We start from the raw sequence: 71,542 nt of genomic DNA on the forward strand, positions 1-71,542 counted from the left end.
GTAGTTTGGTTTGTATATATTTTCATTAAAACATATTAAACTCTAAATTACGAAAATGTCTTGACTAAGTCTTAAAGGTGTCTGAACCGAATCCCGCAAGGACCCCACTGCGACTCATTCGGGACCCGCCTAGACCCCGCTTAGACTCTATCAGGACCCCGTCGAGATCAGCCGGAGACCCTGGTAGGTCCCGGTCAAGTCCCGGTGGGGTCCTAAGCAGATCCTGGTCAAGTTCCGGGCAGGTTTTGGCGGGGTTCGAGGCAACTCCCAGGTGGGTCCTGGGCGAGTGTTGGGCAGGTCCCAGCGGGGTCTTGGTCAATTCCGGGGCAGGTCCGGTCGGGTCTCAGTCAAGTCTCGGGGTCTTGGGCGGGTCCCGAGCAAGTCCCGACGGGGTCCTGGGCAAGTCCTAGCGAGGTCCGAGCAGGTCCCAGTCAAGTTCCGGAGGGATCTCGGGAAAGTCCTGGGCAGGTCCCGATCGGGTCTTAAGTGGGTCTCGATCAAGTCCCGGGAGGGTCTTGGGCAGGTCTAGGCGAGTTTTGTTCAGGTCCAGTTGGGTCCCAAGTAGGTCCTGGCGAGGTCCCGAGCGGGTCCTGAGCAAGTTCTGGTCAAGTCCCGGGTGGGTCCCGGGCAAGTCTCAGTGTGGTCCTAGACAGGTATTGGCAGAGTCCGTCGATTTGAGAATAAGATGTTCAAAGTCGATTTGAAAATGGTTTAAAATTGAAAAAGAATTTTTGGTTAAAAATAAAATATTTTCCGTTGACCAATATTTAACGTCGCAGTAAATACCGTAAAATGCAGAAATCATTTTCTGAAACCTATTTTATGTCGAAGTAAATGAAGCCATATGTATTTCTTTATTTGGTCTAGTGCAATTCGTTAGTAAATTAAATCATGTAACCAATTTTTTAAAAATCTTATAAAACAATTATAATTTACATTTTTAAGGACCTATTTTTTTTATTTTTTTTTGGATAAATACAAAATTGATCCTTGTGGTTGGCCTAATTTACAAATCACTCCATGTGGTTTAAAAAATAATTTATAAGTCCCTAGGGTAGACCAAAATAACATTTTACTCAATGAATTCATTTTCCGTTAAATGACTTAACGAAAACCGTTACATTACCATGTCATACCCAATAAAAATAAGACACGTGTTCTTTTTCATTTATACTTTTAAAAAATGACAAATAAGTTTTTTCACATCATTTTGAGGCTTTAACACACACTCCACTTCAAATTAAATAAACATAATCCCTCTATATCTCATGTGCCACTTTCGTTTTCATCTTTCTTAATGATTCTTGCCGTCATCGTCATATTCCGATGGGTGTGATCTTCGATCTGTGAGTTACTCTGAGATTTTTAAGCATCTGCGTTTTTGGATTAGTGCATTTTTGGACAGTATTTCTATGGAAATTCAGATTTATTTTTGGGTATTGAAGCATCTTAAAAAATTGTTTCTGGGCATTGGAAACAATCTATTCCTCTCTCTGTGTCATTTTTTTTGGGGAAGATGAAGACGACAGAGGCAAGAATCGGTGGGGAAGATGAAGATGACAACATGAAGACGAAGATGAATACAACGGCAAAAATTGTTAGGGAAGATGAAGACGACGGCAGCACATGGGATATAGATGGATTATGTTTATTTAATTTGACATGGAGTGTGTGTTGGAGCCTCAAAATGACGTGAAAAGGCTTATTCGTCATTTTTTAAAAGCATAAATAAAAAAGAACACGTGTCTTATTTTTATTGGGTGTGATGTGACAATGTAACGGTTTCCATTAAGTCATTTAACGAAAAATAAGTTCAAAAAGTAAAATGTTATTTTGGTCTACCATAGGAACCTATAAATTATTTTTTAAACCATAGGGTGTGATTTATAAATTAGGCCAACCACATGGACTAATTTTACATTTATCTTTTTTTTTTTTTTTTTTGAAACATCCGAATACTCAATAGCCTTTAACCTTTTGACAAAGAGTGCCAAGAGTGGTGGTACACAAGTATGAATTTTGTCACAAATCTCAAGTTTCCAGATTTACAAGCTCATCCATAAGAACATGGGTACAAGACTGAAGTTATATGAGTAGGTAATAATAAATTTTCCCTAGATCACCTTGATCACAGTGGAAGACAATTAGACAACCATTATTTTGATGATACAAGTTTAATATTCCCATATCGAAAGGAAAATGCTATATTCCCTTCGAATTGAACTTCAGCCTTTTTATTATAATTATTTACTAATCAAATGAAAAAAGAGTAACAAAAAAAGCAAAAAAAAAATCAAGAAGTGGACTTTCAAGCAGCAAATCCAAACAGAAATACAATTATACAATGCAATTAATAAGAAATGGGCCAAAAAAAAAAAAAAAACACCTGGTCCTCAATTTAATCTGACCGCAAACCCATTGAAAATGAATTAAGATCCTATTTGAACGGAAGAATATCCAGTTAATTATATTAAAAGAGTATTTTTATCACATCAAAAAGTAAAAATACAAAAATACCTCTTAAATATAACTAACCATGTTCCATTCAAAATCCCTTCAGGTGTTATGCACAAGAAGGAAGAAAGTCTGAATGTGAAACTTCTCCTGTACATTTTTTTGATATAGCCCTACAATTAGCAGACTGCATAGAAAGTTCATTCAACTTCAGTTATTCTGACTATGAGTGGATACTACTACATCTCTGGAAACCAAGTATTCTCAAAGGTTGTGGGTTCTCTCAGCCGTTCTATGGGGGCTTTTGTGGGAAGTTTAATCGATGGGTTTATTCTATATACCTATTCTTGAGACACAAAAACTTATCAAACTATGGAATAGCTATTCCATTTCTGGGTTTATTCTACCAACCAAACGTGCTGCTTTATTTCAGGGGTATATTCTACCAACCAAACATGCCCTAAAGCAGGGCTTTGGAAACTGACTTGTATACTACGGACAAAAAGTCTATTCAACACAAACTGAACAAACTAAAAGTAGAGGTGGAACCGTGAAAGAATTGAAAAAAGAAATCAAACATTACAAGGAATCTAATGCTATCTCTGTTATACTACAACTAGTTTTAAGATACACAATGGTTGAGGTAAAACACTTTATTAGTCAGGCATAGCAAGGTCGAGCAAAAATCCAGAAACAGAACAAGAAAGCATGGGAGGGAAACACTTTCAATCTGAAAAATTGAACTTCTAGGTTTAAACACAACAATGTATATCAACTGCTCATTATTTCCACAATTTCTCAACTTGGGCTCAACTTTCATATATCTGCACTAGCAAAAAGAATCAAAGAACGGTTTTATCTCACAATAAAGTGGTGGGTAGACAGACTAGCTGAGCTGAGAAATTTAAGAGAAAGTATCCCTGATTTAGAAAAGCATCGGGAACAATAGACAGAATTTCAGCTCAGCAACAACAAAATGACCCTACCAGTGAATAACTAAAAAATAAAGTGTAAAACACCTTAATAGGTACTTTATATTGACTTTCTCAAACCAGTTCTCCATCCAACTCTCTCTTCAACATGTATTAGTCTTGCTCAATACATGTTCAAAAGAATACACATAAATCTAAGCTATAGTTTATGAGAGAACAAAAGTAAGATTTATCTGCTGCCTCTATCATGAAACTGCAATGAAACCTGATCCATGCTGCAATAAAAAGGCAGGTATAAATAACTGCCATCAGAGCTGTGAAAACAAGGACCATGAATGCTACATAAAAGGGAAGGATGGGAGAGCATACGACCTGTATAAGAAACATATGCTGGGTGGCACAGTCGTTTCATGAACCCAAACAAGTTGCCTTTTCTGTAGTAAGAAAAATGGCATCAGAAAGCATCAACTCTCCCAGCCATTGCTTGCTTATTGGCTGGTCCAATGGCTGGTCTGAGGAGAACATTGCAGAAAAATGGAACAAATTTGTAGGGCATAAGCCCTGCAAAAAGACATACCATAGGATGCAGCGTTCTCCAGAGAAAACCAATCAGTAATCTATCCATCTAAATGTGCAGGTATATGGGTATGCTCTCTACAAAACAAAATGTAAATACTAGCAAAAAGAACTTCCTTCACTACGTTCACCAACAGCAAAACTTGCAGCAACGAAATTGGAAATGAAAAGCACAATAAGACTGGAGTTCAAAATCTTCAGTGAAGCAACCGCAATGCAAAAGGAGAAGATGATTAGTAGTAATAAGTAGATGACTTGATCAGCCTAAGAAAAAGGAACTTGTTGCCCTTAGATACTATACAGTAAGGTTAGGACAAAAGAACAAGTTCAGAAAGTCATTCTAGTGATACAGCATTTCCAACATAACATCGATGGAGATAGAATAACAAAGTTCAACAATAATATATGGAATACTCTCATGGTAACAAGAAAGTTCCAACAACCACCTTAAATGCCCTGGTCAAGAAAGCTGTTCATCTTTTTCTACCACCACGCTCTCTTAAAGAAAGGTTAAGTGTTTCTCCTGCTCCAATGTTGTAATATGCCAGCGACAAATTGTCCTTGAGAAAGCCAGGTTTGCCACTCAATTTCTGTTTATTGGCAGGAAGCTGGATCTCCCCTGCAATTTTCTCCTTCAGACTGCCAATAGTTTCAGATAAGGACTGCACTGTAATCTCCAGAAGCTGCCCTTTGAGATTTCCTTCATCAACATTGGGAACAGAGACAGTGATACGAACAGGCCCCTGCAAAAATAAAAATAAATCTCAATCAGGAAACCTAGAGCTCATTGATTTAAAAAATAAATAAATAAATAAAAATTGAATACCACTTGAAGTTTACTAGAGTGAAAAAGGGGCAAAGGCAGAGACTCCACATACCAGATGCTGAGCAAGAAATTGGTCTTCTGGAATAAGCAAAGAATCATCGAGCTTCTGCCTCTTTGGCTCTGGTTCATTCGGAAGCGGTGGAGGAGCTTCCTCAGGTGGTGGTGGTGGAGGCATTCCTTGAGGCAAAGGCGGTGGGGGCATCATAGGCATGGTAGGTTGATGCACAGGAAGAGGAACAAAAGATCGGGGAACTGGCACATGCATAAACTGAGAACCAGGTGGAGGCGGTACAGGAATACTAGTAGCATTCATGGTTGGCATTTGGGGTGGTCGATTCACCAAAAGAGATTGTTGTCCAGAAGTTATTGGCATTGGAGGTGGAGGTGGCCGTACTGAAGGAATCATTTGCATAACTGGTGGCCTGGGTTGGGGTACAGGGAGCCCGACACTACTTGGAGCAGAATACTGGACTGTGTTTGGCGGCAAACGAGGAAGATTCAAGGCTAGTCCAGGTGGAGGAGGAAGTGGACGAACTGATGGCATGCCAGGCCTAGGTGGAAGAGCTGCGGGGCCAGGAAGGTTTCTTGCATCATTATTACCAGCATCATTTTGATCCTCTCCATTGATATTTTGAGACATGGCCTGGTTTGCAGTGCGCCCAATGCTTCCAGAGTGACCATCCCATATAACTTGCTTTGGTTGCTCATCTTTCTTCTTCTCAATCTCAGCCTTGACAGCATTAGAGACTTCTTCTTCTGTGGTACCAAAAATATCCGGACGGGTTCGGGCAAGTCCTACAATGTTCCTGGAGATCTCGTCGTCCTGAGCAAGTGTAGTCTCCCGAATTTTAGCAAACATCCTTTCTTTCTGCTCTTTGTACTTGGGATCAATGAGGGAAATCCTCATGTGTTCGGACATCTCATTAATGGGGATTAGCTCACCAGTAATTGGGGAAACAACGAATTTTGTTGGGTCTCTTTCTGCAGGGATCCTCTCCTCTGGTCTCTTCCAGTTCTTCACAATTCGCATTGGTGGCTCTGGTTCCTCTGTTACCATCATCTCATTCTTCTTTCCATCATCATTCTCTTCAATACTTGTTACCCTCATTCCCTCTTCAACAAGCCGCACTTCTTCTTCATCCATTTCCATCTCCACAACCTTTCCTGGCTCAACAATATCTTCGTCCATAACTGACACCTTACTTCTCCTTATAACCTCCTCAAGGGTCATTGGAGGGGGTAAATCCTCATCCTCATCATCAGCAAAATCTATCATTTCAACCACAACAAAATCATGCCAATCAATCATGGCCATCTCTACTCTTTCCTGCTCCTTTTCATCCTCAGCTTTCTGCCTGGCCTGCTCTTGAGAACGCTCCCACTCGAGGCGATTCATACTTCGTTCAAGCACAGTTGTCATGTCAGCAACACTCTTCTTTAGCTTCTCTGTCAAACCCTTTGGAGGCATTAAGACTTTTGAATATGCATCAGCAAGCGAAGTGAAAAACATGAACATACTGTGGGTTGGCTTCAAAAAATGGAACTGGGGGTTATTGATTTCCCTGCTTGTCAATCCTGTCAAGAATGATTTCCCATTCCGAGCCACAAACTGAGAAGTGAGCTTGATTATCTCAAGTTCTTCACCAGTAATCCCTTCAGGAAGCCGAACAGTATACTGTTCAGCTTCTGGGGGCTCAAGAACTTTACGAATAGGTTTAAACAGGGCAGACAGATCAACCTTTGCTGCTGCCGCTTCATTACCATCAGCAGCTGGCGCAGATGGGAGCAACTCAGCCACAGCAGAATCAGTAGGCTGCTGTGCAGAAGACAGATTTTGAGCACGCGATTCGGACAACCGGTGTTGATAATATGCATGGTAGGGATCCGATGCATTCAAAAAATTGAACTTCACATTGCCAGCATTATTTGCAATAATCCTCTTTTCAAACTCTGGGCCATTCTTTGCAACAAACTGAGCAGTTTTGTCAACAATGGTTCTAATATCTGGGGGAGGATGAATAATTCCAATGGTTCTTGTGTGGGTTGCAACTGTTGAAGGCGCTGAGTTCGCTGTGTTCTGCCCCTCATTTGAAGGCCTTTCATCCTGCTGCTCATCAGGAACTTGAGATGCAGGAAGAGGGCCAAGATTTCCGTCAAGAGGAGGAGCAGGGAGGGGCAAGATTGGCAAAGAACCTAGCATTTTTTTTTCTCAAAAGAAACAAAACCTTAAATATGAAGTGACAAAGTGATGGCTTGAACACAGATTCATCTACCAGCCAGTTATCACTACCTATGATAAGAAATCAAAGCAAAACCAGGTTAGTTTCAAGCTCAAATAATTGCAAAATGAAGCACTTTAAAGATCTCTCAGCAGATCAAATTCAAGCATGCACAACCCAAATATTTCTCCTTTTTACAGTAAATATTGCTTATGCCAAGGTTGTCACAACCCAAACCCAAAAAGTGCCAAATATACATGGTACACTACAAAGACTAGCATCCTGGGATCTAATTTTTCTTTCTCTTTTTTTTTTTTTCTTTTTGTCTTCTTCATCAAATAACTGAGGAAGGCATAAAAAACATAAATGAATTTCCGATACGTATTATTAGAGCAGTAAAAGAAATCTCATCAACCGACATAAGGTACCATTCACTCCGCCGTAGGGGTGTAAGGGCTCGGCTCGTTTACTTTGAGGCCAGGCTCGAGCTCGACACGAGCCTAGAAATGTTGCTCAAGCTCCGCTCGATAGGGTTGGAACCCTGTTCGAGCTCGAGCTCGTCTATTTTGGTCGAGCTCGAGCTCAAGCTCGATTAATTTTGGGATGTATATGTACATGCATTTGGCAAAAATGATTCAATCCTAGAATTCAATATTATGTGAAAGACCAGCACCCATCTGTTTAGTAAGACGAAGATACTTTTTCTGCTCTAATTTCATCTAACACAAACCATAATTCAGTAAAAAACAGAAACCCCAATACCTATCTATCCAAAAATATTTACACATTTTTCTGGGCAACCAAACAAACACATCAAACGGCAAAACCCCAAACCACCCACCACCCAAGAAGAAACGGAGAAAAAAAAAACCCAGAAAGAAAAGAAAAACCCACAAATCTTATCACCTCCTCCGCCTCCGATCCGCGGCGTACTGCGAGAGTGAAAGGACCTCCGAGAGCGGCGTGGACAGCGGGGTTGGCAGTGGCAAGTTCCTGGAAACCGGGCACGAGCCGTTCAGCTTCAGCCAGGCGTCGAGGTGTGTGGTTGCTGCGGTGGTGGTGGTGGTGATTGCTGTTGGGGGCACTGGGGGAGTGGTGGGAGCGGCAACAGAGACAGGAGGCGAGGAGGATGGTGGAGACTGAGAGGAGAGTCGAGAGAATGGAGAGATCAGAGATGATAGATTTAGGTTAAATTTGGGTTCTCTAATTTGCAACCGTTGGATTTGGAAATATATATATATATATATATATATATATATGGGGGAAACTTCAGTAAGCCCCCCGAACTTTCAGCCAATTTTACAAGCATCCCTGAATTACCAAAATTCTCATTTAGGCTCCATGAACTTTGGTTTCCTCTCACTTTGGATCATTTTATTAATTTTCAATGTTAAAGTCAAACAATTTGACTTTTTATGCACATTTTACCCCACCTTAAAACTACACCATTTTGTGCCCTAAAACTACAACACCTACCTAACTCAAAATAATGTCGTTTTTTTTTTTTTTTAATAAAAAAAAATTAAAAAAACAAAAAAAAAAAAAAGCAAAATATTTATTAAAAAAACAAAAAAAGAAGGAACAAATCGGGGTGGCTCCGGCCACCCCATTTTGGCCAAGGGGGTGGATGGAGCCACCCCCTGGCCGGTCTGGGGGTGGTTGAATCACCCCCATGGCCAAGGGGGTGGTCCGGCCACCCTCAAAAAGCCAAAAATAATAATAATAATAGGGGATCGGGTGTTTTGGGGGTAGCCCTCGGCCACCCCCAAAACACCCGATCCCCCCCCCCCCCGCTTCTTTTTTTTGGCCTTTTGGGGGTGGTCGGACCACCCACTTGGCCATGGGGGTGGTTCGACCACCCCCAGACCGGCCAGGAGCCACCCCCTTGGCCAAAAATGGGGTGGTCAGATTTGTTCCCCCTCCCCCCCCCCCTCTTTTTTTTTTTTAATAAATATTTTGTTTTTTTAATATATATATATATATATTATACTCAAAACAGCGCCGTTTTAGGCTAGGTGGTGATGTAGTTTTGGTTTGGAGTATAATGGGTACAAAATATTGGTTTAACAGTGAAAAGTAACCGAATGGTCCAAAGTGAGAGCAAACCAAAGTTCAGGAGGCCTAAGTGAGAGTTTTGGTAATTCAGGAGGTGCTTGTCAAATTGGCTGGAAGTTCCCGGGGGGGGGGGGCTTACTGAAGTTTCCCCTAATATATATAAACACATATGCATAAATAAATAAAAACAAAGGTATATAATATATTTGTTATTATTGAGTAATGTTTACTATATATTATTATTTGTTACTTATTAAAAAATATACGAGCCGAGCTTAATAAAGAAGACGACCCTTATACGAGCTTGTTTCATTTAATTATGAGCTTGCTTCGTTTAATATTTGAGCCATGATACGTGTTCACGAAACACTTCATTTAATGTTTGAGTAGAGCACGAGTCGAGCTTATACGAATCGAGCTTGAGTTCGCTCGCGAGAGGCTTGCTCTCTTAACACCCCTAATTCAGAGTATAAGAATAACTATTAAGTACTAAAAAGAACCAAAGTTTATTCTTAAAAAGAAGCAGAAATTTTATTCTAAAAAAGAACAAAAATCTAACAGCTTAAAGCCAAACTAGAACCTTGTTGATTATGATCATCTACTTCTCCAATTAAATTCTTTGGAAGCTACAATTTTTCCACAACCATAATATTTCCCAACAATAAAATACAGATTAACACCTAAATTCGTAGTCATAACCACTTTCAGGACCCTAAATTTAAAAAAATTAAAAATTAAAAAGGGACACTGCAAGAACACCAAAAGCCATTTCCTCTAGCACACTGAGTTTTTCACAAGCTCAAACAAAGTTTCCCAATTAAATAAATATCTAAGCAAATATCACAAAAAGGCACATAAAGAGCCAAAATGAAAAGAAAAGCAAACAAAAAAAACCAAACCCAAATCTTTTCCTAAACGGCTAAATCCATTCAACCTACAAAAAAAAAAATCTAAAAATTTAACCCCTTAATGCTTAATCTGCTTCCAACAAAATCACCACCTACGTTTTCCTGCCCCAATCAACCATCTAAAACTTCAAAATCAAGTTACCTTACTTGGCTTGCAGAGAGAAAACAGCCTAGACGGCGACTAGGTCACCGACTCACGAGAGAAGAGATAGAGGCAGCTACTACGGCCTACGGGTATAATTCACAAATTTGGGCCTTGTTTGGATGGGCCAGATTTCATTTTTGTTTTGGGTTTTTTAAGAAAACCATGTGGATGTATTGTTTGGCATTGCTGGCCCAAAACCCAACCGGAATTTCAAAATGAAATATGATCCAAGGTGAAAATCACGTTGGCCTAGAGAGAAACACTTAAACCCCAATGTGTCGCACGACAGGCTCTGATTTTTAGGCCATTTGTGATTACAGGTACTAGGGCTCAGATCCGCTGGGCAATTAATGCCCACCCACAACTCACTGCAATAGATTTGTTTAATAATACTTATTTGGCGTGAAGACCACATTTTCAGCTGAAGTCAGGCTGTCTTGATAAAAGCAAAGAGAATAAGCTCATCTGCACCCAGAGTCGCACTCAACTCACCTTATGGAAAGATACGCATTCAAAACAAATGCGTAAATCAATCCTAACCTTCAATCTTTTTAATCTGTGGTTCTGTTGCTACCATGTGGCAGCTCTGTGCGATCCATTCCATTCGGTGATGCACCGAATCATATGGCATGCTTCCTTGGGTTAATAAAAGGGAATCAAATATCACGCCATATTTGCAACGGCTACTTCATCAAGTTCTCCATGCGTTGGTTGCCGGGAAAGCTGACATCCTTCAGTTTATGCGAAAGTGAATTGGGCGAATTTCAACATGCTTTAACCACCGTTTGATTTCTATCAAAACTCATCACACCGTCTATTTTCAGCATCAGACAATTTCTAGATGAAATCACACTCATGTTAAAGGCATGAAGTTGTTTACCATTAAAGCATTGAATGGACGCCACCTCACCCATCAATTGAAGGTACTACAATTGACGTATGCGATCTATGGGTGTAGACTGTTGCCGTGCACCTACACCGTACTGAATCGAACTCTTAAGTCGGTGAATTGTGAACCTCATAGCTGATGTCTGGTGGCATCTTGGTATTTTCCTTAAATGTTTTTGAACAAAATTGGACCGTTGAGTGGATATGTGCACACAATGTGGCCGCTTCCATCATCATTGACTTGGGACGATATCAAATGGGCTTATCATGCTCTTATCCCATTTGATCTTAACTCCACTATCTTGTAAACGTGATTAATTGCCTAGCTTATCTCCACAAACACATGTTGCATGATGAATTTTCTCACAGTGCACTGTCTAACCTGTCTTCTCCATCACGAAGCCCATCCTCCTCTGCATTCCGTATACCCTCGGCTCCTTCAACCCCGAGCCACGCACTACTGGACTCTCCATCAATAGCCTAGTACTTGTCCCTTGGAGCTGAATTGATATGTGAATAGGAACTACCCCTCATTATAATCGCCATCCACAAACACATGCATAAGCCCATCTTCATAGACCTTTTTTCAGGGGGGTCTGTGGAATCCTGCGGGAGCTCCTCCACTGCAACTATTCCGCAATCACCTTGTAAAAAACGGCAACCCATCATTTCAGCATCTACGGACACAGGCACCCCTTCAATGACTCGATCTTGGAAGGTGCTGCAGTCACTGCCTTTCAATTTCATGCTCTTTTTTGCTTAATTTGTCTAGTTTATTTATCATTTCAAACATTGATTACCCATAATTGTGCATGCAAATTGGACAAGGAGTAGCAGCGACCTTGGGATCCAGAGTCACCCATCTCCTGCAAAAGGCATAAGGTATGTCTCAAACCTTCTATGGGTTTTTGAACGATGCTTGGCAGTGTAGAAAAACCTTCATAACATGTAGACATGAACATTTTTTTCCGTTGGTCTATTTGTGCATAAATGGAACCCACTAAAGGTGAGGACCAATCACTTTGGTCTCTTGAGTTTAAACGTATGTTTGTGCAAATGTTGGTTGAATTGGTCAATACGGGGAGAATAGTGAATGGGTCAGTTCATTTGAACTTGTGGTCGCCTATTGCTTCCCAACTTTCTACAATGACCGGTCGGACCTACACTGTCATCTAGTGTCGGACTAAATTTTCCAGACTTAGGATGAACCATCGTGACTTATCCGACCTCCTCCAGCACAGAACTGGATTTGGTTGGGACCCAGTATCAAATACAGTCCAGGGGACGGAGACCCAGTGGTAGCAGTATCTTAGGGTAAATTTCATCAAACCCTTGCCTAATTTTAGCAGTTCCCACTCTCTAATTTTAGGTCACACACAAACTTTTTTTTTTTTTTTTTTCGTGTCTATCCTAGATCAAACCGAAGGCTAGTCATTTTCGAAGGAAGGGGTGTCCAAACTACGAAATGTTGGGTCTACTCTTCAATAGCTCAACAGCCACTAGGGTCCTCCGCCATTCATCTGCTTGGACACCACCAGGTAGTGATGAAGAGGAAGAGTTGAACAATGCACTCTTATGGTTTGGAATGCATGTTAATAAAGGAACCAATGCAGCTGTTGATAACAGTATGAGTCTGGAGGTTTTAAAACGATGTGTTTTCGTCAACTACCAACACAACTCTAAACGGCGCGTTTTGAAGAAATCATAAAACCTAAAAGCCCTGAAACTCTTAAACAAACTAATCAAGACGACGAGAAAACAAGAACAACAACCATTTACCTTACCTTGCTTGGCTTGCAGCGAGAAAACAAGAGAGAAAGAGACGATGAAGCTCGCGACTACCTGAAAATGAGACAAAGACATGAAAGAAATGAATATATATATATATATATATATATATATATATATATATATATATATATATATATATATATACCTTGCAAAATGATGATTTTTTTACTAAGAAATGGTTTAAAAAATGGTTTAATTGTAAGAGGTAATAACTAAGAACTTCAAAAAATTGTTCAAAAATGGAATAAAAATATAATTATAATTTATCTATGTACTTAAATAGTGTATAAATATGAATTTGTATATATTATATATGTATGATTTGTTAATATATAATTTTTTTTTTGAAAAAACCATATTGGTAGATATTATAAATGGATCATTGACAAAGCAATTGCTCTGTCAATAAAATGTCTCTAATACAAGAAGACCCCTCTTCCAACCATACAGTATCAGTTGCCTGTTTAATAGCCAGTTTTGCTAGTATGTGAGCCACCCCATTAAATCATATTATTATATATTAACAAAATCATATTATTATATATTTGTTAATATATAATAATATGATTTAATGGTCAATTGATCACGTGATATAATCATATAAATTATAATGATAATACATTAAGACTTCAATTGTGGCTATAAGTAACACATTGTTTAATCCAATTCCAATTACTTAATTTGATATTATACGAATTACATTGTCATTGTAAATAAATAATATGATTAAGTATTTGAATTGTCATTGGATCATAAGATAAAGTATTGATCTTATACATTTATATTATTCAATATGCAGATTACATATAATATAACCAATTAATTATTGTTACTTAATTAGTTAATTATATATTGATTATTGTAATTTGTTACTTAGTTTATGCTGTATATATATATAGTTAACGAGCCTGACGAGCAAGTCGAGTTTGGCTTTATACGAGTGTGGAACGAGCTAGGCTTGTGAGCCCATTAACGAGTCGGGCAAGTGAGTCAATCAAGCTTTAAATGAGCTAGGCTCGCGAGCTCTATTGAGTTTTGTCGAACGAGTCAGGTATGTATCACTTATTAATCGAACGAGTTTCAACAGTAACAAGCAGGTTACTACAGTACCAAGCTTGGGTTCGGGCTGAGCAAGTATCGAGTAGGTTGTCGTGGTTTATTTACAGCCCTATCGGTGAAGTTCAAAGCAAACAAAAAAACCAAATCCAAATCTTTTCCTAAACAACTAAACCCATTCAACCTATAAAAGAGAAAACCTTGAAAATTTGACTCCTTAAGGGCACTAGCAACAATTTCCCTTTGATTTTCCCTAAGTTTAGAGAACAAAACTACTTTTTGCTTCCCTATCAAAATATATTTCACAATATCTTCTCTTACATTTTCCTATACCATTCAAATATTATTTATTTACAAAATACAAGTTCCCTACCTATCTTAACTTTTTTCACAAAATTTCAACACAATCCCCAATAAAAAACAAAGAGATGAAAGAGAAAAGAGAAAAGAGAAATATTTATATTAAAATAATCAAAGCTCTCTTTTGTTTAAAAAATCTCTCATCACCAATGTTTACTAGACAACCAAATATGTACCATGCATATATAGAAAAGAATATCCTGCTTATTAGTCCATCCATACACAAAATTAGCTTATGCATTCCTCACAATACGCAGCATGCCTGACTTCTTTATTACTTCATCAAAGGTTAGCTGCAAATGATAAAACTAACAATAATAACTTAAATAACGATAAGTCACTTCCAATACGCAACCTTACTTTTGAATAAGGTTAAGTGAATAAGATAAAATCGCATATTCTCAATAATGATACTTAATTACTGACTTGAAAACAATTAAGTTTAATTTGATGTATGTGAATAAGATAAAATCACATTTTCTCAATAACTTCACTTAATTATTGACCTATAAATTTAATAAGATATATGTTCTAAAAAACATATATATATATATATATATATATATATATATATATATATATATATAACATGAACCATTTTAGTTTTTTTTTTTTTTTTGGGTATCCAATTGTGGGAACTGTCATTATTAATGTTAGCACAAACTATACCAACATCTCTGTAGAAGGAAACAACTCATAGTCATTGGTGACTACGCTCGAGCGCTATAGAGAATGCGCTCGAGCCCACTCGTGATGCCATGCTTGTAGTGTAGATCATCAGATTATTTTGCTGCACTAGCAGCTGCTGGAACATCTGCTGCATGAGTAGCAGGATCATCAGGAGGTTCTGTAGTGTGCTTAACATGCCCCCTCAAGCTGAAAGGGGATGAAATCACTTTGAGCTTGGACTTGAGAAAAGAAATCTTTGGTGAACACATCTACAATTTGGTCTGCTTTAGAGATGAAGGAGACTGTGATGTCTTTGTTGAGCACTTTTTTCCCTGACATAGTGATAATCAATTTCTATGTGCTTTGTTCTGGCATGGTAAACTAGATTAGTAACCAAGGATAAGGCACTCACGTTGTCACAACACACAACTGGAGCAACTGAGATAGGGATTTGAATTTCATGAAACAACATTCTAAACCAATACAATTCAGTGGTAGCAATTGACAAGGATCAATACTCAGCCTCAATGCTTGATCTGGAGACAACAGGCTGTTTCTTGGCACTCCAAGATACCAAACAATCACCAAGGAACACAAGCAAAGTCAGATGTAGATCTTCTGTCATCAAGGCAACCTCAATCTGAGTCACAAAAGGCATTCAGTTGGAGAGTAGTATTGGAGTAAAACAGGCCATGATCCAATGAGTTTTTGAGGAATCTTACTTATACTTGACAAGTATCTTGCATTGCAAAATAGAGCTGGCCTGCTCAGTCAGGAAAGCTTTCTTGGGACATTCGTCTTCCTTTCGATGGTGACCAAATCCTTCAGAAATTTGGCATAAGAAAGCACTTGCTGGATGGCATCTAGGAATGGAATGTTGATCTGCACTTGCTTGAACACTTCCAAAATGTCATCAAACTTTGATCCTTTCTTTGGCGCCATCAGTCTCCCTGGATACGGAACTTTGGGAACATATTTTCTGGGATGATCCTCAACACTTGGAATGACAGTGTCTAGTCCCGTGTCTCCCGCAGGCTTGTCCTGGCTTCCCACTTCTTTTGTAGCTTCAGTGGCCTCTTTAGGCATGGCCACTTTATTATCTACTTGTTTTCCTGACCTCAAAGTGGTGATGGCTTGCACATGCTCCTGACCATTATTAAAGGGAGAGGAACTCCCAATAACAAATTGCCCTTTTGGGTTAGGTACAGGTTGACTTAAGAACTTTCCTCTTTCTCTTTCCCCCACTTGATTGGCTAGCTGGCCAACTTGTCCTTTTACCTTGATCATGGCTTACTTAAGTTCTTGTATGTCTCTGCTATTGCCTATAGTGGAATTCCTCAGCTCCATCGTGGTATTCTTCAACTCTTGTATTGCTTGGGAATTGCTCAAGTTAGTATTCTTCAAATCTTGCTTCATCTCTTGCATGAAAGCTTTCATCATGTCTTTCAATGATGGCTGTGGTGCAGGTTATGACACTTGATTAGATGGCCGGAACTGATTATGAGCTTGTGAGGTACCTCCCTGGTTTAATGGTTGATTCTGCTTCCAAGAGAAATTGGGGTGATTCCGCCACCCTGGATTGTAAGTCTAAGAAAATGGTCCATTTGTGGGTTTTGTATACTCGTTGAAAGCATTGACTTGCTCAGTCGTGTACTCTGTCACGACTCTGTTGACAGAGTTCGGCAGTTTTGAGTGAAGTGCATTGGACTGGCACATAACCTGCATACGTCAGCTTGGTAAGTATATGCTGCATTCACTGGTTTGTTTAGGACCATCGTATCAAATTGCTGCCTGAGCACCTTTAATTCCTCCCTTATGTCAGCATCATTCTTCACCTCGTAGAGGCCTCTTATCTTGGGACTGGGATGTTGTCTATCCCAACTATTTTGAAAATCCCATTGTTGTGCTTGTTCAGACATTTCATCCAAAGTTTTATAGGCTTTAGCCCCGTAAGACTTAAGAATTCTCTACCATTCATAGTCTCAAGCGATTTTGGTTCATTTGGTGTCAGTCTCCTGTAGAAAATTTGAACAATCATCTCATTCTCAAACCCGTGGGGGTGGGAATTTCATAGTAAGCTCCTTAAACTTCTCCCAGCTATCGGTGAATCTTTCCTTCTATTTTTATCTGAAATTGGTGATCTGTAGACATAGATTATTGATTTTGGAAATTGGGAAGAATTTGTGGTAAAACTTTCTTTGCAGGATTTCCTAAGAGGTGATAGATCCAGGTCTGTTGTTGAGTAGCCAGGATTTTGCCCTATCATGTAAGGAAAGAGGAAATAACCGAAGACGCACCAATTCTGCCAGGGCATTTTGCGTATTAACAAATTTGCACACTTCCAAGAAGGACCTCGCATGAACATATGGATCCTCATTCTCTAATCCTTTAAATGCCGGAAGGTGACTGATCACACTCGGCTTCAACTCGAAGCGAGTGGCATTAGTAGCTGGCAGCACTATACATGACGGTGTGTTGGTAGTAGTTGGTGCAAACAGCTCTCTAAAGGATCTGGGTGGATTTCGTTCTTCCATCTTAACAGACATTTCCGAATCATACTCGAAACTTAAAAATTGGTGGGTGAGTTTGGTGGCTGTCTTAGGTTCTCTCTCGCCATTCTTTCAATCTCGGGATCAAAAGTACTTAACTCTAGATTTAAAGATCTACGACCAAACATGCAAATAGGAACTAACACGCTAACACCCCAACAAACTAACAAACAAAAAGCTTAACTGAATTGAACTAAATTAAATTATACTAAATTAACTAAACACAATTGCAAGTAGAAATTAATGCAAACAGAAACTAAAAACTCACGAAAACGGACCAAATTTTTTTGGCTAAAATCGACTGAACTGTTGCAGTTGCTGCCTTTGCTATGAGTACACTCGATCACGCTGATGTGTGCTCGATTGTACTTGAGTGAAGATGCGGTAGTTAACGAGCGCAAGTGCGCTTGAGCTTACTATCTTGGCCCCAAGTGTGCTCGATCGTAGTAGGGCTACGATCCGGGGTGTGCGGAAGAAGTAACGGCAGAACTGTAAAACAAGCCAAAAAATACAAAAAACAAACAAAACAAAAATCTTTTTTTTTTTTTTTTTGTAATCAGGAATAAAACAAAACAAATTGTAGAAAAATAAAATCCTAATTATAACTAGTAGAAGAATAAAACTATTTTAGAAATAAATTGGTTTAAAAAATTTAACAATTCTCCAGCAACGGCGCTAAAAACTGTTGTGTCAATTTTAATTAACTCGCAACTGCACTAATCAATTGTAGTCTATAGATTGCAAGTACGAGGTCGATCCCACAAGTAATTGTATTCTTGAAAGCAATTTTAAATATAAATTAATTGAACCCTAATCTAGTTCCAAATTTTTAAGAGATTTTTGTTTGAATGAAAAATCAAAAGCCTAAGTAATTTAAAGTGATTGTAATCTAAGGACGAAGCACTAGGGTTTCGAAATCTGCACTCACAAATTCATAGCAATATAATTTCATGATCTATAATTTTCCCCAAAGTTCTCACATATAAATCTTATATTTGTTTTACTATTGCTTCAAATAATTAATCAAAATATCACATGTATCCATTCATAACCCAAATCACAAAAGAAATCCAATATTCAATCAAATCATTAACTGTATCCGTAAATCACAAGAAAATATCGGATTTTTATCAAAACATCAATTGTATCCAGAGATTAAATCATAGGGGAAATCCAATTTTTTTAACAACGAAAACCAAGCAATCAATTGTATTGAATAATCTTAAATCATCAAGTGTATCATTGAATCACAAAAGATATCTAAGAATTATTCAATCCAATTGATTAGAAGTAAAACAATAGGGCAATTAAACCATTAAATTGGGAAACATTACATACATGAAACAACATTGCTAATCAATTAATCATAAGTGAGGCTTCATCTTCAACCTTAGTTGAAGGCTTAGCCTCTCATGTTATTGAAAGACAAAATAAGATTAATTGAATTCATAACGGAAAATTGAGTACTTACAAATATGAAATCACAAAGTTGAGATCCAAAAGTTAGGAAATCCTAAAACTCTCTTCTTTCTCCGTTGAAATCTCGAAATTCACAGCCTCCCTAAACTAGTATGATAATTACCTATTTATAGACCTAAAACTAGGGTTTTAAAAGTTGAAATCGGATAAAATTCGTGTCATATCGGACAGGTGCGCTCGAGCACACTCGAGCATCAATTCTCCTATGCGACGCACACATGCGCGCGCGACGGGCTTTGACTTGTGCGCGTATGCGCTCGATCGTAGGGCGCAGGGCTTGATCGCAGTGCCCTCAATCGTAGCATCCTGTGCTCGATCGCAGGTCCGTTGGCTGCTTCTCCAAAATGCGCAACTTTCACATAAATCCCGCAGTTTTTCTCATTGCAACCTATAAAACTCTAAAGACACAGAACTAACCCATAACATTAGATAATAACACAATTAAATGATTAACACAAGTAAATTAAGGGATCTAAATATGCAATATTTGGCACACACCATGGAGCTCTGTCAAGAAAATAACAGAATCATAACGAAAATACCAAGTGGGTTTATTTGCTTACCATAAGTACAATTTATTAGGGGAGCTCAAACAGTTATAACCGGCGGTTATTGGCTACAACCACAACCGCAACTGCTTTGAGCGATTATCGATTTTTAATAACCGTAACTGTCTAGACAATTAGCGGTTATTCAATCCAATAACCAGCGGTTTTATAACTGTTTTTTTTTTTTTTTTTATATAGGCTTTTGGGCTTTGTAATTAGTTTGGGCCTTAATTCGCCTATTTTTTGGGCTTATTTTATGGGATTGGCTTAACTTTTGGTCTTATTTTAAGGGTTTAAGGCCAAAATGTTTCAAAACAGATGGAAAAAAAAAAATGCTGTTTTTTTGGGCTAGTCAATATTTTTAAATAAGGCTTAACTCAAAACATTACATATCACATTATATATTTCACATGCATAGTCGTAAATAGCTTAAATCCATTAATCCAAATACAAATGAAAAAATTAATATATTTTATTAATATAAAATATTTAATATATATTTATATTATTATATATAAATGAAGGCTGTTTTGAAACTTTCCTTAATCTTAGTTAGTAGACTCAAACGTGGATTTTGCAATCATTTATTATTGACTTTTGTTTATGTGTACACAAAGGGTCAAAGTTTGATATTGTGTTTGAGGGACTTAAAAATGCTTTTAACACTAAAAAAGTCTGTTTGAAAAAAAAAAGTATTCGTAAAATGAAAAGCTCTTTTAAGGGTCCAAAAAGCCTAAAAATGACCAAAACCCACTTTTGACAAAAGGTTAAAAATGAAGCTTTTGTCCAAAAGCTCTTTTTGACTTAAAAATTCTTTTTTCGAACGGACAAAGTTTTCCTCCAAACTGGGTTAGAGAAATTTTCTTTAACCTAATCTATAAAAGTGACATGTGTCCCTTGAACATGTGAGATGCACATATTTTTTTAATAGCAGGGACAAAGTTGAAATAAATTTTATTAAAAACGCATGTGCATCTCACATGTTATTAAAAAAATTGATATATGTTACTTTTATAGATTAGATTGAAGAAAATTCTTCTAACTTAATTTAAATGAAATCTTTATCATTCTCAAACGTAATCCCAAACAGGCTTTAAGCTTTCTTCCGGTGTAATTAAATTTGATTTTACTCGACAGTTTCATCATCTAATTTCATGACATTGGAGGGATTTTGGCACTGCCACGTCAGCACCAGATGGGTCTAACCATCCCTCGTGGCACGTGGTGATTGGAATGGCGCGGACCAGCAGGAAGGAGTGATGCAAATATTTGCATATTTTTTTTTTATTTATTTTTTTTTCCGCATTAGAGGAACTCTTGTAATTATCTCAAAACCCATTTTCTTTTCTTCTTCTACTGCTTTTTCTCACCTGAGACAGAAATCTTCCCTGCCCGCTGCCCACTGCCCGGCCATGGCTTCACCATAACCGCCGAGCTTCCGCCACCTTTTTGAGAGCCGTGGTGAGCGAGAGATGTGGCCTCCATGCCGGAACCGCCAGCTGTCATCCTTCACCGGCTGCCGTTCGCGTCAGCTCTCGTGAAAGCCGCCACAGCCGCCTCCGCCTCCGGTTATGACCGTTTAGGTAACTCTCTAAATCTCTTAAACGCTCCATTTTTTCTGCTTAGATGTGCTGGTTTCTGGTTAAAGTTGATGAAAGCATGAACCTTTTGTTGACGATAGAGATGAAGACTCAAAACTAGCAGAGGAGATTCATCCATGAGAGAGATAATGATGACATCGATAATGCACATTTCAAAATGAAAATGACTTGTATAGTTGATGATAAATGTAGATTCAAAATCAAACTTTTGTGATCTTTAAGTGTTGTATATAACAGATAACTCATCCGGTGGAGGCAGAGAGAGGAGAAATACGATTTTCAAATTATAGTTTCGTTTACTTTTTTCTTATCTTTGCTGCTAAAAGTTGGAGTTTGAAAGGTTTGAGAACTGATTGAGTCAACAGTTAGATGGGCTGGCAATTTTTGTGGATTTATTAAGCATTTCAGCTGAGGCCTAGTTTGATTGTCGTTTTTTTGTTGCTCCCTTTCTCTCTAACCCACGATTTTTAGAAATAAAGCCCATTTTTTTTTGTTTTTTGTTGTTTTTAGTGTTCTAAATGAAATGGTTCTCACTTCTCAGTTAATACAACCAGAAACATCGTCAAAAAGTTCTGAACGATATGACGTTTTTCTTCCACTACTTCATCCTCAATCATCTCTCAAGGAAAATCTCAAGAAGAAGAAGAAGAAGAGGAAGAAGATCATTGCGACCGGTCTCCCAATCTACAAAAGAACCATCATCATCAGCATCAGCAGCATGCACAACCATAATGGACCTCCCAGGCCCTATCCTCATCGACATTCTCTCAAGGCTGCCGTTCAAGTCAATCTTGGTCTCCAGGTGCATATGTACAACTTGGCGCATTTTAGTCTCAGACCCTCTTTTCGCTTCTATGCACTGCGCAAGAGCTCCAACCCTTGAGCTCTTGCTCCACCCCAAAGGCGTCGGTTGTCCCTCTGCAACCCTTCACTGGGTTGATCTTGATTGCATTTTCAAAACTGCTCCTCCTGATGATCGAAACGAGCAGCGCAAAACCAAGCTTAATAGCAAATTTTATCTTCCACTTCCGGGTTGTAACATTGAGAGGAAGTGCCTTAAAGTAAACACTAGTAGCCGTCGTAGTAGTTTCATGGACTACTATGGTATTGTGAATTCATGTAATGGTTTGCTCTGTTTGAGCAAGCCCATATATAACGATCCTCATATTATATGCAATCCTGTTACTGGTGAGTATATAAGTATTCCCAAGTCTGAAGAGGATGTCATGTTTTGTGGTCCTGTTATTCCGGGGTTTGGTTATTGTCGGAGGAGTAACAAGTACAAGGTTTTGAGATTGGTATGTCGGCCTGAAAATATGTTTCAGACTATGGCTGAGGTGTATACAGTTGGAACAGCGTCATGGAGGAGCATTGGATGTGCTCCATTTGACCTTGGTTTGTTTACAACGTATCTGAATGGAGTGGTTCATTGGGTAAGTGATACTGCGAACGGTCCGGCTGTTATAGTGGCTTTTGACTTTGAGGAAGAACAATTCAGTGTGATCTCATTGCCTCCTCACTTTGGGGAGACACACAAAGAAAAAGAAAATTTGCACAATATGAATATGGGAGTATTAGGAGGTTGTCTTTCTGTATGTGATGTCACTTTTTGGGATCATTTTGATATATGGGTGATGAAGGAGTATGGTGACCCAACATCTTGGACTAAAGAGCATGTTATATGTGCGCACTCTGGTTGCCACCATCGGCCAATAAAGTTCCTGGAGAATGGAGATATATTGATGATATATAACAAGGTGGAGTTGGTTGCATATAGTCCTGTCGAAGGATATTTCAGGTATCTTAAAATTGATGGGGTTCTGGCTGTGTTTGAAGCAATTACCCATGTACCAAGTTTCGTCCCACTTGCAGATGCTGTAGCGGGAGATCATCTGAATGTGCAAACGATAAAAGCAAGGTACTACAAATTTGAGTTTTTCCAAGCTAATTAAATGATATCTTACAGTATTGGATGGTTCTCTGTACTTAATTTGGTACAAAGCATATTCTCTCAAATTATTAAACATTAAGGGTTTTGGGAGTGAATTAGCTTTTCTGCAACAAGTCTACTTTGATTCTAATTTTTTGCTTGAGTGTGCTGCGCATGCATTTGAGACGTGATATGAATTTTTGTGTGATAAATTTCATTAAGTGAGTTAATGAAAATATTTGGCAGCAACATGATTTGGATGTATTTTCTAAAGGCTCATTGCTATGCTATTGGAAATTATATTTTTGTGAGATTGTTGATTGTGATGATTAAACACCAAAAATTAAAAAGTTTTCATTTTCTTAAATTTATTCTTGTTTTGATAGAGGTTTTACCAAATCAAACTGCAGGTTATATATTGTATCATCTTTCCTCAGATTGATGTTAATGAGTCCATCCTTTTGTGTGTATAAATTCCTAATTCATGTCTTCTATTCACAAAATGCCTTATAATTGGTGTTGTGGATAATATTGATTTATAGTGGATGTTATCAATGAGACTCAACCTAGTTGTTATTCTAGGAGTAATAAGAAATTATCTTTAATTTTGAATAAGAAAAAAGTTTTTATTGCTTGAAGCTGATTGGAGGGAATACCATTGATTCGCTAGGGCCTTGTTCAGCTCTTCATTTCCCTTCTCCCTCTCCCTCCCCTCTCTGGTTGCTGATAGCTAATTTGTCACTCCTCTCTCTTATCATTCATTGGAAATTCAAAGGTTAAATGCATCCTTCTTGCTTCACCAAAGATTTTTTGTATTTTTTTTTTTTTTATTTCAACTTGTCAATAAAAAGGTGAACTTTCATGATCTTGAACTAAACTGAAGGGATGGAGCAAGAATTTTGCCATAATCAACTATGACATGTTATCTCTTGATTTCATAATGAAGATAAGTGTTGTGGATTTCGGGGAAGTTGGAGGATGCTGGTTGGCTATATGTGTTATGAATATAAGTGTTTAGCTTGTAGTTTTTATATTGGTAGCTATGTGATTAGCTCAATCGGTTGGGAATCACGCTTAATGAAGCAGAGTTCACTAATTCCCCATTCTTTCCTTGGGGTCAGAAACCTTATTAAAAAAAAAAAAAAATTCACTAAGCTAGACAGATTAAGAAGTTCCTGAGCTCCTTTAACCCTGGCCCCCGTCTCTTTTTTGATTGAACCCGGTGTACCTTTGTTACCCTTACGACTTGATTCAATTGCAGAGAACAACTCTGAAACCTCCTGTTCAAAACTTTCATAAGAAATCTGCAAAAAATTTTCTATCCCATACATGTGTATCTTAACCCAGTGATCTAAGAGGTGCATTCACAGAACAACACCAGTGCATCCATATGCACCCTCTAAACGGGAAGAGAAAACTGTAGTAGCTGGACAGGTGGGCTCAGGCTCAGCTAAGATGGTACACTCAGAAAAATTAAGCTTATCCTTACCAGGACTAAAGCTAGACCCATCCTAAACTTCTGACTAAGCCAAACTGTCATTTCTCTCGGCTTCATAGAGAGCCCTCTAGAGGAAGCAGCCAAAGGGAAAAAATTACTGTCGACATCCGCGAGAGGAAACAAAATGGAGGAAAGTGATGTGGGGGTATATGACAAGTGGAACAAAACTCTTGGCCCGTCACTGGTGGAGAAGACCCATCCACCGGTGAGGTAGTGGCCATACTCGCCTTTAGGTGGGTGTCTCTCTTGTATACTTTTCGTGTACGAGGACATTGCCCTTTTCTCTCAATAAAACTATTACTCATCTAAAATGTTTTCATAGAGATGTCGTGATGGGTTGGACTTAGCACTGTAACAGAAAAGTGATAAAATTGTGGAAATGATATAGTGCAGATGCTCTGGTTTCAAAATTTGTTGCAGAGCCATTTTGGTTGCAGTACTGTAGATGGTATCTATTGTTATGGTTTTACGCGGAGGCTTAGGCATGACACAACTTGGTACGGTATTATTCTTTTTTACAAGTAAGGGAAACTTTACATAAAAAAGCGTAAGACGCCCCTAGGTACACACAGTATACACAAGAAGCTCCAAACAAAAACAAGCAAAAGAAAACCCTAGATGAAACAGCAGGAAAAACCCACAAACCCACAACCCGAAAAGCCCTCAAACCCAAAGGGCCAAAACCCTCAAAACACCAAAAGCCCGAATCCCACACAAAGCACTCAACGCTAGAAAGCGTGAGCCTTGCCTTTCCCACGCCTAGAGGACTCTCCCTTAGAATCATAGTTGATGGAGCATTATAAATTCAGAAGCTCCCTTCTACCCTTAACCTTCCGAGGGAGATCCACTTCAGTGTCTTCATACCACTCACACGAATCCCCTTCCAAAGCCCAATCCAAGTGAGTGGCAGGGGGAAAATCACCCTAGGGGGAAAATCTCTGTCCTCCCCATCCCAAAATCACCAAAACCAAATCCAACTTACCACTTCTGGGATTGAACCAAGCTTGTTTCCTTGTCAACTGCACGAGAGGGCTTAGCAATCGACAAGGCTTGGGAGTAATCCAAGCCCACCACTACCGGAGGCATCTGAGGATGAACCACAACAGAAGAAGACGAGGTCTTCACTGGCACCACAACTGGAGACAACCCAACAATACGTTCTACACCAGACCCTTTCGCTGTCGTCTTCAACCCAACCTTACTTTCTTTACAATTTTTCCACTCATTACTATACATCTTAGGAGGAAAGTTTAAATTTACATTCATTTGGTACTAAATGTATTCTCACACCTTGCTCTGAAATTTGAAAAGTTTACTTTGTTCGTGGAACTTTTTTTTATCATTGCCTAGAACTTGAATGGGCCCTTATGAACCAGATCAAGATTATGTTTGTTTCATTTAGTGGGACCGTCTATTATGATGAATCCTAGTCTTGGACAAGCAACAGTTGAGGCAAAAAATTATGATGCTTAGATGATCTTGTACCATTCGATTTGAAACTTTCCTGGCATCATATTTTGTTGTAATTATTTTGGACTTTAAATATTACCATTATATATATATATATATATATTGTCCAATCATTATCTCCTATTGTGTATATGTCTAAAGTGGAGACCTTAAACTTTAGTGTGCTGACTCTTTATTTCCATGCTATGGATTTATTATGATTCCATGTATTGCATATGGCCATCCGGAATGTGTTTCAAACCCTAGTTTATATGTTGCTAGATATCTACCGAACTTTAGACTCTGGCTTCAGATTCTCAAATGCATAACAAATAGTTACGATATTTTATCATTTACCTCTCAGTTTTGGAAAGCACAGTGAAAGCTGTAAAATGTAAAACAATTTCTATATTGCATTTCTTTATGTGCTACTGCTACACCGATGTATACCATTAAGATGATTTTAAATGAAAGAAGTTTGAACACATTGGCATCAGCTTTACAAAGTGAAATGGTTCAATACTTTTGCTAATCTGCTATGTATTCCCACTATGTCTGAGCTTGATGAAGCCAACAGTTTTGGTGGCATCCTGGTGGTATATAAAGTTTAAAACAGAGACAAAGAAAAGGGTGATAAAGAGAGTGGCCATTCAAGCAAGTAACCTTGTGGCTGGAATGCAGAATTAGTATTTGAGAGTTCTTAATTAGAAGTACTTTTGAATCTATTCTTAGCTAGAAGATTAAATTGACATTGTTTGAATGTCTGTTTTTCTAACATTACGTTGTATGTTCTCTCAGTTGTTCTGAAGGTGAAGGTGAATCTTCGGAAGGGACCGAAACTCTTTTTCTCGTTGAACAAGGCAAGCCAAGAAGTGCATCAAAATCAACTTCATTTTGGCCAGTTGGTGATGGAGAATAGGTAATATGTTTTGATGTTGCAGAGGATGAGATTTTGACCTAATACCTGCTTTGATGTGAAGAATCTTTTCATGTTGAGCTCAAAGCTTTGAAAACTTTTGTGCATATACTTCGTAGCACTGAGGTTTCTGTTTTCTCAGCTTAGTTGCATATATTAGCTTCTGTTACATAGCCTTTGGTGTTTGTAAGGAAAGGATAGAGTTGGGCTTCATACAGTTTGTTCAAAAATCCTAGTTTTCTTGCTGTTTGTTTCTCTAGTTTCTAATCTAAACTACTTTCTCTCCCTTTTTTTTTTCCTCTCAATTTACACTTCTGAACTTTCAATTTTAATCAATTTACCTCCGCCGTTAGTTTTAGCCGTTAACTTCTAACAGAAAAGACCAAATTACCCTTTGATTTTTGTTTTTGTTTTTTTTTTTTGTTTTTGTGTAAAGAAGTGAGAGTTAGTGTAACATTATTTAAAATAATAATAATAATAATAATAATAGTAAGGGAAAACTTCACTATAGACTCCTAAATTATCGCGCATTTTGAGAAGACTTCTTCAAAATTTAAAAACTTTCAATTTACACTCCTGAACTTGCAATACCAACTTAATATGTGCAATTCATTTCTTCCCTGATTAGTGAACAAGTATCTTCACCAAGTTATATACTCTTATTAGAAAGAAAAAAAAAAAAATAGAAAAGATTATATACACTCTTTATCGAAGGGTGTTGCACCTTTTTTTTTTTTTTTTTTTTTTTTTTTTTTTTTAATAAAAAATGGTAGGTAGGGGAAACCAATTGTGGCTATCATATGTAGGCGTGACTATAGTAGCACATACTAGCTAGGAGCCACACAGGAGGAGGTCTAGATGGTGGGAACCGCAGGCGCTCCCTCAAGTCGTATTGAGCTATAGCCTCTTGATCTAGCCCTACCATAGCCTGATCCAGCCCCATTAAGGGTGTTACACTTCTTAATTGCATATTTTCACTCTCCTGCCCAACATCTTATAAAGCCCAGTGTACTAATTAAACTTATGGAAATATAAGTAAGGAGGAGTACTACACATTCCAAATTTGTTTCCTAAAAGTTGGTTCCCAAATGATGTGTCATTTTTTCATGAGATTTATTATTTTGGAAAGTGTGTCACCAACTCATGAGATGGTGACACATTATTTGGGAACCAACTTTTGGGAAACAAATTTGGGATATGTAGCATTTCTCATATGTAAGACTTGCAAGGGTTTGATTTGGTATGTTAAATAACGAGTTGCCAAAAGTTTAAGTTAATCGGAAAGAGTTTATTCAGTTAGTTAATAAATATTCTAACACGCTTCCTTACAAGCGGGAGTAGACAACACATGGACTATTTTAATTGAAATGTGGGCTAAATTGTGAGAATTAGCCCCAAGTAATTGTCTTATTGAGAGAGAAAATCAGAAAATTAAAGAATCTGCTAATATTGGCAAAACTACCACTGCTATTAACCAATGAAGTAATTGGTGGTAAAAACAAATTACACTTGGGAAAAAATAGTTATATAAACAAAAAGTTTGTTTCAGCCTATGAAAGGAAAGATGGTCCCCAACCCCTCACTTTAGATTTGCTAAAGCAGGTCTACCGGTGTAAGGACAAGTAGAGCAATTTGGGAATGTCTCTTTGGTGGGCTTGATTTTACCAAAGATGATGAGAAGGTGAATTCCCAATCATTTATGTATTGAGAAGACTGTATCTTGTTGCGCCGATGCAATTTATAAAAGCGCAGGCTAAAACAGGTAAAATCAGAAAGGTTAAGGTTCGACACCTTCGTTTACCAATTATCTTAAAGTTTTAACAAATGGTGATTTGACATAGTTAGAATATTGGAATTTTCTATACTAGGCTTTATTTGTTTTCATTATTAAACCATGTAATCAAATAGTAGGATTTGATTACCAATTTTCTATTATCTCCATCTACCCTAATTTGCCTATAAATAGGAGCCATCTGTATTGTAAATATCATCAAGTAATAAGATCACAATGTAAACCCTTTGGACAATTTTCAGTGTGGACATAAGCATCTAACGCCAAACCACCTTAAAATCCATCGTCTCCATTTCACATTTCTATCACAAAACTTTGCATTGTAGTACTCGCAATCTTTAATAGACGAGCTTTCTTTTATTACAGTAAAGCTCCCAACCCTCCAAGGCTACCCGTAACACCATTAAAAGGGTTAAAAACATGAGCAGAATAAGAATAACTACTTTCTTACAAGCAAAATGCTCACACCCATGATGGCTCACTCAAGAAACCTCACGGGAATTTATACCAAAACCATTTGTCCAACACACCCAGTCCTCCAGCAAAACTCAAACCCCATCATCCAAATACACCCAAGGGTTTGGTCGTGTCTTTTGCGTATGTTTGCACAAGGACACAAAACTGGGATCACGACGTGTCCAAAATGCTAAAATGACGCCATCTGATTGCATCCCATGCTTTGTGCACACGAGACACAAACCGAGCTCCTCTTCGTATCCTTGTGTTACTAGATTTGATAGGTTGTATTCATACAAAATTTCCCTTCAAACTAGGTTAAAAAATTCATTCAACCCAATCTTTAAAGTTAACATTGATATTATTAGAACATGTAATTCTCGGATGCGATAAAATCTGCAGCACTAGTGTTCTATTTCTTCGAAAATCACCACCCTTTATGGGCGCTCATTACACAATCTGTACAAGCTGGTGAACTGGTTATGAAAATCTATACAATTCAAAAGATGGGAGGGAGGGACCTAAAATATGAGATTATAACAAACACCACTGATGATGCATAGCAATACCCAAATATGAGAAAGGATACTGCAGTCAAGACCACATTATAGTCCAGATGATGTGCACAACTATCACAATTCAGCATCAACTTCAACTTTCAATCTGCCCTGTAGGCCCAACCATGTTTATCTAGAAATGCTTCAACTGCTTCCTTTATTGCCAAGTTTGGTATCAACTGCGATTGATCAAGCGGTTCACGAGTGATTGGATCAAACGTACCCACCTACAAATCGTGCAAAAAGTTGGATACGGTGGCAAATAGACGAAAGAAGAATGACCAACTCTAAACTGAAACACACTTTATCCAAAAGCAAACATCACCTTCTGAAGATGGTCAAGAATCACTGATCTCTCATATGTAACCCCACTTGGAGTGATGACAGGATCACGGAAAATATCGAGCGTGATTTTACAACAGAGATAGTCCGGCACCTTAGACACACAACCAGTGTTCCCACCACATAATTAAAGTAAAAACTCATCAAACTATATTAAAAAATAAATTAATTAATTAAAGAGAGGTACCAAGAAACTCACCTCTGTTGGCATGTCAGCTTCTGCAGCTTCTCTAAACAGTCTTTTTAGAGCCTCTAATTGTTCCAAGTGGGAAGTAGCAGATTCGTCCACAAAACCTTCCAATTCAGAATTCTCTAGCACGTGCTTTTCTTCAAGAGCGGTCTCACAAGCTTCTCTGAGACGAACAACAATTTTATCCAAAAGTAAGCAACAAACATGCAAAAACTACTCATAAAAGGGTAACCGTTTACAACATCATAGGTGAAACTCACTGGGAAAACATACTTCAAGCTTTGCAATTCCCATGTACGTGTTAAGTATGCATTCTCCCACTCCATGTATTTTGCTTTTGCGAGTTCCTGCCAGATCTCGTCCACCATGTAGCTCTTAGGGTTGGCACCTCTTCCAAGATCTAAAGCCTATACAAGAAAATTTATTAGATATGATGCTTTTTTGATGAATAATAATTTATTGAAGAAGAAAAGCTCGCTTACACGAAAAGTATACAAGAGAAGCGACCACCCTATTGATGTCGAAAATCTAAAAAGTTTAACAAAATCTACAAGATTAGAGGAGAAATTAGGAACAAAAGTAACAGCCCACTCTAAAAGGGAGCTGGAAAGAAGCTTTTTTTTTTGATAAGTAGGTAGCTGGAAAGAAGCTTTTAATTGCAACACATTAGACTTACAGTCCTCGAAAAGACATCTATTTCTTTCTCCAAATGCTCCACATAAGTAAAACAGGGATGACTTTCCAAATGGCCTATGTGGATTGTCTCAACCCTGCGTCTTCCAACATTAAAGTAACTCAAGAATATTGCCCGCCATGGCCCACGAGGCTCCAAATAAAATGAGAACCAAGTGCCATATCTTGCAAGTAAACTCGTAATGGATGAGAAGTTGTCGCTCTTCTTACAAAGACAAGACTTGACAAGGCTAAGACCCCGCCTCCTAAGGTTGTAAATTGTATGGATTTTACCCAAAGCTGCCGTTCAAGTGAAAAAAGCAATACGAGGTGGAGCCTTAACCTTCAAAACGGTCTTCCAAAGAAAAGAGGAAGACTCCCAATTGTAACGAATTGTAATAGCTCTTCACTTCAAACTTGTGAAAACATGGAACATTACTCCACCAAATACTCCTCCAAGGAAAGGATCACTTCTAAGGGAAATCAAGACATTATAGAATGATCCAACGTCAAACAGCCCTCTGTTGGAAGGGGCCCAACAAAGCTTATCTTCACCCTCCCGTCTCAAACTGCCACTATGTGTTGTACTGGTCTAAATGCTTGATATCTAATTTTGATAAGCACATAGAAATCCAATACAAATAATGAAATAGAAGAAAGATCAAGGAAAGTACAGGGCTATGCCTTGGTAAAACCATTCTAGAAGCAACTCATCAGGAAGGCCACTATATATGAATTTGGAATTAGCCTAGAAGGGGGAATCTATAAAAGATTATAAAAGGTAAAACACAGTTTTGCTTAATTGAGCGGTTGATATGTGTAGGATGCCACATCTATTATAACATTACAAATTGCCTCAAATCTGGTGGAATTTTGGTAAGCAATGTAATTACCGTCTACCTCACCATATGGTGATTTCTCCAAAATTTTTGAGTTTAGATTACATGCATTATTTCTTTATCAACATTCAGTTATCCCACCCTAGAACATAAAGTCACACATACTAAAATAAGATTCAAAAGATGCTATACAAAAATCCAAAAGAAAATAGTAACAACCATAATGAGGTACAAAAACATAAAATACAATGCAAAAGAAATAAAAAAGTAAAATCACATTACTTGCAGTAACAACCTCAAAGGCAAAAGGCTTCAACAGAAACAGTAATAAAAATAGAATTTATGGATGGGATGTTGTATCTGTCCTATGAGTCCATGGTTAAACCACATGTAAAAAGGTTGAACAAAACTTAATCCAAAAGGTTCACTACAATCCCAATGCTTACCAACAGAGACAAATCATAGCGTCAACAGCGGCTGAGAAAAAAATAAAATAAAATAACATTCCAGGATGAAAATACTCCATACCTTCTGCAGTTCTTTGACTCCTTCAACATATTCCAGCCTCTCAAGCAATGCAAGTCCCAACATATAATGAGCCTGTCATATTCAATAACCTCTTTGAGATCATAATGACTCAATACAGAAAAGTAGCTTAATGCTAAATTAAAAAAATAATAATAATTAAACCCAACAGCAAGTACTCTTTATACTAATAAGCTAAATAAACATAAAGCAATGTTCTTATGAAGATGGTTTGTCCAACCAATACTTGTAGTAAGATGTTTACAATCTTCTTATTAGTCATTATACAACCCAGTAACATCCAAGAAGGAGTGGATACAGTAAGAACGCAAATTGCCATCAAGGGCAAACTCACAACAAAGAGAGATATATAAACACAAAGCATCTGAAATGAAGCTGTGCTCTAAAATTGCAATTAAGTAGGAAGTTCTCAATTAAGTGGTTTCCTATATGTTTTGGCATCAAACCACTATTCTTCTCTTTACCCACCTAGAAAAAGAAAAGGCCTTCTCTCTCATGCGATTTGTTTTGCAAGAAAATAAAGCCCACGCCTACCCGAGGATCATGAACTCATAGTTAGGAGTACGGTATTTATTTCTAAGATTGCTTTTCAACTGGAACAACAATTGCTTTCCCTTTGCTTGCCAACATATTTGCTGCTTAATTTCTTAAATTTTTAATTAGAAATTAGGCTGTGTTTTTCTCAGTGTTTCTATTGAATACCATATGCAATTGTGCCAAAAAACACCCAAGTTTGAACAGCCAAAAAATGGCTAATCTCAGATAACATTGCTAAAGTGAGTGTGTGAAAACTCAGGCACAGAAGAAACTGGAGAGGATCATAATGGAATCCCACAACGGACCTAATAAGTAAAACCCATTAAGCTCTCCGCCACCTTATGATCTTATCATCCTTCAGAAAAGGGGCAAACACTCCCTCACACATGCACATAAAACCCATGACAACACTCTTATGCAGCATTATTCTATCCAATTCAGACTGGCTTTGTTTGATAACATTATTTCCTTCTCTCTTTTGTTTTCTCTTTCATAAAAAAAACATTAACAATTCAAAACACAAAACACTCAAAACTACTTTTACCTTTATGTCACATCAAAATACTTTTTCAAACAAAAAGCAAAAAGCACCCTCTAAAAAGCATTACCAACGGAGCCATGCCCGTGTGTGAGTCTCGAATGTAAAGGACATGACAACCATCCTCCATGTCCTATCATCTTCTATAGCATGTGCCTGTCACAATTTCCACAGCATGATCCTACAATCCTTTACAAACGGATAAAAGGATTCTGAAATTAAATACATCCATACATGGAGACACAAACAAACACACATTCAAGTAGCCATATGCCCTCCTCTACAGGATGATCCTATCATCCTTTACAACAGGGAGAGAACTGCAAAATTTAAAAATGCACACACATACAAAAGCCATGTCAACACTGCTGTAGAGCATAATCCTGTCATTCTCCATGGCATGATCATATCATCCTTTATAATCCTGTAGAGCATGATCACACTGTAGAGCATAATCCTGTCATTCTCCAGGCGGGTAAGGCCAATGGGGTGAAGGGGCAATCTCCAAATTTACAAAAACACATGGGTAAAAGCTATGGAAACCCTCCACAGGATCATCCTATCATTGTCAGACATGCAGGCAGACTAGCACATGATCCTATCATCTACAAGAAAGGAACTTCAAACTCACAAAAGACACATGTTTGCATGTGCGAAAAAGCCAATGAGACAACCCTATCATTTCACACATATAGACACACACATGATTCTACCATCCATTTACAAAAACGGAAAAGAAACTCTACAATAACAGACAGAGCATGATGCAATCATCCCCTCTATCACACATACACCCCTATATGCATCGCAAGATGAAAAGGAAGCCTCCATTTGTGTTTATTAACTATCCCTCAAGTCTCAAGACAAGAAGAAGAAAAACAAGAGGAGCCCAAGCTAGCCAACCAATCATGGATACATCACTACGTCTAATTTTTGCAAACAAGGCACAGGGAAACCTACATAGGAACTCAGAACCTAATCCAAGAACAGACATACAAAATTAAGGTAAAGATAGGCCTCCTATACAGCTGCAAATTACACACTTCACACACACATAACTATGATTATAACAATATATGTAAATATAAACAAACATAGAAGATCTACCATTAAGATGCAAACATCTTGAAAACTAAAAACTAGATGTAGGCATAACTATCTGTTGGGAAAAAGAAAATCTTAGTCTTGATCAGTCCAACACTTGTATCTAACTGTTAGAAGAGTTATTAGGGTTAGTAAGTTATTAGGGTTTGAGGGTTGTTTGGTCATTGTGATATTTCCCTAATCCTCTATATTATGATGTTTTCTTCAAAGCCAACGTTTCTTAGAGGAAACAAAGGAAACACTTGTGTTTTAGATACCTAATCAAAGAGACCCTAAGTTCTTAGCAGAGCTTTTAAGCCAAAGATCTAAATTTCTATTGATAATAAAATTCAAGTCATGTTAAAAAGATGTCATAACCTCTACTTATAAGAGGATTGAACCCTAAAACCTAGAATTACAAAAAGTACACACTATGCAAATCTTGATGATTTATAAAGAAGCATAGCTTCTTCAAAATTACAGATTGGAAATCTTCACATAATGAAATAGTTTTTTGGTGAACTAGAATACCATTTGCAAATCTAATTAATCAGATCACTACCTTTGATGCTTGATTGTGGTGTTTCAGATAGGAGTAACTGATATTTTAAGTTTGAAAATATGTGGCTAAAGTCAGAGGGCTTTGTGGATTAGGTGAAAACTTGGTGAATGTCTTACAGTTTTCAGGGATCCCCTAGTTTTGTGCTGGAGCGCAAGTTGAGAGCCTTAAAAATAGATTGGAAAAAATAGAATGAAGAGATTTTTGGAAAAGTGGGAAGCAGAAAAATGATCTTTTCCATGGAATCCATGAGCTTGATATTATTGCATAGGAAATATCTTTAACTGAGGAAAGGCTCAGAAAGTAATTGCTAGGGACTTGGAGAGGCTTATTCTTCTCAAAGAAGTGAGTTGAAGGCAGTAGTCAAGGGATCTATAGTTGAGGGAGGAAAAGAAGAACACTAAATTTTTCCACCAGGTGGCAAAATAGAAGAAACATTATTGTGGATTCTTTAGTTGTCAATGGGTCCATGTCTTCAGATTCTACATAAATAAGGGAGCATATTGAGCAATTCTATAAGCAGATTTATTTTGAACAATTATGTTGGAGGCCAAAATTGGATGGCCTTTTTTTCAATTCCATTGGCGCTGATGAGGGTTCTTGGTTGGAAAGAGCTTTTGAGGAGAGTAAGGTGTTTGAGGTGGGGAGAGTCCTAAATGAAGACAAGGCCCCAGGCCTTGGGCCTGATGGTTATTTCATGGCATTTTTTCAGACTTGTTGGGAGGTCATTAAAGAGGATATCATGGATGTTTTTAAGGAGTTTCATATTTGAGGGAAATTTGAGAAGAGCATCAATGAAACTTTTGTTTTCCTTATCTCCAAGAAAGTCCGTGTTGGGATATTAAGGCCTTATGTCCTATTAGTTTTAATGGGTGGTGTTTATAAATCATCTCTAATGTCCTAGTGAACAGGTTGACAACAGTGTTGGAGAAGATTATTTCCAATTCTCAGAATGAATTCATTAAGGGGAGATAGATTCTTGATTTAGTTATGGTAGCTAATAAATGTCTTGATAATGATAATTGAATTAGATTAAGGAAACCTGGTGTGCTATGTAAATTGGATTTAGAAAAAGCCTATGATTCTGTTAATTGCGAGATTTTGCTATATTTGTTGAAGAGGTGTGGTGGGGAGAAATGGAGAGCTTAGATAGCTCATTGTATTTCTACGGTGCGTTTCTCCATTCTTATTAATGGTTTTCCCTCTGGATTCTTTAGTAGTTCTTACAGATTGAGACAGATGATCCTTTATCCCCTCTATTGTTTGTGGTAGTAGGATGATGTCTGCCACAGTGGAATGTTTTGAAGCGATTTTGGGGTTGAAGATTAACTTAGCCAAATCAAAGTTAGTTCCTATTGGAGATGTGGTAGATGTAGAAGGTTTGACTCGTCTTCTTGGTTGTAGGGTGGCATCATTTGATGTTGGTCACTACTTCATTGTGAGGTTGCAAGAGAATTATAGAGTTTGCTTTTCCAGTCATTTAGTGTTGCACGAGTTATGCCTCGAAGGGCAAGAAAATTGTTTGTGAGTTGAAAAGGACAATTAGGATGCCATACTACTTTGGAAATGTGGAGGTTGGCTCCTTTGTGTTTATTGTGGTGTATTTGGAGAGAGCGGAATGCAAAGAGCTTTGAAAATCGTGAGACTACGATGTTAGATTTGAAGAAGATGTTTCAATCCCTTTATACATGGATAGTAGCGTTTAATAGCTTGTCTATTTCCAATTTCTTTGAGTTTTTGGAATTTTGTCCTTTTTCTATACTTTAGGGGTTCTCTTGTAACTTTTTGTATACTAGGGTTGCGCCCCTCTATGCTTCTAATGGATTTGAATTACTTACAATTTTTTTTTAAATAAAAAAACTCTATTAGCTTGAGACAAGGCGGTGAGGATAAAATGTTGGATCCCTTCCAAAAGGCGAAAGTTTGAAGTAAGGTCCTTTTATTATGTGTTGTCCATTCCTACTAGTTCCTCATTTCTTTGGAAGAGTATTTGGAGAGCTAAGGCTTCTTTGACAATAACATTCTTTGTGTGGACGACGGCACTAGGGAAGATGGGATAACCCGAGGAAGAGTAATGTCATAGTGGTAGATTGTTGTTATATGGGTAAGAAGAGTGGGGAATCCATAAATCATCTTCTTCCTCACTCCGAAGTGACAAGAGATTTACGGGTTTCAATTTTCTGTCTTTTGGATGTAGAATGGGTCATGCCTAGAAGAAGGGAAATAAAGTTGTTGGCAAGTTGCAAAAGTCAGCTGGAAAGCCATAACATTTTAAAAGTTTGGAGGATGACACCTTTGTGCTTAATGTGGTGCATTTAGGAGAGTGGAATGCGAGCTTTGAAGATCGTGAGATTTCGGTGGTAAAGCTAAAGAACATTATGTTCAAATCCCTTTATATACGGATAGCGGCATACAATAGTATGCATTTTTCTAGTTTTTCTGATTTTTTTATTTTTTTATTTTTTTATTTTGTTCTTCTTTTTCTCCCTATTAGTTTTTCTAATTCTTGTATACTTCATGTATACTAGGGTTGTGCCCGATGTGCTTTTTAATGAGATTGAATTAATTATCAAAAAACAAAAAAAGCCACAAAAGCAAAACTGCTAAAGTACAGTACATGTTGTCCAAAAAACCAAGCAGGAGCTAGAGTTAATAGAAACCCCTAAGAAAATGCTCCGTCCCAAAAGTTTGAACACATCAATGCATCCACTCAAAAGTAAAAATTCTAGACTTTATCCGCACCCATTGCAGATAATAGAGTGAGCTTAGAGAAATCCCAGAAAAGAACTGAATAAGCATATGTAGTTTATCTCAAAATTAGGGTCTGGAAATCAGTAAACTAGAAGATAAATAATACATAGGAAGCTATATATCCTATATAATTACTCGAAACATCTCAAAGCATATATAGTTTAACCTAAATCCGGAATAAATATTTAACATTACTCAAACAAGTGCTAATATGTCCACAAAGACGGCACATTTAATTAGAACAGAATAGTAATGAATTTGTATATCAAAATCAACTTCCAACTGTCAGAAAATATAATTAAAGAGCCTATAGAGAAGAGAAAATATGATGAATGAGGGATTGACCCCATTAGCAATACATTTTTCACTAGACATTTGGTCTTTCATGATTGAAATTTACCAAAAAGGAAGAAACAACCGTGATTGACAAGTTAAAAAAGAGAAAAATTGGAAAGTTGTTAAACGAACAAATTTCAGACCTTGACAGAATTGTTGTCAAGCTCAATAGCTCTCCGACAGTCCTCCTCAACTTTTGGCCAATCACTACAAAGATAATACAAACAACCCAGTCAAAGCACGAAATTAAAACACATAAAGAGATAAAAACTAACGAAATAGCAAGAGAAAGAGGGATGAAACTGAAAAGGGTATGTGACCGTACATACTTCCGCTTGCGATGACACAAAGCACGATTCGTCCAATAAACAGGAACATTGGGGCATAGCGTAATTGCCTTCAAATCGAACCAAACCACCCAAAAAAATAAAATCAATAAACAAATTGAAAAGCAAAACGAAACCAAGAACAAAGATTGAAAAAAAAAAAAAAATGCATAGAAACCCACAAATAGATTAATCATCCAAGACCAAGAACAAGGACAGAATCAGCCAAAACAAACCAAACCCATTAATATTAAAAAATATATACCTCCGTATAAGCATCAATGGCGGCTCCGAAACGGTCTTTCTTGAAGTAAAAGTTGCCGTCTTGCCTGAGTTGCTCCGCTTGTTTGTTCGCCGTACTCATTTTCTTCTCTCTAGAACTTTCCCTACCTACGCAGTATAGGACTGTACGTATGAAAAGCTGATGAAGAGAAAGAGATACAGACAGTTGCTTTTGAAGGTTACAGAGAAATGAGAATTCAGTGACGTTTGGAGAGAAGACCATTCATTTTTCCATATTGACCCGGAAAATACCCGAAATATATATATATATATATATATATATATATATATATATATAGAGTTCATTAAAGTTTAAAGTTTAATTTTTTTCTTAAAGTTTAAAAATTTTTAATTTAGTGTACTGAAATTCCAATTTGTTTTCAATGTCATCTATCCTTTTTTTTTTTATTATTAAATTTTGTTAAAATTTTCAAAGAATTCTGTTTAAGGGTTCTTTATTAAAAAAAAAAAAAAAAAAAAAATTGCAAAGATTTAGACTTTGGTTAAGATTTAACAGAATTTGCAAAAAATACAATACATGAATCTTTGCAAATTTCTTTTTTATATAAAAAAAATATGAAAATTTTAATAAAATTTAACAAAAAATCCTAACAGATAATGATATTACAAAATTGACAAAGTTTTCCTCCAAATTGAGTTAGAAGAATTTTTTTCAACCTATTCTATAAAAATGACATGTATTCTTTTTTTTAATAACATGTGAGATGCACATAAGTTTGTAATAAAATTTATTATAACTTTATCCTTACTATTAAAAAAACACGTGTATCTCACATATTTAAGGGACACGTGTTATTTTTATAGGGTAGGTTGAAAAAAATTCCTCCAACCCAGTTTGGAGGAAAACTTTAACGACAAAGTTTTCTTCCAAACTGGATTGGAGGAATTTTTTTCAACCTACTCTATAAAAATAACACGTGTCCCTTAAATATGTGAGATGCACGTGTTTTTTTAATAGTAAAGACAAAGTTAGAATAAATTTTATTAAAAATGCATATGCATCTCACATGTTCAAGGACATGTGTCACTTTTATAGGTTAGCTTGAAAAAAAATTCCTCTAACCAGTTTGGAGGAAAACTGTCCTTAAAATTTTCCTCCAAAGTGGGTTGGAGGAATTTTCTTCAACCTATTCTATAAAAGCGACACGTGTCCCTTAAATATGTGAGATACACGTGTTTTTTTAATAGTAAGAACAAAGTTAGAATAAATTTTATTAAAAATATATATGCATCTTACATGTTCAAGAGACACGTGTTACTTTTATAGACTATATTGAAAAAAAAAATTTCTAACCCAGTTTAAAGAAAAATTTTGTTCTTACAAAATAGTAAAAGTTTAATGCTTTAAATTAAGTGTTTTTAAACTTTTAAAAAGGAAAAAGTTGTGAAATCTTGTGGAGGAAGTAAGTGAATCACAGGTGGTGCATGGTGATTGGATGGGCTCCATAGTCTGTGGGACAATCAGAAATCTTACTGCCGGTTGTTGGCCTATTACTTTTTGCTCGTCCGAAAATCAAATTTTGACCAATGAGTGTTCATGGTCAACTTCTTCTAATAATATTTCAACACCAGGCGAATTGCTTTCTCCAGATATTATTTCCTTCTTTTCTTCCCAGCAAAGTCTTTAATTAAGTTTTAGGAAAAATACACATATTTTCCTCAAATTACTATTTTATAGTCAATAGGACAAAAAATTTCTTCAAATCAGTCTAAAAAAATATCCTCTAACCAATTTAAAATAGTGCCAAGTATATATAAACATTTAAAAGGTATATTAAATTTGTAACGTCATTAATAGCAGTTTACTAACTTAGATTAAATTTAATGTGCCTTTTAAATGTTTATAGGCATTTGACACTATTTTAAATAGGTTGGACAGTTATATCCTTGTGGACCTTGTCGATATCCTTCCAAACTACTAATTGTATCTATGTCTCATTTTAAACTACTAAAAATAGTGTACCCTAATGACAAAAATACCCTTCCTACAATTATTTTTAAAAAAAAAAAAAAAAATTTTTTTTTTTAAAAAAAAAGAAAAACCAAGGCTCGATTTTTTTTGTTGTCATTAATTTATAATGATATTTTTGTTTTATTGAAAAAAAAATTGAGGTTATTTTTGTCTTTTTACTGGCCTTATGAATTTTTTTTTTTTTTTGAAAAATGGCCTTGTGAAATATTGATACAATTGATAGTTTGAGCCTTTGAGGCGGATAGGTGTACTTTTTGCTTAATTTTTTGTTGAATAATTAGGGGAAATAAGGAGCATATGATGCCTTTTATATTAAATGCAAGTTTGAGATCTACTTTGAAAGGTATGTTCTATTCTTTAAACCATTTACGTGTTAAATATATAGATTTTATTCATAAATTTTAAAAACTTTTTGTGAGAAAATTATGGTTAATCTACAATATTAAATTTGCATTTTTGTTAATTCTATTTCAACTGTAAATTTGATGGCGTCATTTTTAACTTATTGGACTCACTTATATAGTCTTATACACTAAGACATATATGTTGCATTGTTTATGAAGTTTCCATTTTACATTCCTTTAGACCATTTTCACAAATTTGTTCATAAAGCCAAAAGAATATTTTAAATCCTATAGTTTTTAGACTCAAATACCCCCTTAAATTCTATCATATTTGCAATTACCCTGATAAATTAAAAAAAATTAAAAAAAAAAAAAAATCTTTTTATTTTTTATTTTTTATTTTTTATTTTATTGATAAGTTATTCTCTTTCTCTATGCTATTGGCTCTATTTTTAGCACATAACTATACCACATCATTGTCTTAACTTGGACCCTAACGCCATTGCCAGTGACATATCTAAACGAAACAATATAAAATCCAAGCAAGATATCAGGCAATTCATATGAAATAGAGATGAATTGGCAAGACTAGGCGATCGCCGCCGTTGTTGCAGGACATGCGAGTGAAGCTCCGCTCGCTGCAGTTGGGCTCGGATGGTGCATGAGTTGGTTCATTTTCATGAACAACATGCAGCTCCTTGGTTCAATAATTTTGTGTGCTTTCTTCCAAATGGGATCCAATGGTCCACAGAATAAAGGTTGTCTTGACAAGCTGTACAAGAATATAAAAGTTCATCTCCATCAGACACCAATCCAGGAAGTCAGTCACATGCCCAACCCAAAGCAAAGCATCCGCTTGAGAGCCAAAGGGCAACTTCAATAAGAATTATTCTTTACTATATTGAGTCCATTCTAGATTCGATTTTTCCTAAAAAGTCCTTGCTTGCCTTAGATTAACACTCAAAATTAGGACACCCAAGTAGGAGGATCAAAAGGAGATGTCCAGACTCTAGGATCAAACACTAATAAGGGCTTCACATTTTTTCAGTAGTCTTAAAAGATTGGGAAAAAGGGAAAATCAGTCTCCGTGATTTACCTGATTAAATCACCTGATTTGCAAGTAACTTCATGTGGTGTCAAAATGAATTTAGAGATCCCATAGGTATGCCAAAAAAACAATTTAATCATTACAATCAAATTTCGTTTACTAACTTAACAGATTTTAATAGCCAATAAAATTGTGACACATGTTCTATTTAAATCAATGTTATACTAATGAAGTATGTTAAATTAGTGGGCAAAATTTAACTGTAGGGATTAAGTTGTTTTTTTGGAATACATTAAAGACATTTGAGTTCATTTTGATACCACATTGAGCTAATTGTAAGTCAGGTAAGCTACATAGACTACTAATTTTGCACTTTTCTCTAAAGGATTAAATACCCTTTTGGTACCCGGATTTTAATGCCTTTATTTTTTTTCACGTAAGTTTCATTTTGTATCATAGATGATACCTAGATTATGGCTAAATACTAAAATGAAACCTCTATTCATCCTCCGTTAATAAAACTAAAGGATTTTCACCCATTGTTGCAATTAGGGGTGATCTTGGGGGTGGTTCGGCCACTCTCTAATTGCATTTTGAGGTAGAAATCCATAGTTTTATTAACGGAATATGGACGGAGGTACCATCTCTATATTTAGTTATAACCTATAAATCATCTATGATACAAAATAAAACCTAGGTGGGAAAAAATAAAGACGTTATAACCCAAGTACTAAAAAAGTAGTTAACCATTCTCTAAAAGATATATTAAAAATTTGAAGGACAATAAGAACCCAAATGTCGTGGTACAAAATCAAGTAATACCAACAATAGCATAATCCATAACAGTAACCAGCTTCAAGTAATGCTATTGAGGCAAAATCCATGCAATTTCTTTCTCCTCTCTCTCTCTCTCTCTCTCCTCCTGTTTGTGTGTGTGTGTGCATGTCTTAAAACCTTTTCATATAAGCTCATTAAATTTATCAACAACGGCCCATTTGTGCAAGTCAAGCCAAAGATCTGTATATGTTCAGAAGGCACATACCATCATAGTATAAATAACAAACACAGATCAATGATTGCACTGATTTTTAGTGAGACTAGATCCTTGATCCTTGCTATCTTCAGCGTTGCTTGATGGTGACAGCACTTCTTGAACAGAATCTACAAGTTTTAAGGTTTCCTGGTCCAACTTTAGGGGATGCCTCCTCAAACTCTGCAAAACCTTCAACTTTCACATATTGCTAACCAGAGTTTTTCTCCCAGAATTAACAAAACATAAGCAAGTGATGCGTACCTCAGAAGGCCACAAGCAATCACGTGCCTTACGAGGAATTATATGAATATGAGTCTGAAATTTCCATATTATATAGCAAAATTAGCGGAACCAATCATTTTCCTAGGTGTGCTTTAAAAAAGAAAAAAGAAAAAAGAAAAAAAACAACAAAACAACAAAAAGCCTTGGTAAAATCATAAAAACATTTGCCCCTCAATGATAGGCAGCAGCTGTCCCGTTGCATTTGGTTGTAATAAGATCCATAAATACTTCAACATTTAACAGAGAGAAATGTTGTGGGTACCAAATTTTTTACCAAGAGATGCTTAATAAGTGTTAAAGTAATAATTAAGTGATTAAATTTACATCTTTCTATGAGCTTAAACTTATGAGACAAGTGGTAATTTAACACCAAGTTAACGTGTAACTCATTCATTGAAAAAAAATAAAACAATTAATTAAGAGAAAAGTAACGGGTACCAATTAATGAGTTATATATCAATTTGGTAAGTTTCTCTTGGTAAAAAATTTGATACCCCTACCATTCCTCTTTAACAGATGATATATGATTAATTGAATATAAAATAGAGAAAAAAACAATAATTACTTACGTGAAATATAACTTGGCCAGCAGCTGCACCATTGTTAACTACCAAGTTGAATGAATCTGTATGAAAAACTTCCGGTTAAGTTTTTACAGTGCTACAGTATCACCACAAATATTAGAAACAGATAATTATAGAAAATATGTAGGTATATTCGCAAAGCAGATGTATTGGACTGATCCAGCATCGTGTACAGCCTAGCAGAAGAAGAGAAAACAAGGGCTTGGGAAGTTCAAGTACAGCTTAAATTTTTGAGGATCCAGGGGAAATGTAAACAGGTTCCCACCAACCTAGAAAAAAAAACAATTTTTGTTCCGAGGAAACAAGTTAGTTGAATGTTAGGAAGTAATTTGGTTTTTTATTATTCTTATTTTTAAGTTTCTAAACTTTTACAGATATCTAAAATTGGCTGTCTACTACACAAAGCCTTGAACTTTAAAGCGTGCCAGAGCTAATATCCAAAAGATAGATGAATGCTCATGGGTAGCCTACTAGCTTTTCAGCATAATATTTACATCATCGAGTACATTGTACCATGATATGGACGCTCACTATGAATAGCTATTTAGTTTCTTCATCAAACTCCTGCATAATTTTGTAGTCTTAAGAGAGCCAAACCCGAATGAGAGGGCCACTTCACAAGGTTTTGTTTCACTCAAAGCAAGTAGTGCTGAAGGTGGAAAATAATACAAAATCTGCTTTTGAGACTAATGTTATAGGTGATGTTTCATATAACTTCATGGATTGAATAAATCAAATCATATAGGACTTCAGAGCCAAATGGTAGCTCTCCCCATTTCTATGGGGGAGGGCAAGGTTCGAGGAGGGGAATCGCCCTTTATGGTATGAACCTAAAAGCATCTTTTGGAATATAAATACATACACACATAAAGACAGATAAATGAATTACACCTGGAGTCAAACTGAATAGTTGAATCTTACATGACTTCATACAAGGCTCATATCTTCATGCTTACCATTGGATCAATTGTTTTAGTTATGAGGCGAGATTGTAATTTTTTCTTGTATAAAGTTATTTTAAAGTGACATCTCAAAACTTACGATCTTCCACCAGATTTAGCATTGCATGATGAATTGATGCTTCTCAATTAGCTCAAACCTTTCCTATGAGTAACTATCTACATTTAGCAGCTTTTAATCTACAACATGAACAATTAATAAAGGATAACATTGTAAAGTGTAGAAATTTCCCAATACACCTATCCAAGTACGAAAATATCATTAGGGAATGCTTTCGATAAAATAGCATCTTAGTAAGCGTGAAGGATGATAGAAAACAAGATTCTCTTTTATTGGTAATGTCCACAAACACCCAGTGGATCTTGAATCCAGGATATCACCCTCCACCATATTCTTATGAGGGAAGAAGTTGCTAGGTGAGCTAGAGATCACTACATTTGCTTCCATGGAGTCAATTCTCAGTATTTGTTTCAGTTAGCTTCCTTTTCATCTACTACATGAGACCTATTATACCCTAGAAATTTTAGTTCTCTTTATGTTGAAATAGTGAGAAGTGATAAATAGAAAAAAAAAAAAAAAAAAAAAAAAAAAAAAAAAAAAAAAATTCACAAGGCTAAAGAGAATAGTTAAGCCCCAACTGCTCATAATGTTTACTGTTGTAATTGGCAATTGAACTGTAGAAGGTATGCAGTCCCTGTTGTTAACCCTTTTTCATTCTCACTTATTTGGCCGAGAAAAAAATTGCAAGTATAGGCTTGCTAAAGTCACCTATGAGGGAGAAAAAAAATAAATAAATAAAAAATAAGGATCATATATGTTTAACCTTCCAACAAGAGTAAAGTGATATTTAGCTTATGTGGTGTACTAGGATGGAAACAAATGCAAGGAACTTTGACGGCAATGAAGTCTTATTGGTTAAGATGAAGATGATGTTCTGAGATCACTATTTGATGATGGATAACAACAAATGCTTTCTCCTCTCTTCCTTTTACAGAGTTCTCGGATTTTTGTAATTTTAGAATTTAGCTTCAACTCTGTTTGCAGTTAACTTGTATACTTTCCTTGCACTGAGGTTGTGCCCTGTTAGAAAAGGTTAGAAAATATATTATTGTAATAAGGGAAAGGGGTTTTGTCATTTAATGTATTTTCCCTAATATAGATAATATGGGAAGGTTACATACATACTGTGCTCTCTTTTTGTGCAAACCATAATCTTGACATAATATCAAAGCAAGGTCCTAGGGTTTAACAACTTTTTTTCTCGTTTTCTGCATCCCTTTTCTCTCTTTAGACATTTTTCTTTCCTCTTTTCTTCTTTTTTTTGCCTCGTGCTGCAACAACACTGGCAGTGCAGAATTAAGCTTTACTCAATGCCTGTGGTTGGAGGTGGAAGGAGTCATCATCACTGTGGTAGTCGGGATGTCACCGCCATTGTTGTTGTTGTGATCCCTATCATCGGTGGTACGATGGTTGACAATAGATCCGCTTCATGGCTGTTGTGGTAGATGTCTTGCCCTCAACAGCTAACTAGTTCATTCAAGGTTGTTGGGTGTTGCTTTTTGGTGGCCAAAGATGTCAATTCAGAGTGGTGATGAAATCTTGGTGGGTTGCGGTGGTGGTTGGTGACTGTGGTAGTCTCTTGACATAGTTGTGATTGTTGGTCGCCTTTGTGGCCATTGTCAGCAAAGTCCAGTTGCCATTGGAGAATCTCCGGCCATATTCGAAGAAGAAGACCCGTGTTTGGGCACACATTGTCCCTTATCCAGAATAAGATATCCCCAGTTTAGTTTAATAAAATCCCAGGTTCTACATTCTCTAGTTTTAATTTTGGGCTAAGTCCATTCAAAAGCAGATCTAGCCTAAGTCCAGCCCAAACTAAAAGCATGACCCACCCATTAACTCGGATCCAATCTGTTAGGTTTTAAAAATTTGCCTCATTTGATGTTCAAAACTTTGGTTGTAAAACTTCAGCATCTCCTAAGTATTTCGGTTTGAAAAGTTGAGTCTTTGTGTGTTTCAGAGAGATCCGGCACCTGGACATCACTTGGGGATCATTTAGAAATCGTGACAATACCTAGAACAGTTCCTAGTGTTACATGAGCATCGTGACATGCTTTGCACGCAGCCAGGCCAAGCGTTCTGCCTCAGGGTGTCACATAGGCATCGTGACATGCTTTGCACGTGGCCAGGCTGAGAGTTTCTGCCTTGGAGCGTCACGATGTGCCTGATTTACATCACGATGCACCAACGCATCTGCAGAATCTTGCAAGCCGCTTTTGACATAACAAACGTCTGAATTGAAAAAAAATTGTGAACACAAAGTTGTAGATATGGGAATAAGCTTTCCAAAGCCACTAAGTTTGCCTCAATCAGAAATCAGGATCAATTACCCTGAGAATTTTGTTCCCCCTAACAACTTTTCAGCTTTACCCTTCCCTTCCTAGAAATAGAATAGGATGCCCCTTTAGGTTTTGAAGCATGCCAAGCACAAAATTTCTAGAGACAGCCTTGAAGTTCTTGCTTCTCCTTTGTTCCAAGAGAGGATTTGTACAAAACCTTGACCTTCCCCTCTCTTGATGTCTTGATTCTTCCCATTTATTTCACCCAAGCTTTGGGTGTTCTTGTGTAGGTGAGAAAGTAAGAGTGGCCCTTGATCTTACAACCCCTCTAGATATTTTCCCTCCCACACCATTGTTGTACCAAGCAGGGTTCTCTAAAAAGCTTAAAGCTTTCTCTCACTTGGGTTGTTCTTGTTGTTACTCAAACTACAACCATTCACATCCTTCAACCACAAAGAGTTTACCGATGGGTCGCTAAGAAAATGCACTACAAGAAGGTTGGCAAGCTTGGAAGCAAGAAAGAAGTTGGTGTCTTATAGAGTCTAGGATTTGCAAAGGGTTGTAAGTATTCTTTGTGTTTGTAATTTGAATTTTTTTGTTATAGTGATTTTCTAGGTTTTGCTGCCTCGAAGTGGTTTTACCTTTGAGATGCTCAAAAGGTTTCCACTTCGTAAACAAAATTTTGTGTTATTGATATGTGTTGATTTATTGCTTACGGTGGTTTGAGTTATTATCAGTGCAGTAATTTTAATTTGATATACATTTGTTTATACTGATGCATTTGTGATTGTGGTTGTTTTGGGGTTGGACCTCGGTCCTTAGATCCTTTCACAATCCATATCGCAGCCCAAGTGCGACCCAAATCAATAGGACCTAGATCGAAACAGTTTTTACAACTTTGTTTTTATACCAAAGACTTGGGCAAACTTCTATATTTCCTCAGTATCAAAGTTGCTAAGCCTTAGACAAGAATTAACTTATCTTAGAGGAAGTATGTACTTGATTTGCTAGATGAAATGGGCCTGCAAGACCCTTGCTGTGTCAATGTGTTCTTATAAACCCAAATCAGAAACTTTTGAAGGGTGAAGGAGTTATTCGAAGATCCTACTAGATATCATCAACTAGTTGGAAAGCTGAATTATCTGACCATCACCATACTAGAGATTTTATATGCAGTTAGTGTAGCGAGTCAGTTTTTTTTAGGCTCCTAGAGTCCCACATTGGAATGCAATCACTCGTATTGTTCATTACTAGAAGGCTCTTTGAAACCCCACTTCCTGTCTACCTCTGAATTTTTAGTTTTTTAGTTTTCGAAGTAGTAGAAACGCATGCTTTAGCCGCACCATCTAAAGGAGGGCTTATAGAAGTCATTGTACCAGAAAGTGACAATAGGAAAATAAACATAATACAAGGAAAGAGGAGATTGTACATCAAGCCCTCTATATTGGGCAATGAAGAAATGGTAACCCTTTGCCCCTTACTTTTAATAAAAGGGAAAATTACTGTATTAATCCCTCTAATTTAGGCCTTTTTCAAATTGCTCATCAAGTTTTCAGTTTCATCTTTTAGCTCCTTGTGTTTTCTCCCTTATCAAATAGATTCTTTCATCCAATTCCTTATAGATTCTATCCATTTTTTTTTTTGACATAGCCTTTGTAAATGACAATTATACCCATTGACAAAAGAAGCAAAAGAAAACAAAAAAGAAAAAAGAAAAACACTAGGGTGCCACGTGTGTCACCTCCATGGGATGGAGCCACCTCCACATTTTTCTTTCTTTTGACAATGGGTACAATTATAATTTTATAAAGGCTCCGTAAGAAACAAATCGACGGAATCTGTATAGAATTGGACAGAATGATCTATGATAAGGACGAAAAATACAAAAGAGCTAAAAGATAATATTAGAAACTCAAGCAGCGTTTTAAAAAATACCTAAACCATAGGCACTAATATAGTAATTTTCCCTTAATAAAATGACAGACATACCAGGTTGCAATCATTTGAAGGAGACAAACTCAATTAGGAGCCATCGTATACATTTACTCTTAAATTGATTTGTGAGATCTGCGATTGCTCTTTCCTCCAACCTCCCTGGTCCTCATTATTCCATAGAGTCTTCAAATAAAAATTGTTTAATCATCAATGGATCAAGCAAAGTGTTGATTTCTCTCTTTTTAAAATCAAGGTCTTCTTTGACAGGTTCTCTTTATCTACTACGCGGTATTGCATGTCCTTAGTCAATAATTTGGTCAAGTGGAAGAATAAGAAACAAACAGTGGTAGCGCATTCTAGTACGGAAGCCGAGTATAGAGCAGGCTCATACTGCTAATGAGCTAACACGATTACAAGATTTTCAGACTGTAGTCATAAGAACAATTAAAAAAAAAACGATATAATTACAGAATCTAAATTTGAGTGCACTTAGTGCTACTCAAGGAGTTCAAGCATATAGTTCCCTTTGTTTTAATATGGTTCAAGTTTCTAAGCATTTTAAATCAATCAATGCCAACGTTATAAGAGTGATCAAAATCATTCTTTATTATTGTGATTGTATTATTAAAGGTTTTTAGATTTGACTCATAAAAAAATGTAAATTTCTTTAGTTTTTTAGCGCACAACTTAGAGAAAATGATATGAGTATACGAGTAGAGAGCAGAAGGATAGCTTTTCTCAACGGCTTCAGTTGATGTTTAATCTTTACAAACCAAAGTAAATGGTTCATGTTTGGGGTTAGGCCATGGGCGTAGTCAATTTATATATAGACAACCCAATTGGACCAAACACACAGCCACCACCAACCATTTATAGAAAACAATCAAACTCCCACAGCCTGTGTGTACTCCAAGCAATAAAAACGTTATAGCAAGGCAATCATATAGGTGACAATTCATCTTTTAATAAATGAAAAACACATAATTATCATGACAGTGAACCATGAAGACATACCACAATTGGTAGCTTTCATTATTGCATCGCTGATAAAAGGCACTTTCGAACACATAGCAGCTACCACCTGCACAATAAGTGAACTTGGAGACATACGAGAAGAATTTACATTTGGATTTCCAAAGAGAGAGGGAGAAGGAGAGAGTAAAAGAGAGCATGCTACAATGTTTTGTAGACCTGTACTCTTTGCATAACACATAAAATATATTTCTCAAACAACTCTAGCTCAATAGACGTACAAGAACTGAGAGAGTTAACTACCAGGAGGTCAAGCTCCAAAATCAACAATTCTTCACCAAAGTATGGTTCTAATTAACTTTATATAGGTAAGAATAAATGCATGCATATGTAAAAATCTCCCACATATTTCAGAATATCTCAAGGAACTGAGTGATTGACCATCAACAAATGCCAAGGGAAGAAAGATGAGTATTATATTGGAAATTTTTTTTTGAGCCAATAGAAAAAATAAATTTGATGAGCGAAGGAGCTTCTTTCATTAGAAGCTATCTCATCATTGAACTGGATGTGAATAATGTGTTTCTTCAGAGTTATTTACAAAGACTGGATGAGGACACCTTCAAATCTCAACTTTTGGTTCAAAAAGCAGACCGAAAACCTTGAAACGGCTGTTGCAGGCTCAGGTCTTTGCCTCAAGTATGGTGCAGCATATTACTATGTCTTTTGTACAGTTGTGAAAAGAATTAATGCAGCAAGTATGATAAGAATGATGTCTTTTATTATTATTGTTATTATTATTATCAAATTTCCTAGAGGAAGCATGAATTGGATAATCTCAACAAATCTGAAAAGGTAAAGGTGAAGCAAATGAAAAGCATGCAGGCAAACAGAAAGATTGGGAAACAAACTTGGAGTCCAGTTTTTGCATGCTTGTTATTTAGTCTTGTTGAAAAAAAAGCCTTTGTTTGTTTCCTTTTATTCTTTTCCTTAACGTAATATATTGATGTTTAGTAACCAAACACCAACAAATTCTTCTCCTATTTCCCACCTTATTATTTGCATTTGTTTAACTATACAATCCTAAACCTGTGTTTGGACCTTATTATTTGCATTTCCCACATGCTAGTGCCTCGCGTCCAAACTGCACACATTGTTAGTCCAAAAATTAGGCTCACCAAACTTGGAATTTTCGCTTCAGTTTTTTGGGGATTTTAACTCTTGATCTCATACAGATGCCATTGCACAACTGTATTTTGGCCTACATGTCCAAAAAATTAATCACCTACATTATCTAATGCAAGAATTTCTATTAGAAAGGCAAAATGACAACATCCACGTGCGATGAATATCTACAATAGACAATTCATGAAGACATTGTATTCATAATGCAAACTGATTGTATCCATTTAGGAAAACTACAAAATGATTGTATCTGACTAGACATAATACAAACTGAGTGTAGCCATCCAAAATTACTTACAGATGGTGGAGTGGCCCCTAATGATGGGAAATGAGATTTTGGAATGATAAGAGAATGCCTGAGGAACAAAAAAATGGAAAACTATAAATAGGAGAGCATGATGTCAAAAGATAATCAAGGATAATGCGAACTATTTATTGGCATTTCAAGCCCATTTTAGTAACTCACATATCTTTTATTGGCACATTACACATGCATCTAGGAAGTGTGGATTCTTCAAAGTAACTATCATATGCCAGTACCATGTCTCATATGTATCCAATACAAACACATATCAGGATATGAAAGAATATGTATTCGATAAATATCAGTAAAAAATAAATAAAAAATAAAAAATTATAGAGATGGCATAGACACAATGGGATATGACTTGGATAGGCATGGGTACATTTGGGGTAAAATTTTGATTTTTCTTAAGAAAATAAAAAGTGATAATCATACAGATTGAATTACAGTTATCTGGGCTTATACCAAACAAGTCTCATCATAGAAAACCTTCTCCAAGCTATCTGCAGTAACAGAAGTTACTTCAAATCAAATGTTGATACCTCAAGGCCTGAAGAGACACAAGGACCAGCACAGAATGCCGACTGAATAAATTTAGAGATTAACTTTAAGTTCTTTCAGTATCACAACAAATAAAAAAGCAAAATTCAACAATCAACATCACTTAAGAGTTACTCCATAGTTAAACAGTATGGCATTTCTTAGAAACATGTCTGTCTATACAAGTATGGGTTTGTTAAGACGTTAACATTAGTGAATCCCAAACATTAAACAGAATAAACCACACCTACGAATAACATAACTTATAAATTGCACCTTGGATGCATGATACCTTACCCATGACTCAGTGGATTGGTATCCAGTATACACAAGCAAGCATCATCTTCATACAGCTGTCAAGATCAAATCCAATAAAGAGTAAGAAAAGGCAGAAAAAGTGACAAGAAAATGCATTTTCACAATATAAAGTGATATAATGTGGCAACTTCATATTTAGCATAGAATTAGGCTTTGAGACATATTCAAAAGAACATAGAAGGGATATTCATACTTTAGCAACTACAAGTGTCTAAAGCATCAAAAATAAGAAATTTCGCAAAGTGCGCTAAATGTTTAGTGTTCTTCAGAAATTTTTAGTCAAGCATGCCTTTTCCACTATTACAAGGAAATTCAGATTCAAAAGCAAGTCTTATACCTTGCTGCACAAGCAAGACTTTTAAATAATAACAATTAGCTAATTGCCAGCAAATAATTATCAAAATTTATTTCCTTTTTCTTTCTGTATAAAGGATTTCACAATGACATTTTTGTGCTCAAACTCAAATCCTAACACAATTATAGAAACCTAACTAGTTGCCATAACCTTAAAACTGGTAGCAAAATCATATTAAGCCCATTATTCAGTAACAACAGAACACAAGATGGTGACCAATCTTTTCAGTCAAAGTCAATCTCGCTCAAGATCATGTTTCCTTCCTACCGGTCACTAGAAACGCAGAAGGTGAAAGTCTCACTAATAAGAAATCCGTATTACAAATCTAATAAGCCAAGACTCCAAGACTGATGCAATGGTCTAGTAACGCCCTATGAACCACTGAGACTCTTAACATTTATAAGCCCCTGTGGCCCTGTTCATCACTACATGCAGGCATTTCCTCATGTGCTAGAATTGCAACGAAATGGCACACTCGCATAGATATATAGCAAAACCAAAAACAATAATATGAATGAAGATGTTAAAACAAAAAATCAATCCAAGAAATTCAACAGCAATTCTGAGCCAACATACATGCTAATCTATAATCTCAGACTCCTTAATGTCAAAAGTGCAGCATTTTTCCACACGCTCTGTTTGGTCACCAGGAAACGGTTGGAAAGGGAAAATGCATGCAAAATACATACATATATATACAGAAACACAAACACACAGACTTATTTAATATACCAAATTGTCTACTCTAGTTAGCTTCCGACATGCAAACTCTCCAAATTTCGGAAGCCAAATCATGAAAACCCGTAAAATTCACATTTCAAAGTCCTTTTGCTCTTCCTCAATTTTCTCAGCAACCAAACAAAAAATCATCAAACTACAACAACAACAAAAAAGCCGAATTACCTTGAGAGCCGGTGATTCACCGCGTATAATCTTGCAGAAAACGCAGTCGTTCCGCTGATCCTTCCCCTCAGAACCACCGCCAGAAGCACAATCCGAATAGGAAACGCGTGAGAATCTGGACGGAGTCTCACCCTGACCCGAACCGACTGGGCGGAGATGGGAACAGAGAATGGCGAGCCTGCGTGCCTCCATGCTAAGCGAAAGCGAACCTTTCGACAAAATCAGTGGGCGTGGCCATTGTTTTGAAGTGAGATTCTGGGAAGACAGACAAAGTGAGTGGAGTTTTGGTTTGTTTTTTTGTTGAATAAATTAAGGATTGAGAGTTTTTGAGCGGATAGAGGGTTTGGGTTGGCGCTGCGGTCGAGACAGTGGCCGTTGGTCAGTTTTCGTTTTTATCCACAACCGGATTTTGTTGCATATATAGGAGGACACGTGTCAATCAGAGGTTTTAAATCCACCGCCTTCGATCACTAGGCTAGCCGACCGTTTCGCTAGGAATACGATTCTTTTACACTAAATGAAAGGGTAATAATAATGTTGTCTTAATATTTTTGAGATGCCACACAAGAGGGAGGAGAGGGAGATTCGAACTAATCGAATTCACTTTATAAGATGTGATCTTCAGTCGATTGAGCTACTCCAGGAGTGATCAAAGGGTAATAATAATATTGTCTTAATATTTAGTGCAAAATGAAGGATAATATTTTTTTAAAATATTAAAATTAAGGAAGTCCTTGGGACATTCAATAAAACATTAAAATTAGGAAAAAAAATACAAAATCAGTCTTTGTGGTTTACTTGATTTACAATTAACTCCTTGTAGTATCAAAATAAACTCAAAGGTCCCTAAGGCATGCCAAAAAAATAATTTAGTCCCTACGGTCAAATTCCGTTCACTGACCAGATTATTATAACATGAAACGTTAGAACCAATAAAATTGTAATACTTGTCATATTTAAGTCAGTGTCACACTAACATAATCTATTAAATTAATGGACGAAATTTGACTGTAGGGACTAAATTATTTTTTTGACATACTTTGAGGACTTTTAAGTTCATTTTGATACCACAAGGAGTTAACTGTAAATCAGGTAAACCACAAAGACTAATTTTTCATTTTTTACTTAAAATTAAGGAGAAATTCCACTTAAGACCTCTGAATTATCACACATTTTGAAAAAATCTCCTAAATTTTAAAAATTCTCAATTTCACCAACTAAACTTTCAATTTGACACAATGCACCCTATCTGTCAGTTAAACGTTATAAAATGACCTTTATATCCTTGACTTTTTATAAAATTACAAATTTACCCTTACTTTCAAATTAATTTTTTTTTTTTAAAAAAAAATGAAAGATAATTTGGTATTTTTAGTCATTGGGTTAACAAAGGTTAAGGGATGAATCTAACAGAGAGTGGTCAATTAAATCAAATTGAAAGTTCAGGACGGTTAAATTGAGAGTTTTTGAAATTTTGGAGATCTTCTCAAAACGTATGGTAGTTCAGGAATCTAAAATAAAGTTTTCCCTAAAATTAAAGAACAATATTTATAATATTACCTCTCTTTTTATACTAAATGGATACTCTCCATTTGTCACCATTTCAGAGATATCTTATTTTGTTTCGCCAGCAGTAGCTCAAACACAATTACAAGGACAGAATCAGGAATTTATATCGATAGGGGCAAGCCATAAATGAAAAATACATTAACGTTTAAAATAAATAAATAAAAAAAAAAAAGTTTCTTTGATTGACATTCAAATAAATATATTCGAAACATTATAATTGATAATCAACATAATGCAAAGTGTGATCTCAATATTAAAAATTTAGCAAAACAATACTAAAATTATTATATTTAATAATAATAAAAAAAAATACATTTTATAATTATTTTGTACACAACCTACCTTTACCTTTTAGTTGCCCCATATTCATGTTTAATGGCTACCGACTAACAATAAACTTTTGATTCAATGAATTAATGCAATCAGAGATTGCAATTAAAATTTTCAAACATGAAATATCGTGCAGTAAAAGTTTAATTAATGTGGACGCAACACGAATGTAAACAAATTCTACTGAGTCAGTACTGCATGTAAAGTGTACGCTAATGTAATTATGTAAGCGAATTTAATATAAAATGTAAATGAATTTTGTTTTGTTGGATCATTTTCTTGATGGCTAAGCTGAATAAATCCATGTACGGCAATGAGATTCCTGAAAAATAAAATAAGGTTAGAAGGTCTTCGATTGATGCCGAAAATTCTCTGATGCTTAAATTAGCATCTTTATTTGCGAAAAAGAAAATATAATGAAAATTAATCTCTAATTATCCATGAACCAGTGTGTATTAAGTGAAATATGCGAGAAATGAGAGAAAATGGGGGTAGACAGAGTGAGATGTGTTAGAGAGAGAGAGACGTGAGGATTATGAGACTAACAAATTCAAGAAGGAGAGAGACGTGGCTCACCGTAAGTCTTTAGTCAAGAGGTCTTGTGTGGAGGAAGGAGAGAGCCCTTCTTCCCCTTTTTCTCTTCTATTTAAGAGATTTATATGTGTCATTAAAAAAGTGAGCGGTGGCATATTGTAAATAGGTGTGAAATAAAGTGGGCCCACCAGGGAAGATTTTCTCCCCAACAAATTTTTTTGCCCAAATGTAAATTTAAAGGCATATTTAATGAAAAATTTCAAAGCAGGGGAATTCTCATTGCACCCTTGTCTGACATGGTTTTGTCCCTACTGACACCCAAACCCTCTGGGCCTTTTTCCTCTCTCTCACTTTAGTGATTAATGATATTTGGCATGCTATTAATTATATGATTTGTCTTATAATATAATTAATCGGTGTGGTATTGAATATCAATATTTTAAGTCAACATTTATTAAAAATAAAAAATAAAAGAGTTAATTTTTACTATTATATTATTCTAGTTGCATGATATTAGTATATCAGCCTACTAAACTTGCATATTTATTGTAAGCCAAGTTTTATAGGTGGACTTGGATTTGGCTTATGTTCCATAAAAACAAATTTAAAAAAATAAAAAAATAAAAAAAAATAAAAATTGTCTTCCTAACATAATATACTTGAATCATATATAAAAGAAAATAACTTTGATAGGAATTTCGCACAAACCAAACATTTTATGCCCTCTAGTAAGAGGATGTCACATCAGTGTGTAATACCAAACAAAATAAACTAAAAAATACTTAATTTTTCTTTAACTTATTGTTAAAAATACAAACTTCAAAATTCTTAAGTCCTCTTCAAGAATCGATATGTCAGTCCCTTTCCCTCCACTGAAAGCCAACATCCCCCGTTCCTCTTACTGGGAATTATGCTCTAAATCTCAAAAGATAACATATCTATGTTTGACATTCAAAATTTGTAATGAATATAAGTTGTTATTCATTGATTAAATTATTTGAACATATGGCATATAGTAGTTTACATGCTTATTACAAGTATATGTGTTGTGCATGCGAAATGTCATTTGATTCATTGAATACGGTTTATGATGTGAGTAACGGGGTTATCACACAGTGCTTTAGTCCATAAATCTGGTTATAATTATGCTTCTAATATATATAATGCTTTTACAATTGCAATTAGATGTTCACATATTCTGAGTAAGAAGGATGTTGCAAAAGGCACATGCAAAGAGGGATAAGCCCAATTAGAGGTTGTGGTGATTTTGTGCAATTTAATGGTTGAATGTATATGCCTTTTTGGATGTCAGTTTGCATAGAATGTATTACATGCCAAGTGTTTGCAAAAATTGTTCATGTTTAAGTCACATAGACCTAACATTTGACTCACATGAAGACATCTTCCCATATCTCACAAACTAAACACAAATAAAGTGTTAAAAAAATGTAGGAAATATTATACTTTACCCCCCAAAGTTTTACCCGATTTGCAATTTAACTTCCAATGTTTAAAAATTTGTAATGTATCCCAATAAAGTATAAAAAATTTGCAATGTAGCCATTCCGTTAACCATTTTCGTCTAATTTGACAGAAAATTGTGCACCTGCAAAGCACGTGCAATTTTTGGCCTAAAATTTTCAAGATTGCCCCCATGTATTTTAAGAAATTCCAAAAATGCCTTCAATTAAATAAACCAAAATCAGGAAAAAAACAAATTGAAGGTTAACTACGCCACCCACAGTTTTTTTTTTTTTTTTCGTTTTTATTTTTGTTTATATTATTATTATTATTTTTTGTGATTTCTTTTTTTTTTAAAAAAAAAAAAAGGGATAATTAGGTATTTTTGATCATTTCCGTAAGCGAAAACGGAAATTATTAACGGATGGATCACATTGCAAATTTTTAATATATTATTAGGGTACATTGTAAATTTTTAAACATTGGACGTCAAATTACAAATTGAGTAAAACTTTGGGAGGGTAAAATATAATTTTCTAAAAAAAAAAATACTAAACACAAATAAAATATTTACTTTGAACCAATACTAAAGATTCAACAAGGGTCGAGGGCTTTCTTTAATTTCTCTATTTACCTACTACATTAAATCGCTAAAAAAAAAAAATTGTTGTCAATTATTATTTGTAATGAAGCAACCTCTAACGTGGGAGACAAAATAAGAGCCAAGAGAGGAAAAAGCCACAGAAAAAAGTATGCACATCAATTTACAAAATGGAAAGTTCTTAATAAAAAAACACTATGAAACGACCACACCCATGTATAATCCCACAATGAAAAGATACACAAAACAACAACCGAAAGCAACAAACATAATCAATTTGATTGAAATCGGTTAGAGTTCACCTGAAGTAATTTCTAAGAGCAATCTTTAAAGAACACTCCCATTCTTTGTTCCGGTATTGTTCGCTCCAAAGGTTTAAAGAAAATGACAGCAACTTTAATTAAATGAATTTGAATTCTCTCTAGTTTATTTTTTGATATTTGAAGAAAAAAATTGTCAAAAAAGAAGTATAATGACAAATTTGTCCCTCAAATATAAGAAACCGACTCCTCTTCGGTTCAAATTATTGAAGGCATCTCTACCACAACGATGTCAAATGACTCTCTCCAAGCTTGCGTTTCTTCTTAAAAATTGAATGATGAAGAAATCTCAAAAATATTTCCTAAATATTGCAACAGCAGAGGATGCGGTGGTGTCTGACAGAGGAGCAGGGGGCAGTGGCATTCGGAGGTGGGGAGGGGGCTGGCCTATCAATGGCCTTGAAGGGGAATTATGGATTTTCACAAGTTGAAGAAAAAAATTATATTTTCAAGTTTATTGTGTTTGGTGTTTTACATCAATGTATTATTATCTCGTTAGAGAGCACACAAGACTTGATTTGCGTCAGGTTTTTATATAAGTTATTTTTTTTATAAAATACCGCTTGAAATTGACCTTATAGTTTGGGAATTCAAAAGAGAATATTCCAATCATTTAGGTTGTTTTTTTCTTTTTCATTTTTTTTTTAAAAAAAAACCTCTAACTAGAATTGCGGGGAATTCAATGGTGTACCACATGTATTTTGTCGGGCATGTCATAGGGGTTAGTGAAACCCTAACCTACCCTACTTTGAAAAAATAATAATAATACTTCGATTATTGATGTGGGATGATTAATTTACTACGCTGTCAATTCAGTTTTAAATCATTTTTTTAAAAAAATAATAATTCAATACTAAATTGAAAATGCTATATCAATATAAAAGACAGTGATTAAAATTATAAATGTGGAATATTACGTGGTGCTTTTTTTTTTTTTTTTTTTGTGTTCTCTTAAAAATTGGGTGATAAAAATAATGACAACTTTCTTTTTAAACTTTTAGAAAATAATATTCACCTAAAACTATGATAATACTAAAAAAGCACATAATATTTTTTATAGTAAATAGCATAGAGCGTTGATAAGGAGAATGATATGCATTCTCTTAATATTTTTCTGGTCTTATGTGTGTATTATTATTATTTTTTTTAAACTAACTATTATTTCTCTCGTCTAATTTTTAAAAAATAATATTTTTCTACAACCAAAATAACACAAGAAAAAAACACGGCATTTGCAAAGACTTGTGTTGTGCAATTAATTTCTGAGCACCAAATAAATAAATAAAATAAAATAAAAACTTTAACCTCTTGACTTGACATTGTCTAATGCCGGCTATTAAATTATTCTAACTTTCCGAAACTCTGAACATTCCCTGCTCTGCACGCCTTCTAGAAGCGGGCCATTGCAAGTTTAGTCTTCTCTCCTCTCATTCAAACCCCCGCTCCAAAATCTCCCACTACATTACCAGCAACCCACTCAGATCTCGCCACGTCACCCAACTCCCACCTGCACATACACGTGTCCATATCACACCGCACCCATTCACTCCCACCAACCTATATGCAGCACTTTGAATTTCTTCACTATTGCAAACACTTTTCTTTTGTGGTCTGAAATCTTCCACAGCAAGAAACCCCCTATTAAACCTATAAAGCCCCGCTTTTCCAAACGGAGAAAGCCAACCGATTTTTTCACGGGTTGCCCGCCACAGACGCCGACATGAAACTCGACGAGGAGGACCGTGAAATCCCGGCCCTAGATTTCCAGAATTTCAAAGTGATCTCAGCCGTCGGCCGCGGCGCCAAAGGGGTGGTTTTTCTCGCGAAAGACGAAGTGTCCGACGAGTTCGTGGCTCTGAAGGTGATCGCCAAGGCTCTGATCGAGGGAAAGGGAAAGGCCGATGGCGGCGAGTACAAGAGGATTTTCTTCGAGCAGCAAGTGCTACGTCGTTTAAGCCATCCGCTTTTGCCGAGATTGCGTGGAGTTTTGGCTACCGAAAATGTTGTGGCCCACGCTATTGATTACTGCCCTGGTGGAAATCTTCATTCTCTGAGGAAAAGGCAGACCGAGAAAATGTTCTCCGATGACGTTATTAGGTAATTTTCTAAATCTCTGTTTCGTTACCGAGAAAACTAAAAATTAGGCAACTCACACTATGCTATAAAGTTGATCGTTTTTTTTTTTTTTTTGAATCTCTAGGTTTTACGCGGCGGAACTGGTTTTGGCGTTGGAGTATTTGCACAGTTTTGGCATAGTTTACAGAGATTTGAAGCCGGAAAACGTTATGATTCAAGAAAACGGTCACATAATGCTCGTCGATTTCGATCTGTCCACGAGATTATCGCCAAAAAGTCCTCGATCGACGCCGGAGTCCGACTTAGTCCCCAAATCTAACTCGGTGAAGAAAAAGCGGTTGTCGCCATTGCACCGGTTCTGTAACTCGGGCATTTTGCCGGAAGACTCGATTTCGCCGGGTAACTCGGTGAAGCCTGAGTCCGACCCTACGGAGAAGTGTAACTCGTTCGTCGGGACGGAGGAGTACGTCGCTCCGGAGATCGTGTTAGGGAACGGCCACGATTTCGCGGTGGACTGGTGGTCCCTCGGGGTTGTGCTGTACGAAATGCTGTACGGAACGACGCCGTTTAGGGGGTCCAATAGGAAGGAGACTTTTTATCGGATTTTATCCAAGACCCCGGAGCTCACGGGGGAAACAACGCCGTTGAGAGACCTGATTGCGAAGATGTTGGAAAAGGACCCGGAGAAGCGAATCGAACTGGAGGGAATCAAGGGTCACGATTTCTTTAGAGGGATTGAGTGGGATTACGTGTTGGGAATCTCGCGGCCCCCGTTTGTTCCGCAAGATGAAACTGGGGGCATAGAGGGAAATAAAAATATTGACGCGGAGTTGTTTGTCCAAAGCTTAGTTGGAAATGGAGAAGCAGATGTTGACAGAGTTGTTGAAAACAACAACAATCACAAAACTACTGAAATTGATAAATTTCTTATTTTTTGATTTTTTTTTTTCATTGTTTTAGTTTTATGTTCGTTCATTATATTTATTTGAACAACATGGAGCCGTAACTGATAAAATAATAAGCACTAATGCAATATATTACACTCTTATCTCATTAGACTGATATTAGTTTTTGATTTTTTCTTTTTTCTAAACTACGGCCAATTTAAGAGCCGAGGAATATTATAGTTGAGTATGATAGAAGTGTGATGCAAGTGTATTATGTAACGTTTTGAAATGTAATTGTAATTAAGTCTTCACTTCTTATACTTTTATAAATTAAGGATGTCTTTGGTATTGTGATTTTATAGACAATAAGTGCGATTTTAAACTAAATCGTAAAAAATTAATTGTATGAGATTGCATTTTTAAAAAATTACTTTTTGAAAATTTAGAAAATCTACATGTTTTTCAAATTGCAGGTAAAGATGTGTTTTTGTGAAAACGTACAATTTTAAAGGCTAAATCGCAATTTTAAATATCAAATTGTAATTTTGTCAAATGTTTAGTAGCGTTTTTTAAAATTACGTTTTCAAATTGTACTTTTAAAATCACTATTTATGAGTGTACTTTTGACATTGCAATTTCATAATCAAATCGTAGAAAATTGATTATTTGATATTGCATTTTTAAAAAATTGCTATTTGAACGTATAATTTTAAAGCCTAATCTGCAATTTTAAAAATCAAACGCTTTGATTGCGTTTTTAAAAATTAAGTTTTCATATTGGACATTTTAAAATCGCTATTTTTAATAGTACATTTTAAAATTATAAACCCAAATAAACCCCTAAATCGTACCTTTGAATTTGCGCACCTAAATGATGGTGACTCATGCAATTTTATTTTTGTAAAGTAATGGTTGTAAGAGAAACTTGGTGGGATTATTTAGAAGAATGGTAGAAGAGATGCGCGCGTGGATAGCTTTAGTCAAATCTTGTAAAAGATTAAAGTATTACCAAACACGTATTTGTTTGCATTGCATGGCTTTAGTCAAATCTTGTAAAAGATTAAAGTATTATCTAACGCGTAATTGTATTTTGAATGAGGATCTTTCCTAGAATGGGCTCTTAACCTTTTATTTATTTATTTATTTAAGTAACGATTTCAAAAGGTGTTTTCTACATTCAAAATAAAAAAACACATTTTTAGTATATTGTTCAAAATAAAGCACAAGACTCTTCTAAAAAATACTTTTTTTCAAATTACTATTCAATAAATAAAACATAAGACATTACTCAATAAATAAATAAATAAACACAAACTCATTTTCAAGCTTATTTCTTTATATATATATATATATATATATATATATATATATATATATATTTTTTTTTTTTTTTTTTTTTCTTAAAAAATGTAATTGAAATTGTGGTCGTCCATCTAGTGGCGGTGGCAACTATCATGGTGCATGGGTGGTGATTTGTTTGGCTACCTGTGTTTGTAGTCGCGTGATGCCACTTGAAAATAAATTAATTGGTAATTAATTATATGGTTCGCTTTCTAGCCTTATTCTTCTCGAAACAAGACTCAAGAATCTCATCCTCTCTAAAGAGAGACTACATCAAAAGACTTTTAACTAAGGGACAGAGATAACAATAATTTAAAATCATAATCATAATAACCAGAGTAACTCAAAGCATCATAATATAACTAAATCTCCAAATGTATCGGTCAGAGACCGGTCATCAAAATAATAATACATATCATAAAAAGTTGTTTTGAAAATAATAAGGTCTACGTTTAACTAAATAAAGCATAAAGATGATCTCGAGCAACTCCACACGAACAGATCCGTCGGCATTCCACATTGACTTGAGTCATACAGGGTCTAAGTCCTCAAAAACGAGCATCAGCAAATCCGTGATAGCAACTAGGTGCCTCCCCGAATCTATCCCCAGCTAAGTTAGCTAAATAGCGTAATTATACATAATGGAGGAGAAAAAATACAAGGGTAAGTCCAACGACTTAGTGAGTAAAAATGCACATGAAGTACATGCTATTTGAATGATGAACTCAATTATTAAATAAATTGTACGCAATATAAATATAATATATGTTGTAACTATGAGAATCAAGTGATCGTTCAAATTGTATGGTATATTCAATATATTGCCCATTCTTAGCAAGGCTGGCATTGTTTCAAGGGACCTTTAATACAATGCCAGTGTCCCGACCATTATACACTACCATTTATAGCATTAGAAGCCCAACCAAGTCCAATTTATGGCGGCCCACGCTACTAATGATGTACGTCTTGTAGTGACTCGTCAATCAAACATGGTTGTGCCGGTCACGAAACAATCATTGGCTCTAAGGCCTATATAACACACCCACATTTTTAACCATAGAGTTAACATGTATAGTAAGCCCATGGCTGTTATACCGCACATATCGGTGTACCATGTCATACGATACAATTAGTCTTATCCGTTTTTTACATGCATGCTCTTACAAATCTCACCATATTCATTATCTTGTTTAAGCAACACATATTTTCACAAAAATAGAGTTCATAGTATATCAAAAATGTATTTCATGAGAATTGTAAAGATGCATATTTAGTACATATAAAATAGTTGTGCAATGCGGGAAAATAACGACAAGTATTCATATGAGTTTGTACTCACCCGGGTCGTATTGTTCCTCCAAATATTCCTCTAGTGGTTCCACACTCTCCAACTATGTGAAAAGGCCTAGCATTAGTTCTACGTCCGAGCTACAACGAACTTTAGCCCTAAGACTCCAAAAACAGAGGTTTTGCCTGGCCATCGAACGTTCTGTCAAACTGGGCGAATGTTCAGGTTTGAGGTTGAACGTTCGGCCATAACGTTCTCTTGTTGGGCATAAAACTCATCTCGACCAAACATGCTTTTAATCAGTTCTAAACAAGTTCTAAGGCTACAAAAGGGAATCCTAACATACTCCTAGTCTAAAATAACATCTACATGCAGAACAAAACAAGCAAATAAATATTGAAACGCTAAATCATGCTAAAACCAAAATTAAAACCTAAAATGACAAATAAACCCAAAAATACAACCAAGCTTATGAAAAGAATGTTTAAACAGAATAACAACTAAGTAAAACACAAGCTAAAACAAGAAGGTTACTTCTCTTGAGCAAGAATCTCCAAGAAAGCTTTCATTCTTCCCTCAAAACTCACCAATCACTTAAGCAAAGTTTCTCTAGGGCTCAAAAGGTAGAATGAAGCTTAGAAGGGGGTATTTATAGGTTTAGAAAAGCTGAGGGTGTTGCTGTGATAGTCCTACAGTGCAGCGAACGTTCGATGTATTGTGTTTAAAAACTCCCTAGGTGTTTTTTTCTTCTTCAGAAATTGACTCCCTAGGTCAATCGAAACTACAACAAACTCCCTACCGTCAAAAATTTTTAACAGCCGTTAGTCCACTCAAAACTCTCCATTTTATCTGATTAAAATATTATTTTTTTATTAATTTAATTAAAAAAATTAAATCTGAAAAAAAAAAAAAAAAAATGAAGGGTGGCCAAGGGTGGCGGTGCCACCCCTAGCCACCCCCCCAACCCCTATGGGGTGCCTCGTAGCCACCCCTTTGGGGGTTTGGAGTGGCTCGCAGGCCACCCCTCCACCCATGGGGCGGCTCACGGCCACCCTATGGGTGGAAAGGAGTGGCCGCGAGCCACCCTAAACCACCCAAGGGGTGGCTTAGGCCATGGGCCACCCCAAACCACCTGGGGGTGGCCGCAAGCCACCCCAGGGGTGGGCAAACCACCCCTGAGGTGGCTTACGGCCACCTCATAGGGGTTGGGGGGTGGCTAGGGGTGGCACCGCCACCCTTGGCCACCCTTCAATTTTTTATTTATTTTAGATTTAACTTTTAAAATTAATTTAATAAAAAATTAATATTTTAATCAGGTAAAACAGAGAGTTTTGAGTGACCCTAACGGGTGTTAAAAAATTTTAACGGTAAGGAGCTCCTTGTAGTTTCGATTGACCCAAGGACTAAATTTTCAAAAAAAAATACCTAAGGAGTTTTTAATGAAGGCGCGTTGACCTAAGCAGTTTATATCTAAGCGAAAATTATAGTTTACCCCCTAAAATTGACAGCGTTTTTCAATTCGAACACCAAAGTTTCAATTTTTGCAATCCACCCCCCAAAGTTTCAAATTTTTGCAATTTGACCAATTGTATCCAAAATTTCCCATATTGCCCCTAATTTTTATTTTTTATAAAAAAAAAATATAAAAAAATTCAGGCCACCATCTGGCCATTTTTGCACCCCCCCAAATTTGTTTGTTTTTTTTTAAAAAAAAAATTTAAAAAAAAAAATCAAGGATAAAATGGAAATTTTGGGATAATATTAGTCGAATTGAAAAAAATTGGAACTTTGTGGGGGTAGATTGCAAAAATTGAAAATTTGATGTTCGAATTGAAAAACGCTGTCAACATTAAGGGGGTAAACTGTGATTTTCCCTATATCTAAATTCCTTTCGTTTTAATACTTCTCACACTAAACAATTCATAGCTAATGGCACATACTCAAATGATATTATAATAAAATTAAGAAAAAATAAAAAAATGTACGCATCATAACATCCGCCATTGTTATGTGAATGATTATTGCAAACACGTAATACGTAACAAGGATAGATTCTAGGTTCTGAGAGAACCTAGACCTTAGATTTTAAGGAAACTAAAACTCTTTTCAAACTCAAGGTTTGTGATTAATTTTCTAATTCATTTATTAATGAGCTTGATGTCTTTAAATAGACAGTTACAATGCATGATAAAAATAAAAGACTAAGTCGAATAAACTACTCTAATGATAATATTTATCTCTAATATTTAAATTATAATCCATACTTCTAATGTAATCTATAAAGATAACATATTATCCTAAGGTATTTTATTCCTAAAATACCTCTATTATTAGACCCCTAACATTCCACACGTAAATAGGATAGATTTTAGGTTCGGAGGAAGCCTAGACCTTTTAGATTTTAAGGAAACCTAAGAACCCTTTTTCAAACTCAAGGTTTGAGATTAATTCTACTTAATTTATTAATGAGCTTGATGTCTTTAAATAGACAGTTACAATGCATAGTGAAAATAAAAGACTAAGTCGAATAAACTGCTCTAATGATAATACTTATCTCTAATATTTAAATTCTAATCCCTACTTCTAATGTTATCTATAAAGATAACATATTATCCTAAGGTATTTTAATCTTAAAATACCTTTAACATCCATGTTTTAGCGCCCCAAATTAATTAACTAGTAATTAATTTGAAGTGTCATCTCAACCACCATAATATCAAAAAAAAAAAAAAAAAACCAGTAGAAATGTAATATTAATCTGAACTCGATTGCCATTACCTTAATATCTTTTTTTTTTTTTTTTTTTGTCTTCTTCTTCTTCTTTTCCCCCTTACAAAATTAGTACAAACCATATTATCTATAAATACAATAACCTCAAAAGTATACTATTATCTCAAATACAAAAATATACAAGAGTGCACATAAAAACTGTTTCTACAAGACTTCGCATTGCAACCTTAAATATCTCTTCAATACCTCTAGCTTTCGCTTATGGAACTATTTGTAACGCCTCCAAGATTAGCAAGTGATAGTGTGATACACCGGTAAAAATACATTTCTTTTTGGTTTTAAATATTTGGTGCATCACACTATCACTTGCTAATCTTTATTCAATACACGATTTAGTAAGTAAATCGTTAACGAAATTTAGCTCATGAAGTGGACCCACGTTATGTTGGTAATAAGCGCTAAAAGATAGTTTGTACGTAGAAAAGCCTTTTGAAAAATTGTTGATACAACGTCATTAAGAATTAAACATGAGGTGTTTGGACAAGTTATGCTTAAGAGCAAGTATCATGATAATCATCTTAGTTTGAAAACAATATATTTAGCAAACAATTTAAGACATACTTAAGAAATCATGCAACGGTTAAAAGACTGAAAATTATGTGATGAAGTGTACAATATATAACAATCCACAATAATCCTCCATATGGCCTATTTTGTGCCCTTATCCTCTTTATGGTAAGGTTTGCGCCCCCTATAGAACATATGGTACAATTCTAGTGCTTCATAAAGTTATAATAACTAGCCACCCTCTAGTAGCTTGACTGGATTGAACCGTAGGTGTGAGCGTAATTGGTGATGCCACAAGTGTGACTTTCGCTTGGGGTCAATTGTGCCAGTCACAGTAACCCTAAGATCAAGGATGGATCCAAAAACTATTATGGACAGGGGGCTGAGGGTCAAAAAGTTTTGTTGCTCAGGCCAGTATCTTATATATATATATATATATATATATATATATATATATATATATATATATATATATATATATATATATTTTACCTTTAAAATTTTTTGTTCTTAAGATTTGAGGGGGGACATGGCCTATGCCAGTTGATGGGATTCGTAGTTATTTGACGAGAAAGCCTAAGCCTAATTCAAAATACTTGGATTAGTTATCTTATTATCTTATCTTGTTATTTTGTTATCTTATTTGTTAGTCGTTATCATTTAAGTTATTATCAGATATCTCTTGTGGAGATAAGATTAGATATATTTATTTTAAATAGTAGTTATCATAATTAGGAGTTGGCTATTTATTGGAATGTAGTAGGGAAGAGAGGATTCATTGAAGTATTTTATCAAACACGTATGTGTAATCGGTGTCTCCTACTTCAAGTGGAGAATTATCAATAACATTTCCCTTTCCATTTCAATTATCATCCACAATCCATCAACCCAACATCCCGAACCTATCAATTGGTATCAGAGCATGGCGACCCAGAAGGAACACATAGAGAAACTGGAGGTAGATGTCCAGGAGATCAAGACCTCCGTGCAAAACCTTGAACGTACGATGAAGGACAACATCAGCCAGACGCTGAAGGAGGCATTGGAGTCCATGTCCAATTCCCATGGTGACTCTTTACGTCAATCTAAGAAAGAAACCAAGGATTCCAATAATACTGGTAGACATAATCACCACCATCGCGAGGACGGCCATTATAAACGACCAGTGAAGATGGAGTTCCCTCGATTTGCAAGAGATGACCCCATCGTGTGGCTCGTTCGGGTTACCCAGTTTTTTGAATACCAACAAACGGCAAATGATCAAAAGGTAACACTTGTTGCATTCTATCTCGAAGGTGAGGCGAATCAATGGTGGCAATGGCTGAAAAAGGTCTATCAAGAAGATGGTCACAGTATCACATGGACCACTTTTGAAAAAGATATACTGGCTCGATTCGGACCGACGGAATATGAAGACTATGATGAGGCTTTGTCGCGCGTCCAGCAGAAGAGGACCTTGCGGGAATACCAAACTGAATTTGAGCGATTAGCAAATCGCGTGAATGGATGGCTACAGAAGGCTCTGATTGGCACTATTTTAAGGAGGTTTACAAGCTGAAATCTCCACTGACGTGCGGAAGTTTAAACCCAGAACACTCAGAGAAGCCATTGAATTTGCAAGAATGTGTGAAGACCAATCGAACCGCTCAAAGAAGACACCTCCCCCAGCTGACCCATCAAAATATACCAGAAAACCACATTGAGATGCAAGTGTTGCTCTTCCTTCGAAACCCAAGTGGGGTGGAGGAACGACCACCACTGCAGTGACGGCAACCACTAGCCCGGGAACCCAAGTGAAAAAAATTATTGGGAGGAGATGCAGAAACGATGAGAAAAAAGTCTTTGTTTTAATTGTAATGAACGATATACTCCAGGCCATCGGTGTGCTGTGAACCAAATGTTCATTATTGAGGCCGAGTTTGAATGTGGAGATGACAAAAGGGGTGGAGATCGACGGGAGGAAGAAGATGATCCTGAGGAAGAAGGATTTGACCCTCAAATCTCTTTACATGCATTAGGTGGGTACACGAGTCCACGCACTATGAGAGTGGAGGCACGTGTGGGGCACAAATGGGTGATGGTCTTGATTGACAGTGGGTCCACCCACAACTTTGTAGATCAGAAAGTGGCAAAATCCTTACATCTGCCAGTAAAACCCATTAAAGAATTCTAGGTTACTGTAGGCAATGGAGAACGGTTGCCTTGTAAAGAAAAGCATGAATGAGTTTACTTAATGATCCAAGGTATGGAAATTATTACAACCTTATTTTCATTACCTTTAACTGGATTGGACGTGGTATTGGGTATACAATGGCTGGAAAAACTTGGGCCTATGATGTGCGATTGGGGCAAACTGTCCATGTCTATTACGAAGGGGGGTAAGGTGTATGAGATAGTTGCGCAACCCAAGGGTCAAGGGCAGGCAGTGAGCAACTCCATATTAGACAACGAGGTGTTAGGAGGAGGTGAATTATTTGTTGTTATGGTATGCAAAAGCCAACCTGAGCGAAAGAGTTCAATTGTATCCGAAATCCAACAGATTCTCCAGGAATTTCAGCAAGTCATGGAGGAACCAAAGACTCTACCACCAGCCCGAGTTTTTGACCACCACATACCACTTGTCGACGGAGCTGGACCAGTCAATGTTCAGCCTTACAGGTATGCTCACTTCCAAAAAAATGAGATTGAACAACAAATATCTGACATGTTAATCTCGGGCTTAATAAGGCCTAGTACTAGCCATTTCTCTTCACCCATCTTACTTGTAAAAAAAAGAGAGGATGGTACTTGGCGGTTTTGCACGGATTATAGAGCCTTAAATGCGGTCACGGTCAAGGATCGATTCCCAATTCTGACAGTAGATGATATGATCGATGAATTACATGGGTCACTGTACTTTACTAAGCTTGATCTAAGAGCGGGATATCACTAGATTCGGGTTCATCCTGATGACATTCATAAGACTGCATTTCGTACACATAGCAGGCATTACGAGTATTTGGTCATGCCTTTTGGCCTTCGTAATGCTCCATCGACGTTTCAAGCTGCCATGAATGCCATATTTCAGCCATATCTACGACAATTTATTTTGGTATTTTTTTATGACATTTTGATTTATAGCCCGAATTGAGAAGGACATCTAATCCACATCCGACAGACGTTTGAAAATTTTGGTAAAACATGCATTTGTGGGGAAACCCTCTAAGTGTGTCTTCGGCCAAAAGGAGGTTGATTATTTGGGTCATTTAATTACTATAGATGGTGTGAAGGTGGATCCATCAAAAGTGGCAGCCATGCAAACATGGCCAAGACCCAAAAATATTACGGAGCTACGGGGATTTCTTGGACTTACGGAGCTATGGGTTAATTGCTAGCGGCCTGACTATATTGTTAAAAAAAGGTCAGTTTAAGTGGGACTCACAAGCGGATGACGCCTTCGAAGCCCTCAAGCACGCCATGGCTACAACGCCTGTGTTGGGACTTCCAAATTTTTTTGAAATGTTCATTGTGGAAACAGATGCATCAGACAACGGTATTGGGGTAGTCCTTGCTCAAAATGGTAGACCTTTGGCATATATGAGTAAAGCGATTGGGCCATAAAAAGGGGGTTGGTCCGTTTATTCCAAGGAAATGCTAACTATCATGGAAGCAATCCGAATGTGGCATCCATATCTACTTGGCCGAAAATTTCAAATATGGACAGACCAGAAAAGTCTAAAATTTTTTCTTGAGTAGCGCGTCGTTACACTAGAACAACAAAAATGGGTTTCTAAATTGTTGGGCTATGAATATGATATTATGTACAGGCCAGGCAAGACCAATTCAGCCCCAGATGCACTTTCTCGAAGACCTAACAACCCAGTCACGAAAGACCCAATTCACATCATCAAAGGTGAGGAGGAGGAATCCAGCTTGCATGCACTGACAAGCCCCAATTTCCAGCTTTGGGAAGAGTTACGTAACATCAACATCACTGGCCCTTATTTGCAGGGATTCTACACTAAGCTAAAAGAAAACCCAGCACATAACCCACATCTCCAGGTAAGGGAAGGCATCATTTTATACAAAGGCAGGGTCATGCTTCCACC

General features: G+C 36.3%; 5 protein-coding genes across 15 annotated transcripts; 2 read left to right on the plus strand and 3 right to left on the minus strand.

The window, feature by feature from the left end:
• Window positions 1–3,463: 3,463 nt before the first annotated feature.
• Window positions 3,464–10,182, minus strand: LOC132173832 (putative splicing factor 3A subunit 1). 6 transcript variants are annotated; one of them, XR_015911441.1, is made up of 6 exons: window positions 10,113–10,182; window positions 4,841–7,078; window positions 4,409–4,705; window positions 3,964–4,157; window positions 3,759–3,820; window positions 3,464–3,661 (listed from the first exon to the last, which is right to left on the minus strand). XR_015911441.1 is itself a non-coding variant. In XM_088513316.1 (4 exons), exons 2-3 carry the CDS (start codon window positions 6,986–6,988, stop codon window positions 4,436–4,438), a joined length of 2,418 nt encoding a protein of 805 aa, XP_088369442.1. In that variant the 5' UTR covers window positions 6,989–7,078; window positions 10,113–10,182; the 3' UTR covers window positions 3,464–4,157; window positions 4,409–4,435. The 6 variants fall into 6 exon arrangements, 2 of the variants coding, with proteins under 2 accessions (XP_088369442.1, XP_088369441.1); XR_015911443.1 differs by having other exon boundaries at window positions 3,464–3,820; window positions 3,964–4,040; XR_015911440.1 differs by having other exon boundaries at window positions 3,464–3,820.
• Window positions 10,183–20,785: 10,603 nt separating this feature from the next.
• LOC132167248 (F-box protein At3g07870) lies at window positions 20,786–27,108 on the plus strand. 4 transcript variants are annotated; one of them, XM_059578159.2, is made up of 4 exons: window positions 20,786–21,038; window positions 21,598–22,854; window positions 22,929–22,974; window positions 26,732–26,873. In XM_059578159.2, exons 2-4 carry the CDS (start codon window positions 21,638–21,640, stop codon window positions 26,738–26,740), a joined length of 1,272 nt encoding a protein of 423 aa, XP_059434142.1. In that variant the 5' UTR covers window positions 20,786–21,038; window positions 21,598–21,637; the 3' UTR covers window positions 26,741–26,873. The 4 variants fall into 4 exon arrangements, with proteins under 4 accessions (XP_059434142.1, XP_059434138.1, XP_059434139.1 ...); XM_059578155.2 differs by having other exon boundaries at window positions 20,787–21,038; window positions 21,598–22,974; window positions 26,732–27,108; XM_059578156.2 differs by having other exon boundaries at window positions 20,787–21,038; window positions 21,611–22,974; window positions 26,732–27,108.
• A 2,376-nt stretch (window positions 27,109–29,484) lies between these two features.
• On the minus strand, window positions 29,485–38,882 carry CHIP (carboxyl terminus of HSC70-interacting protein). Its single transcript, XM_059573433.2, has 8 exons — window positions 38,639–38,882; window positions 38,377–38,444; window positions 38,191–38,254; window positions 32,226–32,297; window positions 30,460–30,593; window positions 30,196–30,349; window positions 29,980–30,090; window positions 29,485–29,881 (listed from the first exon to the last, which is right to left on the minus strand). The coding sequence occupies exons 1-8, from the start codon at window positions 38,876–38,878 to the stop codon at window positions 29,756–29,758; spliced, it is 969 nt and encodes a 322-aa protein (XP_059429416.2). The 5' UTR covers window positions 38,879–38,882; the 3' UTR covers window positions 29,485–29,755.
• Window positions 38,883–41,422: 2,540 nt separating this feature from the next.
• HINT3 (histidine triad nucleotide-binding 3) lies at window positions 41,423–54,122 on the minus strand. Of its 3 annotated transcripts, XM_059578973.2 has the most exons (8): window positions 53,751–54,122; window positions 52,472–52,527; window positions 51,629–51,686; window positions 50,188–50,254; window positions 43,925–43,980; window positions 43,335–43,388; window positions 43,083–43,253; window positions 41,423–41,764 (listed from the first exon to the last, which is right to left on the minus strand). In XM_059578973.2, exons 1-7 carry the CDS (start codon window positions 53,940–53,942, stop codon window positions 43,110–43,112), a joined length of 627 nt encoding a protein of 208 aa, XP_059434956.1. In that variant the 5' UTR covers window positions 53,943–54,122; the 3' UTR covers window positions 41,423–41,764; window positions 43,083–43,109. The 3 variants fall into 3 exon arrangements, with proteins under 3 accessions (XP_059434956.1, XP_059434955.1, XP_059434957.1); XM_059578972.2 differs by lacking the exon at window positions 41,423–41,764 and having other exon boundaries at window positions 42,881–43,253; XM_059578974.2 differs by lacking the exons at window positions 41,423–41,764; window positions 43,335–43,388 and having other exon boundaries at window positions 42,881–43,253.
• A 6,062-nt stretch (window positions 54,123–60,184) lies between these two features.
• On the plus strand, window positions 60,185–61,683 carry LOC132165327 (AGC (cAMP-dependent, cGMP-dependent and protein kinase C) kinase family protein). Its single transcript, XM_059575845.2, has 2 exons — window positions 60,185–60,662; window positions 60,766–61,683. Exons 1-2 carry the CDS (start codon window positions 60,286–60,288, stop codon window positions 61,577–61,579), a joined length of 1,191 nt encoding a protein of 396 aa, XP_059431828.1. The 5' UTR covers window positions 60,185–60,285; the 3' UTR covers window positions 61,580–61,683.
• The last annotated feature ends 9,859 nt before the right edge of the window (window positions 61,684–71,542 follow it).

The sequence above is a fragment of the Corylus avellana genome, chromosome 2 (assembly GCF_965113065.1).
Source record: "Corylus avellana chromosome 2, dhCorAvel1.hap1.2, whole genome shotgun sequence".
NCBI lineage: Eukaryota > Viridiplantae > Streptophyta > Magnoliopsida > Fagales > Betulaceae > Corylus > Corylus avellana.

Coding starts and splice junctions, on each gene's coding strand:
- LOC132173832 (XM_088513316.1), bottom strand. CDS start 6,988: ATGCTAGGTTCTTTGCCAATCTTGCCCCTCCCTGCTCCTCCTCTTGAC. Junction 4,706..4,840: donor AATTTCTTGCTCAGCATCTG/GTATGTGGAGTC, acceptor TTATTTTTGCAG/GGGCCTGTTCGTATCACTGT.
- LOC132167248 (XM_059578155.2), top strand. CDS start 21,638: ATGACGTTTTTCTTCCACTACTTCATCCTCAATCATCTCTCAAGGAAA. Junction 22,975..26,731: donor GTGCAAACGATAAAAGCAAG/GTACTACAAATT, acceptor ATGTTCTCTCAG/TTGTTCTGAAGGTGAAGGTG.
- CHIP (XM_059573433.2), bottom strand. CDS start 38,878: ATGGTCTTCTCTCCAAACGTCACTGAATTCTCATTTCTCTGTAACCTT. Junction 32,298..38,190: donor TTGACAACAATTCTGTCAAG/GTCTGAAATTTG, acceptor TGAATATGACAG/GCTCATTATATGTTGGGACT. Junction 30,350..30,459: donor TGGGAATTGCAAAGCTTGAA/GTATGTTTTCCC, acceptor TGTTCGTCTCAG/AGAAGCTTGTGAGACCGCTC.
- HINT3 (XM_059578973.2), bottom strand. CDS start 53,942: ATGGAGGCACGCAGGCTCGCCATTCTCTGTTCCCATCTCCGCCCAGTC. Junction 51,687..52,471: donor ACCAATCCACTGAGTCATGG/GTAAGGTATCAT, acceptor TTTGTTCCTCAG/GCATTCTCTTATCATTCCAA. Junction 43,254..43,334: donor ATTGCTTGTGGCCTTCTGAG/GTACGCATCACT, acceptor AAGGTTTTGCAG/AGTTTGAGGAGGCATCCCCT.
- LOC132165327 (XM_059575845.2), top strand. CDS start 60,286: ATGAAACTCGACGAGGAGGACCGTGAAATCCCGGCCCTAGATTTCCAG. Junction 60,663..60,765: donor TTCTCCGATGACGTTATTAG/GTAATTTTCTAA, acceptor TTGAATCTCTAG/GTTTTACGCGGCGGAACTGG.